Source organism: Phodopus roborovskii, unplaced genomic scaffold (genome assembly GCF_943737965.1).
Source record: "Phodopus roborovskii unplaced genomic scaffold, PHOROB, whole genome shotgun sequence".
Lineage (NCBI taxonomy): Eukaryota > Metazoa > Chordata > Mammalia > Rodentia > Cricetidae > Phodopus > Phodopus roborovskii.
Window position 1 is genome coordinate 67,991 of NW_026126060.1, and position 72,089 is coordinate 140,079.

The 72,089-nt window shown below is 36.4% G+C and overlaps 1 protein-coding gene across 1 annotated transcript; it reads right to left on the reverse strand.

Moving 5' to 3' along the window:
• Positions 1–10,506: 10,506 nt before the first annotated feature.
• LOC127218356 (vigilin) lies at positions 10,507–34,954 on the reverse strand. Its single transcript, XM_051179375.1, has 3 exons — positions 34,903–34,954; positions 16,172–16,309; positions 10,507–14,392 (listed from the first exon to the last, which is right to left on the reverse strand). Exon 3 carries the CDS (start codon positions 14,294–14,296, stop codon positions 10,544–10,546), a length of 3,753 nt encoding a protein of 1,250 aa, XP_051035332.1. The 5' UTR covers positions 14,297–14,392; positions 16,172–16,309; positions 34,903–34,954; the 3' UTR covers positions 10,507–10,543.
• Positions 34,955–72,089: the final 37,135 nt, after the last annotated feature.

Consider the following 72,089-nt stretch of genomic DNA (forward strand, 5'->3'; position numbering starts at 1 on the left):
AGTACCTGTGGTTATCTGTACAATTTATGCATCTAATGAAATAAGCTGAAATGACAGCATGGAGGTCTTTTCCATTCCCTACTACTGTTTGAAGAGCTAATGTCATTTGATAGCACAATAGGAAGGAGAACCATTGTTTAAATATGGCCTCTGGAAAACTGCCCAAGGGTGGATGGCCTTACCCCCATGTGCAAGTGGATAATAACAATTGGACTTTTTGGGTATTAAGCTATTATTCTTAATGAAGCCCTTTATATGTTTTAAACTTAAGTCTCTCCTTTGCTTATTGCCCTGATTATGTTGTTTCTGATATAGTATTGTTTCTTTCTACTGTTCTTCTAGCCCAAGGCCTGATCGTGGTCTCAAGTCCCTTTCTCCAAATAATACTAATTCCTGAAGAGTAAATAAAAAAGCCACCTGTGACTTCTCTTCTTTCATCTGACATTCATCTGTTTGTAAATGTTCCTGGGACAAATGACTAGATGCCTATTTAACATTTCAAAATGGATGCTGACCACCAGGTTCTCCCTGTATCTCTTTGTCCCTTCCTGTTAGAGGTCCCTGGTGGCTGGCATACCCCACCCCCTATCTTAAGCTTCTGCAGGGGCTGGGCTGCCTTTACCCCAGTTGCCACTCTATATAATCCATTTTGTTTTCCTGGTTCTTTTATTCTACTCTCCACTCTGCCTCCTGTTGCTGTCCTTGGTTCCCCTCTCTCTCCCATATCCCTTCCTATCAACACTCTTCTCACATGGCTCAGTCTAGTCATGTCCACTCTGGACTCTCCCAGATATTCCTGTTGCTTCCTCTGGCTCTGCTCTCCCACATATGTATAATAAACTTTCTTCTTTGCCACACCTAGAACAGTTGTGTTAATTTCCTTTTTATTTATTTAGATTTCTTTCAGTTAGATATAGAGTAAGGGACAAGGGCTGAGGAGGGGAGGATCTCCCAAGGAAGAGGAAGCAGAACACATAGTTATGGAGAGACAATGGGGGCAAGGGAGAAGACTGAAGTTAGAAGATTAAAAGGAGAAAGACAAAGGGCTTAATGGAGGGAGTACAAAGAGGACTAACTAACAGGAAGGGTCACTGGAGAGATCATATAGAAAACTACTACAACAGAACCTTAAAATATGCACATACATAAAAGGAATCTAAATGGAGTAACCAAAAACAATGGAGGTGACAATGATCCAATCACCAACAACTGAAATATTTGATGCTAGGAATGAGTTATGTCTGGTTGAGTCATTAACCAGAGGGTTCCCTTGGATACCCCCTTACAACCCAGAGTATTTCCAAGACTATGGTTTAGTCTTAAAAAAAAAAAAAAAAAACTGACATTAAAACTATTGCTGAAGGAAGCACGTAACATATATATTTGAATATGGAGAAGTAGAGCTCATGCCTATTACTCGTACTGACTAGTGTCCACAGTACTGATTGGACCCATGCTAACTCTGCTCATGTGTTCAAGAACCTGAGACTAGGTAGGCCCTGGGCTTGGAGGAAAAAGAAATATGATTGTTCTGCTATGGGAACATAGCAATAAGATAACTTCTAAAGACATTATACTATATCCATACATTAGTGTCTCATTCAGCCATTATCAGAAAAGCTTCTTCTTGAAGGAGATGAGAACTAACAAAGAGGCAGAATTGGAGACTGTACATAGAATAAGAGGTTTTTGAACAGTCAGTCTTAAATGTGATATCTGCATCAAACCCCTGCACTCAGGTTTCAGAAACTGATTTGGAAGGGAAGGCAGAAAGAATGTAAGTGCCAAGGAGACACCATTCCTCAGATAACACGGGACTGAAGCACATATGAACTCATAGAGTCTGTGGTGAAATGCACTTGGTCTAGAGTGGTTCAAGCAGATGGTGTCCCAGTGTTGAGAAGTGAACATGAGCTTCCATCTTTAACCAAGAAGCTATCTCCATTTCACATCCACTTGCAAAGGAAATATTAGTTTTCTCCAGTGGTATCTCATTGGATATATTTACTACACTTAAAGACAGGCTCCATGTCTAGCAGCAGATCACCAACACAGTGCTATTTTTTGAAGATTTAGGTCTCTCATTGATTTGTTTGGTCATTTTTTTTTTGTCCTACTGGACTTTGCTTGTATTTTATGTTTTTTTTATCTTTTCTTTTTATATGTAATTTTTATTTGTTTCTTTTTTATAGGTATAATTTGTGTTTGTATGTATGTGCATATGTGATTCTTTTGCTTATTATTCTTTGTGTTGTTTTGTCTGTTTTCTTCATAGAGAGGCAAAGAAGTTATGGAGTTGTCTAGGTGAGAATGTACTATATGAAAACATTATATTAAATAAAAAATGAATGAATAAAACAAAGCAAAGAAGAATAGTGTACAAATTTATTATAAAATTTGTAGTGTTTTTTAGGGGCCTGCCACCCAGCTCCCAAATAAATACATGGAGACTTATTCTTATTTTTGAATTCCAGGAACTAGCTTGTCTTGTTTGTAGCCAGCTTTTCTATGTTAAATTATGCCATTTCTCCTTAACTACATTTTGCCTCTGGGCTTTTTATCTTTCTTTATTCTATATATCTTTCTTCCCTTCTTTCTCTGTGGCTTGCTGTGTGGCTGGCCCCAGGTATCCTCCTCTTTTTCTCCTTTTCTCATTCACTTTCATCCCTCTCCTAGATTTTTCCTATTTGTTCTATCTGTCCACTAGCTCCACCTATCTCTTTCTCCTGCCAAGCTATTGACCATTCAGCTTTTTATTAGATGTATCAGATAATTTAGACAGGCAAAGTAACACAGAATTAAACACATGCAATATAAAAGAAGGCAATAAATCTGGATATTATTAAACCAATATTCTGAAGCATAAACAATGTAAACATCTTAAAATAATATTAAAAAACAAAAATAATTGAACTAAAATTAAGAAGTTTTATAGATATAAAACATTGTTACTTAAAGAGTAAAATAACCTAGACATCATTTACAAAAGTATACATGTAGCGAAATAATTAAGCAAAGAAGTATAAACTTTATGTAGTTGTCAATACCAGGCATGATTCCCCTCCTTTTCAGTTTCAGCAAGCCATGAATTCAAGTAGAAAACTGTTAGTTACCACCAATATATATGTGCTACCATTTCACTTATAGGAGTATTTTGCTATGATGATCATTGTTGTGGATCGTAGGAATCATAGCTGGTTAGAACCATTAATTGCTTCCCTACCTTAGAAACTAGCAAAATATCTTCTGGTGCTATGATAACTAGTCATTGGTGAGGAGGATTTGAGATCAGGTCTATCGTGGACACTCTATCCTGTGTCTAAAGTGTATATTGTTTTCAGCAGTAATTCATTTTTCTTTTATGAACATGAATGTTTTGACAGCATAAATCTATGTGAAACATATGCCTGCAGTGCCTAGAGCCCAGAAGCTGATAGATCCTTTTGAGCTATATAGTTGTGAGACACTATGTAAGGGCTAGGAACAAAACCTTGACTCTTCTGCAAAAGCAACTTTTGCTCTTACCTGCTAAGCCTTATCTCCAGTTCCATATTTACATTTCTTAAGCATGAGGAGATGTATTTATGGGCCAGGTAAGTGAGTTCTGGTAAAGCTCAAGTTTTCTTTTTCTAATCTAGGATCCATACTTGGATGAGGAGTGGCTACCTGGAGCATATTTTTCATATGGTGGCCAAGTCTAAGTTCAATGCTGAAGTGTTAGGTATTATTGAAAGACTGCATATTGAAATTTTCAAAGAAATTTTTAAGTTTACAGAAGTATAAATCTTAAAAATAATACATAGTCTATAGCTGTAAGGATTCATTTCAAATTATATAATAAATGCTAGATAACAGGGGCTGGCGAGATGGCTGATCAATTAAGAACACTTGTATTTGAAGTGAACCTAAGTTTTATTTCCAGCACCCACATAGTGGCTCATAATCATCTATTCATTCACAAAAAATAAAAATAAAAAAAATAAATCTTTTTAAAAAAGATTTAAAATACTTCTCAATACACACACTTCATTTTATTTTCATGAGAAGTATTTGTACTTAAATTTTCTGTAATAAATTTCTGATGATCATATTCCAATTTATATAAGACACATTGATTCAGTTTTATAAACTAAAATCGGTTTGTGCCCAACAATTTTCTATGACCCAAACAAAAAGCCAGGTTATAGAGTAAATACTAGAAGGTTGCATTAAAATATTCTATGAAGAAAATAAGAAATGCATTGTGATGCTCTTTTGATGTCACCCCTTTCTTCTATGGTTCAGAAAGACTCACAGCATGTCCACTGTCCAGAACTAATAGGAAATGAAATTCAGTCATGTGGCTTAATACTCTGACCATTAGGGTACTCAGTGTAGAAAAGTTCCTTCTAGTTAGATCTGATGGATCTGAAGTCATTGCTGTGTAAGCTTGTGTGAAAGCTCAGACGGTGGCAAGTTTCTTTCAGGCTGCTTATGTCAAGTCAGACTATACTCCTGGATTTGCTGATTTTAAACCACAGGCACATTTCTGGGTGATCTCAGGACTAGTCAGATGTATACACCTGGATACATTGGTTCAAGTTCAAGTGTAAACTCCTGGATATGCTGATGCCAAGTCAGATATATAGACCTCAAATCCCTAATGCTAAGTCAAATAGATGTGCACTCCTGGAAATGTGATTGTAAGTCACAGGTACTCTACTGGATATGATGTGCTCTGTCACAGGTACTTTACTGTATATGATGTGCATTGTCACATGTGCACTCCTGGATATGCCAATACCAAGTCAGTCCTACACACCCAGATAAGATAAGGCCAAAGGTACTTTGTATCTAACACTTTAACTACCATATACAAGAGAGTTAGAAGCAAGGCCATAAAACAGTGACTACATGAAGATGTCAAAATTTTCTGGGGTTCAACAGAAAATTTATCTCAGTTTCTTTCTTTTTCTCTCTTATTCCTCTTCCACACTTAAGTTAGAATCCTGGGCCATATAATACTTAGGGAAATAGAAACTTTGCTTTTCCTCTTTCTTAAAACGATTGACTAATTATCAGGATGCCTAATCTTACAATTGCATGTGTTACAATAACAGCTTAGTTCATAGAGTCCTTAGGTTGGTGGGCTTATAAATTCCAATGACCCTATTAAAACTATTATCATCTCCATTCCATAGATGGGTACAATGCAATTTAAAGGAGCAAAGATGATTTTACCAAGCATTGTATTAATAACTAGTAAAGGCTGGATTAAAATGGACTATAGGATTTCATATAAACACCTTGCTGTATGGTGTTTTTTTTTTTTTTAACATCCTGCCTTTCCCCGTCTCAACTTGACACAAAGGCATATTTAGCTGCAAGTACAACCTCCCTTGACACCCCTAAGGGTACTGTGTTTGATTATTTTTTGTTTGTTATTTTTATTATTTTTTACAAAATGAGTACAATGTCCCCTCCCTCCTTTACCCACACCTTCCTCCTGCCTCATCCTCCTCTGTCTCTCTTCAGAAAACTACAGGCCTTCCATGGATATTAACCAAACATGGTGTAACAAGTTTCAGTCAGACTATGCACATCCCCTCGTGTTAAGGCTGGACAATGTATGAGCAGTAGAGTCCCAAAATCCAACAAAAAATCAAAGACAGCCCCTGCTTGCACTGTTATGAGTCCCACAAGAAGACCAAGCAATATAGATGTAACATATAGGCAGAGGACCTGGATCAGTCTCAAGCAAGGTCCTTGGTTGTTGGTTCAGTCTCTGTGAGCTCCTATGAACCCAGGTTAGTTTATTTTGTGGGATGTCTTATGGTGTCCCTAATGCATCTTACTCTCCCTGATCCTCTGTCACACTTAGATGCGTCTCTTTATTTAATCTTGACACCACATTCTTCTCTGATAGACATTTGTCTCTTCATTTATTTGCATGGTGACTTTTAACACTCCCATTACTGTGAGCGTGGATGGTTTGTACATGTCTGGTCTCCTTGGTTCCTAGAGCTTGATTATTAGGTTGAAGCTCCATGGGTGTCAGCTATGAAAGTTGGAAGACTAAGTGTGAACACACTGCCCAGTAGGAATATAAAGACATGGAATTGTGCCTAGAGCAAGCCAGGGAGAGGGAAGAGGGTGACTGCTTCTTAAGCTGCTGCTGGCCTGTTGGAGAAATTCTTTTTTCCAAATTTGTTCAGTGGCTACTTAGAATCCTGGGTTCTATTTAATTTGCATCAGGGATTTGATGTGTTATATTGGAGCACACAGATCACAGTGTGGTAAGAATGGGTGCAGGAGGTATAGCAGGCCCAGTTACTACTTGCTACTGCAAGTAAGTTTATGACCCTATCTATTACCTATCTATGTCATTCTTATTGTCCTATAGGCTAATCAGACAAAATTACATACTGTAAAACTTTCCCTTTATACTGAAAAATATCTATAAAATTTAGGAATTACCATTATCTGTGGGAGTCTCTGAACACACTCTCTCCTTTATCTCTACCCCATCCCCTTATGTTGTTCATGGTTTCTGTTTTTCCTACTTTCCCCCTTTCTGCTATCTTTCCCAATGAAATGTCTTTCCATATTTTTAAGGAAAGAATCTCTCTCTCTGTCTCTCGCTCTTCCTCTCTCTCCCCTTCCTTCTTTCCCACTGTGATGATATCCAGTCTCTCTTAATTGCTCCCCCACTTCAAAGTCTGATCATTCCCTACTCACACTCTTATGAATCCAAGTCTTATGATTCTAATTATGCTCAATCTAAAGAGTAATTTGCTTCAGTTTCCTTATACAATAAGGAAACTACAAGACTTTTTTGGTTTGTTTGTTTGTTTGGTGGGTTTTTTTTTTTGTGATGACACTGTTAGCACTTGTTTCTTGCAGTTATAAGAGGTGAAGTCCCTGGAACTGCCTGTTTGACTATAAAATCTCTCTACTTTTATCTGGGTAGAGAGATACCTCTATGTTATATCCCCTCTTCTCATTGAGCAGGTGAATTTGGACTGCAAACTTGGGCTGTTCAGCTAAGCAACTATAAGTTGAGAGCTTGCATTGTGGATTCCTTTTGAGAATAAAGTGACTGGAGCAAGCCGTAGGCCTAATGTGTTTCTACTTGCACTCACAAATAAATATGACAATGAGGGCAACCAATATAGCTAGAAGACCTAGAATCTAGTGGGGTTTCTGGTAGATAGCATAAAGATCATCAGGCCATAAAATACATGTGACATCTCCCCTAAGGATAGGTAATGGTCTAGGGATGGGAAGAGTCTGGGTTAATCATTATGGAGAATTTGGATGATGTCTGCCTCTATAGCAAAAGACAGGTAAGGTCTCCATCCACAGATAATAGAAAGATCACCAGGTTGTTAACAAAATCTACTGGCAGCTCTCTGTATGGAGTTCATATATATGACTTGTATGTCTTACATTGCAGAGACAACTATGAGTGATTAACATTCCTGGTTCTTTTAGTGCTTCTCTGTGAATGGAAGCACCTCTGTGTGCCCAACAGATACTGAAAATAGAGAGGAAATCTGCACAGTTAGCATTGAAATAAAGCACATTTAACTTAGTCTTGGTATTACAATGGAAAAATCTAAATTACTGTCTACTGATTCTGGTGTGCAAGGGTTGATAATTGAGGATGAGACCCACAAAGGTAGAATGAAGTGTATTCTATGTTAGTAGTAGCTATTTTTCTGTTCTTTCCTTTGTTAAAATTTATTTTTCTTATTTTACATATCAATCCCAGTTCCCTCTCCCTCCCTCCTCCTTGTTCACCCTTCTGTGTCCCCTGACCACATTGCCCTCCTGTCTCCCCCTATTCCACATGTAGGGTGATGCCTTCCAGGAGGGGTCATCTAAATCTGTCAAGTCACTTTGAGTAGGGACTTGACCCTCCCTCCTGCCTCTAGATTAAGGGAGTATCCCTCCATGGGGAATGTGCTCCCAAAGTCCTTTTGTAAACCAGGGATACACCCTGGTTCCACTGTCAGAGGTCCCTTAGACTGTCCAGGCTTCTAGCTGAAACCCATGTTCATGGGGTCTGAGTCAGTCTAATGCCGGATCCCCAGCTATCAGTCTGGGGGCCCATTAGCTCCTCCTTGTTCAGGACAGCTGTCTCTGTGGGTTTCTGTAGCCTGGTCTTGTCCTCCCTCTCTGCATCTGGATTCCAGTTTGGCTCAGTATTTAGTTATGGGTGTCTGCTTCTGTTTCCATCAGCTACTAGATGAGGGCTCTATGATGGCATATAAGTTAGTTATCAATCTCATTATCAGGGAAGGGCATTTATGGTAGCCTTTCCACTGTTGGTCAAATTGTTAGTTGGGGTCAGTCTCATAGGTCTCTGGACATTTCTCTAGAGTCAGTTTTCTCTTCAAACCTATAATGGCTCCCTCTTTTATGCTCTCTCTCTCTCTCTCATCTATTCTTCCCCTGACTCAATCTTCTTAGTCCCATGTGCTTTCATCACCTCCCCTTCAGTAGAAGCCATTCTTAAAAATTGGATAAACAAGTAAAATAATGATTAACTTTCCTAGATTATGAACAAATGCCATGGTATGTATCTATAACCATTAAGAGTCTATAATCATTAACATTGTCAGTATCAATCAGTATTGCTGTAAAGTACTAACTATTGGGCCTAAATAATAGCAATAGTTATGAATGAAGATTTGAATTTTCAGTAACTTTTATATTATTTGTGGATGCAAAGAAAATGTGTCAGAACTTATCTCAATTGAAAATACCCATTATCATAACCTAAGCATCATTCCTCCCCCAACTGCTACCCATACCTGGTTTTGTAATGGTAATTTGATATGATGAAGTAAGAGATGGTATCAATATTTTATCATCAAAAGCAATATCCTCTAATTTGAATTTTTAGAACAAGGTAAAAAGGAAAAAGTCAGTAGATATATCTGGGTGAAAATACGTATTCATTTATAAAGTTTTGGAAAGACAATATACAAGAATATGGAAGATTGGTATCTTAGGGATAATGATTTATTCTTTATTATCTAGTCATAGTCCTTGATGGAAAAGGTCTCCTTCTATTTTGCCTTGCTTATCAAATCCTCAAATATTTTAAAGAACTTCATACAGTTCTCATAGTAACCATACCTACATCATACAATGGAACAGAAGATTTGAATTTAGGAAATTTACTAGAAATGATCCTGAGATAAACATCTGTGTGAGAACAGACAAAGCTACATGATACACATGGAGTTTATCTTTGATAGTCACTGCAATTAAAACTGTGCTTAGGATGACCTCTAGCTTGGGGTGGCCCAGTGATTTTGTTTTGGAATCTGGCATTTATTCATTACATTGACAGGCCAATGAAGTGAAGTCATTCCTGGCAAAGCTACTATGGCTTTTAGCTAAATTCAAGAACAAAAAAACATGGGGGAAGGGACTCTAATGAAAGAGAAAAGTTGTAGAGGTAGTAGATTAGTTAGTGTTTGTCACTGAAATTCAGCACTAAAATAGCACATAGTACCATTATTTTAAAATTTGCCAGCCCTAGGAGAAGCACTGGAAGAAGATGAAAACAGGCTTTTATTAGATTTGATATTTTTTTTTCTCCAAGGAACATTTCTGTAGCATGTTTCTGGATAATCAAAATCTTGTAGAAGTCTTGATCCCTCAATTTGTAGAAAAACACAAAATTAGTCACAATAAGCTAGTATACTTTAGCATTCAACATATTGGAGACTTTTACCATTAAGGATTTTGCATGTGCAGGTATTATAATATCACACAGGTATGCATACTGATGACAGTTCTCTTTCCTAGTCTTTGAACAATGAGAAATTCACAGAGCAAAACAACAACAAAATTGTTTGCCCTCTATACAATAAAATTATAAATAATGTAAATAACACATGAAGAAAGAAGCAAAGAAGGCACAATCAAAGTATTTATGAAGTAAAGGGGACTATGACTTATATTAACAAAATGATATAGGTTAATTGCTATATGTGGTAAGTTCTTTTAATAAAAATTAAATGAATAATGATATCCTGAGTAAACTCTGAGATTTAATGGTCATGTGGTATTTCTCTAATATTGTAATTGGGAACATTTACTCAGTGGAAGCTATGTGCAATTTAAAATATAAATAACAGTCCCCAAGTAATTACAAATATCACACAAGACTAAATATCTCCCCTTTGCTCAAATATTTATAAAGTGCTAAGCATTGACTCATTGATGGCAAATGTGTGAGAATTATGTCTATGTCTAGAAGCTACATTGATCTAGGGATACATTTTCAAGTAATACCTGAAATGAGAATGGTAGAGAGAGAGAGAGAGAGAGAGAGAGAGAGAGAGCAAACTAATAATAACTAAAGAAAAACATCATGAAGTTGAGAGAAAGGGAGCATTGGTAGAGTTGGAAGAAGCCGCGTGGGAGATGAAGTGATGTATTTATAATATTTACATATGTGATTTTCAAGAAAAATTAAATTAAAAAATTTGACAGCATTTTCAGGTAAGCAGTTTGGAACACTTTATTGTTTTGATCATCATTGTTACAGTTTTGAAGGATGAGTCTTAGAAGACACTCGTTGTTTTAATTTTGGAAAGTGTTCACAGTTATCCACATCTGGGAGCTTTGTGGTTGTTTTAGCATAACAGGGAACATATTTTCTGACAACACTCTTAGATGGTGTCATGGCTATATTGCAAAGGGAGACACTCTTATTATGCTCCTGCTGAGATCTATGGCTTATATCAGCTGACAGATAATACTTCTCAAGATTGAGTATATGCTCACTCGCTCTTTGTACATTATCAGGGAGTCCAGTCAAGGTTATATTAGGATTATAGGACCCTTTTGGAGGTAAACGTATATCTACTTGGTATTGGTCCATGATTTTATGGATGGTTTTTCCACGGAATCCGATAACATTGCCACGAACCTGGTAGTTTAGTGGGATTTCTTTAGAAACTGTTTTTTCGATCTTATGTAACATTCTCATTATTGCATCTCTAGCAGCTAGAGTGTTCTCTTTATAGCCCGTAATAGTGATTTGGTCCTGCATCTCATGGCTTCCTTTCTTTGGAAAACGGACAGTAACATCATGCTCTGTGCAAATCTGAGCAATAAGTAAGCCCTTATGACCAGTGATTTTAGAACGATATTTGGGATCTAGATTGAATATTAGCTTAAAATTTCTTAGTGTCCGATCTTCTATTTCCATTTGTAAAGCCTTGACTCGCTTTTGTAATCTCATCTTGGCTTGTTCCACATTTGCTGCAAGGCCCATAATAGATATGATATCGGAATTTCTTCCAGGTTGTAATAACTGGATATGAACTTCAAATTCCTTTACTAGCTTACGTAAACCACATCCTTTGTGCCCAATGATGTAAGGATGTAGGTGAAAGGGCACATGGACTTCAGCAGTAACAGGAATTAGAGAAGCAAGAGCTTCAGTAGCAGCCTTGCAATTTTCCACTTGGCCTGAGATAAATATGGTGTCACTTTTCCTTGAAGAATTAGAAGCAAGATCTTTAGGGTTCCTTCTCCACTTTTCTTTTCCCTTTTCTTGCATTCCTAGATCCATATTTAGGAATGGCTTGTCTATGTCAGGAAATTTGATTTGAACTTTATAATCCCTAGCAATTTGTTGAATCCGTGAACATATTGGTCCCATAATAAAAGGCTGGAACTTCTGAGGAATAACATACCGTGTTGTAACTTGGGAGCCCAAAGGCTCAAAAATGTCTCGTATGTGTTTCTTTGCTGCCTCAACGCAAGCTTTTGCCCCTCTTATTGTGATTTTTGTATTCTGTTTCCCTGCATAAGAGAATGAAATAACCACACCACCATACTCCTCTGTCATTTCTCTTAAAAGCTGACCCCTTCGCATGACAAAATAATGGTGAAATTTCCGATTTATTAGTATGTAATCCTCTACCACATTCTCTAAGTCTTTCATTAAAACCTCCAGTCGTTTTTGCACTTCTTTAACAGCCTCTTCAGTTCCTGTGATTGTTATGAATTCTTGATCCTTGTTCTTAAGGTTAGGGAAAATAACACATGTTCCAGTCTCCTCACAGAGTTTGGAAATATTGCCTCCATTTTTATTCACAAGGAATTGATGAAATTGTGATTTGACATGGACAGTCCCTGAGTAACACTTGGCTTGTTCTTCTTCTGCAAGTTTCAGAAGCTTTGTTTTTGTCTTTTCAACACTTTCAACAGGGCCCATGATAATGATTTTATGCAGTCCTGACTTGTTTCTTGGGAAATGCAGATGAACCTTCCCACATTCTTCTATGATTGAATTTAGCAAACATTCTTTGGGATTAGTCAGATATTTATATAGATTAGGAGGAACAGAAATCTCCTCTTCTGAAGTATCTGCTATCTCTTGCTGAATTGAAAGAATCCAGTTACGTGCAATTTCACAATTTTCTGGATATCCAGTAATGATAAACTCTTCTGAGTTGCAGTTTTCTGGTGGAAAACTAATCTTGGTGTTCGTTGTTTCCGAGATTTTTTTTATGTTTGAGCCTCCTTTACCAATTATCCTTTTGTGTAGCCTTTTAAAGATAGTAATACTTACAGAATAGTTATTTTCTTTAATATCTGTCAACATATTCTCCAAATACTGTGCACATTTTTCTGACTCATATTTTGGCCCTATCAGTTGGACAACATCACTTTTCTCTGCAGGATGTGGAAAATTGAGGATAACATCAGGGAATTTCTTACAGATTTCACGGACCCTTTCGCCTTTTTGCCCAATAAGTATGTGATGAAATTGGTGTTTTATGATTATGTCCTGACTGTGCTCTTCTTCCAAATTATTAGCCAGCTCAAGGAGTTCTTTTTTGGCTTGGTGGACACCCAGAGATTCTCCCTCAATGCGGATCGAGTGATTGGATTCATTTTCAGGAAACATTGAGATAGAGACTTGGTTCTTCTCAGTAATCCTATTTAGGATCTCCCCATTATTCCCTGTCAGGTACTTGTGAAACTTGATGTTACTGTTTATCTCAGTACATTCCATTCTACTAATTAGGTCATTGACAATTATGTCAATTTTTTCTTGAGCATAATTTACATCATCTATTGGTCCTTTCAGAATAATTTTATCTTCAGCTGTAAAATGTATATTTACCTTTGGTACACTATTTGTTATCTCAGCTATATTCTCACCTTTCGTACCAATAATAAACCTGTGTAGCCAAGAAGGGGCAGAGATGGAATAAACAACATAATCATCATCAATAGAATCGACTTCATTAATTACCTCCCCTGAACTGTCAGGCTCGCTATGTTGTGTCATAGAATCTGATACGCTTTCTGAGGGTGAATGTTCTGTTGAATCTCCAGTTGTTTCTAGAATCTCTTCCAGAAAATTTCTTTTGAGACCTATGGTACAATTGTTTTGAAACTTCATCATCACATCCTCAGTTATGGTGTTTGTCTTCTCAGTCATCTCCTTTTCACAACAATTTGTCTGATCTACATATAATTTTCTTTCATTAACATCTATATTGTTCTCATTGGTGCTAGACAGTGGAAAGGGGATATGTCCCTCTGTTTCTTGGGAAACATCACTTGCTTCAGGGGATGGCACAGCAGTCAAGGGATTAAATATTCTCTCCATTTCTAATGTCTGGATATCATCCTTGCTACTTTTGGCAGATGTAGGTTGGCTTCCATCTGAAGATTTCAATTCTGCCTGAATTGCATCAACACTATTCACATAGTTGCTCTGATTGTGTGGACTTATGATCTGAGTATTTATTTCAGCTTTTTGTTCCAAATCTTGTGCTTTTTCTCCAGTCTGGTCTATAACAAAGCAATGCTCTTGTTTGGAAATGATATTTAAAGTTAAATCTTGTTCTTGACACCATTCAAAAATTCCATTCTCAGCTTTTATGACAGATTCTGGGTTGCCAAACACTGTTATATAGAGACCTTTGTCCTTGACAAAAGATGATTCTAAGTTGACACCATTGTTTTCTGTGATACATGCATAAAATTTTGCTAATGTTCCTTCACTGAATTGAATCAAATAATTTTCTTCCTCTAGTAGCACATGAAAAACTTGAATGAGGGTTGGAACTTCTTCAGCCTGAGGAACATTGGTGCTTGATGGTTCTGCAGTTTCTTCAGGGTTTTCCAGACAGTCTTTTTTCTTCAGGTGTTCAGTGACTGTGTCTTCATGTGTGGACATATCAACCACATCATCTGAACTGATATCATTATTTTGTTTTTGAATATAACTATTTCGGTGTGTACTAGAATTTGTTTCAGAATTCATTGCTGATTTTTGAGTTGATTCAACCCAGATGTATTGTGGATAAAATGTCAACAGCAAAAACACAAATACTTCCTGTAGCTGCCTTCTTGCATATTACTGTGTACGGGGAAAAACAGTTAAAGGATGTCATTTCTTTCTAGATGAATTTGTAAACTCAAGATTATACAAATTAAATGACACAATTTTATTTGACAAAAATTTCAAAGTTCATCTATTAATCTATTCTTTTCTATTCTATGTGCTTAGGAAAGGCTTAGATTATAAGGATTATTGGCAACAGCCACTACTGTTTTCCAAAGAAAAGACTCCATTATTTTTATTGGCCATAAATAACTTTTATTTTGCCAACTCAGCATCATTACTTTTTACCATTACCATAAACAACACAGCTGAGTACCTGTAATTCTTTGAGAAAAACAAATCACTAGTGTCTCTAAGAGGATGTTATATTTTTTAGTATTCCTATTTTTCTTTAAAAGTTTTCATTGAGCAATAGCTTAAAATTTCACAAATTTCATGTATACAATGGAATGGATTTTTTTTGTTCTTGTTTTCTGTAAACTTAGATTTGAGAGTTCTGTGCAATTCAGTTTTACCAGAATTCTTCAACCAACATGTATCCCTGAAGTTCACATGTGGACAATTCCCATTCCCACCATCATCACACTCAGGCAAAGAAAATCATATTTTTAATCTGTACACATGCCTGATGTGTAAATTCTGTAAAAATAGTATAGCCTGCATGTGCAGTTAAACTTTAATTTCCTCTTGACATTCATCTATGTTAAAGCATAAGGCAATATATCCCTTCTAATTCTGAATCAGTCGACTTCTAATTAAATTAATTATAAAGTCTGTTCTGGCTTAATTCCTTTCCTAGGACTACTTGCTCTAATAGAATTTTACATATTACCAGGATTTGCTGCCTGTTGTGTCAAACTCAGGAATTATTTTTCTCACTATAATCTTTCCTGTATAATTTAATATACACTCTTAACTTTGAATACCACTGATTTTTATCAAACGAATAGTCATATCCCTGAGAATGCTTATGTATAGAAGCTATTAAGTATCACCAAAGTACTTTGAAAATTCATTCAATCGTTTTCTAATTATGGCCACATGTTTTTTGACCCTGTGCTTTTCTGGTTATAGAATTTTATTTATTAAGAAATTTCACACACAAAAAAACTTTATTTTCATGAAAATGCCAAAAAATGTCACATAGCTAGGTTAATAAGCTCCTTCTCAATTTTATACATTTAGAAGAGCTCTTCTGAAGTCATAGAGTTTTGTTTTACCTTTTACATTTTCATTGTCAATTACCTTTTTATGCTTTTATCCAGCCCCAAAAGGTATCCTTTAAAAAACTGTGCCAAAGTTAAAAGTAAAAAGCAGTTACCTTTATGAGCATTTCATCCTTCCTTACCACCTAATATTATCTTTATTTTATGCTTTGTATATGTTCTACTATACCCACCCATATTTGTTCACCTATACATATGTGTACATTATAGGCTAAGCACCTCATATAAGGGAAAACATGCACTTATGATGTTGGAAACTAGGTGAGCTTGTTTAATATTATATGTTCTAAGTCCATGTATTTTTCTTCAAATTTCATGAAAAGAATACTCCAAATGTTTGGCTTTCCTTACAAGATGATATCTTACAATGGTGACCATTTCCCCATTTTTAAAGGAGTAACTGTACTTTAATTTGGATATCTAAAGGGCTACCAAGTATACAGAGATAATCGTATTCTAATACTGTGTCTGAGATCATGGGTGGACAGCCATTAAATCTTTTGTCTAAAGTAGAATTGGAAAATGCTGATACTGATAAATTTTAAATGCTTGACATGTTCTAGCCTACCTTTTCTTCTAGTCCAGTTTATAGGCTTCTGCTTGATGGTAAATCTCTGAGAGCACGGACGTAGCTCACAGGGCTCCAAAATAGTTAGAGATGAAAACTTCATGGAACTGGTGACTGGCCTCAATGTGAATGGCAAAGCTGGAAAGAAAAACATGAATCTTCCAATTAGCTGAAATATATAATGACAGAGCATTTTAAATGCATTGGTGTCATCAACCAATGTACATATTTTAAGGATATCTTGATTTCAAAATGAATGTGAGAAGATGGATGTTTCAAGGAGAGGTTTAATTTTATTTCCACAGAAATGAGAGTCTATGGATTCATTCTAGTTTGATATTGATCAGGTTTGGATGGGGAAGACTCCTCTGAAAATCCTGGCTGCAAACATTAAAAAATAATAAACCAAGAAGAACACATGAAATGTATATTTTCACTACTCCAACATAAAACAAAAAATATCATCTTTAACTAAATTGTACATACCATATGTTCTATACTTCTAATGTATGTTACCTTTAAAGTTTGTGTATTTTCAGAACAAGGAAATCAGACACAAATGAAAATGGATGGCCCAGGTGGCACAACATCTCATAATACCTCTATAATAGTTTGTGAGTTTTGTATCCAGAACAGCTTCAAAGCTGTGGCCTGAGATGATCTAGCCTCAGAGACTAACCCAGCCAATAATTAACCATTGTCATGAATTTTCTCAAGGTTCCAACAAAGACACCAGTACCACCAGACAACAAGAATCAGTCTAGAGACAACAGTGCCCACATTTCAAAAGATGGGGTTTGGATATTTGTTATTATTTAAGTGGGGTTAGTTATAAGTTGTTATTGATCCTTGTCAGAAAAAAAAGCTAGACAAATTTAAATTCAAAGATCTCATTTGAAAAGAAACATGGGGGATATTTGAAAATAAAAAGGGGGATATAAAAATGATAGGATAAATAGGTAGATTATTGAATATACTTTTAAACTAAAAAGGCAACTACTACTCTTAAATATTTTACATTGACATGGATTTTAGTTTATTGATACAAATTTAAAGTTAATTTTGCTATGCTGTTTGTGTGTTTCTACTCTTTTGGGGTGTTATGTTTATACAGCTTATTTAAAATCATATAATTGAGAAATATAGATTAATATTAGTCATCTATAACTGCCAAACATAATCACATTAGATATGTTTTCAAGGTCACAAACAGATATATTTAGATAGATAATTTGTCTATAAACACAGAATATGATATTCAAACTTTTTTTTTAACAACATAAGGCTTTTCTTAACAGTGAATCATATCTACTTCTAGCAGCAGCAAGTTACTTCAAAAGAATCTCTATATATAGTTTATTTTCTTTATTGCAAAAGCTAGCCATTTCACCAACAAAACTGCCCTTGTCTCAATTGATGACAGCATGTTGTATAAACTGAGTCAGGAGGAAGCAAATGAAAACAAACAACAACAAAAACTGCCAAACTTTGCAAGACAAAGTATGGAAGTCCATCAAAATTCCCCACTTCTCAGAAATGTCTGTAAGATATACTAGGTCTCTAGGCCTGTAGGCCAAAATTTGATGCCTCAATGTTACAGAAGAACTCTGAATGACTCTTCTAGGAGCCAGATGGCCCTGTGGCTAGTTAACATTTCACATTTCTGGGGTCTTTGAATGAACTGAAGACTAAATAATTAAATTTTCTTTAGTTATGATAAAAAGTAAATTAGATATAAAACTTTAGACTCACAAAGATAGGAAAGAAATTAGAGTATTTACTCTAAATTTACCAAATACAATTTGACTGGATATTGTAACTATAATTATTACTTGAGAGCTGTTTCTGTTATATAGTTATATAGTTTTCTATGTTAAAGATAAACCTTCTTTTTAATGAGACAAAAAGTGATGTGCAACAATCATTGCCAATAGCTTGGCAAGGGTATAGTTGGGACTGCAAGGCATAGAGAACCATTGAAAGAAGGGCAGAATCTCTAGGGAGATGAGCCAGGCAAGAAAGAAGCAAAACAAGAAGAAGTTCATGTATAAGGTAAAAAGAACCTCAGGGCAGCACATATCAAGGTTTCAAATTTCCTTTGGTTGTTTTGTAAGTATATACTTAAAGGTGCGTCTCAGCAGGGTAAAGACATCTCTGTCCAATCTATATCTAGCTCTCCTTTGAAACCAAATATATAGCTTTTGTAAGACTAGAAGATGTGAGTCTACTCCAGATCATTTACATACACATGCTACCTACTTTTTCTACCTTGTGAAATGCTAATATATATAAAACTGTCATGGACTTTTTTCATAATTTTTTTATTCTTATTTTACATATCGATCCCAGTTCACTCTTCCTCCCTCCCTCTTTCCGTCTCTCCCAGCCTCTCATGCCCCAACAACCCTTCCTTCACCTCCCTCCCACAATCCACATGTAGGGTGATGCCCTCCAGGAGGTGTCATCTAAATCTGTCAAGTCATTGAAGTAGGGACTTTGCCTTCTCTCCTCTCTCTAGGTTAAGGGAGTAGTCCTCCATGGGGTTTGTGCTCCCAAAGTCTTTTATGCACCAGGGACCTGTCCAAGGTTCCTTAGACGGCTCAGTCCTTCTAGCTCTGACCCATGTTCAGAGGGTCGGAGTCAGTCCCATACTGGATTCCCAGCTGTCAGTGTGTGGGCCCATTACTCCTTCTTTTTCAGGTCAGCTGCCTATAGGTTTCTGCACCATGGTCTTATCCTCCCTCTCTGCATCTGGATTCCAGTTTGACTCAGTGTTTAGTTGTGGGTGTTTGCTTCTGTTTCCATCAGCTACAAGATGAGGGCTCCATGACTGTGGATAAGTTAGTCATCGATCACATTACCAGGGAAGGGCATTTATGGTAGCCTTTCTACTGTTGCTCTAATTGTTAGTTGGGGTCAGTATTGTAGGTCTCTGTACATTTCTTTAGGTTCAGTTTTCTCTTCAAACCTATAATGGCTCTCTCTTTCATGCTCTCTCCCCCCTCTCTCTCTGTCCTCCTCTCTCTCTGTCTGTCTCTCTTCTCTTGTCTATTCCTCCCCTGACTCAATCTTCCTAGTCCCACGTGCTTTCCATTCCTCCCCTTCTCTTCTTCTAGTTCCCTCTCCACTCACTGAGTCTACCACTCCCCATATTCTCTGGAGACCTTGTCCCTTTCTCCTTCTGTGAGGGACCTTATATGAATATCTGAGACTCCTCCTTGTATCCTAGTTTCTCTGGCGGTGTGAATTATAGGCTGGTGATCCTTTGCTCTATGTCTAAAATCCATATATGAGTGAGTACTTACCATGTTTCTCTTTTTGTTATTGGATTACCTCATTCAGGATGGTTTCCTCAAGTTCCATCCGTTTGCCTGTGAATTTCACGATTCCATTGTTTTTCTTCCCCCATAGTAGTATTCCATTGTGTAAATGTGACACATCTTCTTTATCCATTCTTCAGTTGACGAACATCTAGGTTCTTGCTTCCAGGTTCTTGCTATTACAAATAATGCTGCTATGAACATAGTTGAGCATGTGTCATTGTTCAATGAATATGGATTATTTGGGTATATGCCTAACAGTGGGATTGCCGTGTCCTGTGGTAGACCGATCCCCATTTTCCTGAGGAACTATCATACTGATGTCCAAAATGTCTGTATGAGTTTTCACTCCCACCAGCAGCAGAGGAGTGTTGTTCTTTCTCCATATCCTCTCCAGCATAAGTTGTTATTGGTGTTTCTAATTTTAGCCATTCTTCCAGGAGTAAGATGGTATCTCAAAGTTGTTTTGATTTGCATTTCCCTGATAGCTAAGGATGTTGAGCACTTTCTTACGTGACTTTCAGCCTTTTTGATTTCCTCTATTGAGAGTTCTCTATTCAGTTCTGTACCCCATTTTTTAATAGGGCTATTTGGTGTTTTGTTGATTAGTTTCTTGAGTCATGTCCTTTTTAAAGTAAAATATCAAGTATGCCTCAGAGAATCTGGGGAGTTGTAAGACTTGAATATACTTCTCACTGAATAAAAGGACTGCAGATAAGTACACCCTATGTTTCCCCATCTATCTATTCCTGAAGATGGGATCTCTTTCCTGGTTTTTGGGCTCCCCCTCCAAACTACTAGCATTAATGAGACTGAAAATTCCAAATTAAAATTTTTCTGAAAGTTCCTAAATTTTATCTTCTGTCTCATATATATTGAGTCACATAATTGACTCAATTATGTGAAAAGCTCAAATATATCATTTTAAATTATTGAAACATTTAAATACCATATTTTGTAGGCCTTTTTAAGTGTTTGAAGATTACCTATCTATAAGAAGCACCTAATTAACATAAGTATGACAAACATGAATAATTATTAACATGCAATTCTTAATAACATATATAGCTTGAATTCTAAAGCTTCACATTATAAAAATAAACAATATTTGACCAAATTTTCAGCAAAAAAAACAGTGCCCTCAAAAGTGAAACTATATATAAGAATATCTTAATCATAGGTAGAACTGTATATAATACTCCTGCAGCTCTCATATACATCCCAGAAAATGATAGACATAGAAGACACTCCATATAGAGCTTGTTTTCTTCTTGACAAAACTGGCCTTTCAGACAATGAACTACCCTAGCCTTGACTTCTGACTGTAAGCATGTAGTCTAATCTGGACAAGCAGGACACAATGAAAAGTGAGTGCTGAATCTTACCAAGACAAGGTAGGATGGTCTTTTTAATTCTCCTGCTTCTGATAAATGGTCTGACAGATATTCTAGGCCTACCATCAGAGTTGGTTGCCCCAATGTTGCAGAGAGACTTAGGGTGACTTTCCAGTTGGTCAGATGTTTCTGTAATTTCTTGTATCTTTTAGAAATTGGTACTTGTACATCCTGCTTACTCGGGTATTATTCTTTTCCTTCTCAGGTATTGGAAGGCATTAAAGCCTAGATGGTCACAGTTACTATTCTCTCTTACCTTAGCTAAGCCATATCAGGCACAAGACTTACATTCTTCAGGATAGGACTGCTATTGGAATAATCTTTGTTATTTGTTAATTACCTATAGTGTGGACATTTAGTATGTGTTTCTTGCTTGATGCTGTTGGTTGTAGTTCTGTTTTTGTGTATTTTATTACCCTTTCTCCCATTTGGAAAATAGTTGATAATACAGATATAATACAAATATATATATATTTGTATTAGGTTTAGACCTTTCTTAAGGCTTCCTGGCCTGAAAGGGGCAGTGCTTGTTGTCTGTGAAAATGACCTCTTATTAAAAAAAAGTGGGGAAGTTTGCTCACCCTCTCATGTGGTGGTCAGAGGTCACAGTTCTGGTTCCATTTAGCCCCAGGCAGAATGGAGGACCATGGTAGCTATCTACCCTGCTTTATAACCATGGGTGTTTTCTAATAAATCCTTGAGATCTATTTGAATGCGCTCTTGTGAAATTGCCTACATCTAAGTATGACTTATATCTTAAATTTTAAATTTTATAACTAATATCTGTTTTCATTTTTATTTAAATTTGAACAAGGTTGTTTTGCATGTTCATCTCAGTTCCTTCACCCTTCGATCCTCCCCTATCACCACCACCAAACTCCAGCATCTTGTATGTATGTATGTATGTATGTATGTATGTATGTATGTATGCATTAGTGTCTTGTCTGTGCATATTTTTGTAGTAAATGATGAACTGAATTATGAAAGAGATTCATGGTAGCACTTCTATTCTCTATATTGTGATTTAACATCTATTTAGATTGATATTATAATTGTCTTTGGTTTTTGTAGTGAAATAAATATATAGGAAATAGGGAGAAGATGACATTACAGAAAATACCACGAAAAAAGATAATGTCAGCAAAAATTGAAAACCTTCCTTTATGCTGGCAAACTGTAAGAAAACCTCCCAAGCAGAAGAGTGTACAATACTGAAATAGCCCAGAAAAAAGTCACAGGATGCCTCTGTCTCCCTTCAGTTTTGTCCAGCTATAGACAATCCCTTGCTTTTCTGTTTCTCTTCTTTAATAACCTATCTCATTTCCTGTACCTATTTACTTGTCTATATACCATTAATTCTTAAGAAACATGAGGCAGGAAAATTTCAGCAGGTGCCTTCCGAGACTCCAGTCTGTGCCTATGAAATTTAGCAGAGCCAGCAAAGAGAAAAAAAATTAAATTTTTCTGAAGTCTTCTTTTGTCATTAAGAAGAGATCTGTTGCACTACATTTCCTTCCTTTTGCTTTTTAGAAACTATGGAGAGATTTGTTCAGAGAATAGTAGAACCAAATTCAAGCCCACTTCAATCTTTCTCCATAGCTTAGCCACATTCTTTCTGATTGCAAAGAATATGAGTGGACAATGTCCTGCCATTCTTCAGGAATAGTAACTGTTTTTACATCAAGATAAGATAGTGTATATGTCTTTGAAGAAGCTATAAAGCCAAGACTTAAGGTGGTAGTTAGCTGCTGGAGATGTTTGACATTTAAGCTAGTGAGAGATACATTATTAATGAGGATTTATGTCCTGAGGTGGAATTGATCTAAATAATCATGGATCTGCTTCCAACACAGGTATCCACAATATATTAGCCAGTATGGTGATTCCTGTATGACAACATAAGTTCTCAATGCCACTAGCTCTCAGAAAATCCCTTCATGCCTAGACTTTCCTGCACTCGTGTGGGTACCACTAATTTTCACTTCTCTATTTCTTTGCTTCTTCCTTTCATCTGCCTAGACACTTGACAGGATGACAAAAATCACTGACTCAGGTGCAGCTGAAAAAAACAAAACAAAACAAAACAAACAAAAAACCCCACAAACAATAAATCTACAAAACCATGCAATCTCTTAGGTGATGTCTATGCAAACCCCACTTTCAAACAAGAAGAAAAATATACAAAGTCTCATGTAAAATATCTCTTCCAACTTGGCAAAGCTATGTCACCTCAGTAGTATATCTTTTGCCCAAAATTACCAGACAAAAAGGAACCCAGTATTACAAGTCATACCAACAATGGAGACTCTATAAATACTGTATATTTGCAGCACTCTTCTTAAGGGAAGTACCAGGAACAATGGAACAAACCAAGCCTGTAGTGGGATATTCACTTTGTCTCCTTCTGTGGCACTGACCATGCTCACTGGGTGGTGGAGCCAGGGGCAGAAGTGACCATGGGAACTAGGTCAGAGGAGGAGCAGGGAATGCTCTCTTGCAAGCCACACGGGGATAGGAGGACTTCCGAAGGTATTCTTAGAAGCAGGAACCTGCTGGTGTTCACCGGTCTATGTTGTGAGTTATTTCTCCCTGAATAAACATCTGTTTGGCCTAATTGTTTATCCAAATCCTTATTAAACGCGATACAAGCCCATGCCAGTTTTTCAAAGACCTCAAATAACGTAAGGAGATGCACGGATGAATCATCTTGATTTATCAGCAACATACAGGACTTATCTTTAGCTTATGAGTTTATCAAAAAAATATTATGATGTGCTACTTGGCTGTATCCTGGACTTGGACGGGATAACAGAAAATTAGCAAGTAGATGAGCCAGTTAGTCAAAATCTGTTTGTCTGTCTACAAAGTGAACAGAACCAGCAAGGTCATAATCCTAGGTTGATGATAGAAAACTGTGTTACAGAAATGCAAGGATGTGTTAAGAAATTTATTATCTTTGACAAGAACACAGAGATCATTAAGAAAGGGAAGATAATTTTCCCCTTATATCTCAACAAGCTAAACAGGCTATTTGAAACTTTCAGGAAATTCACTAACTTCATTCTTTTATCCCCAGGAGAAGCTATTTTAGAGTAACATTCTGATAGCCAGTCAGTCTTGGACATACATAGACAGCTTCAGAAACTACAGATAAGTTATTATATTCCTCAGATTCAGCTATTTCACACCAAATGATGGTCAACATGAACAAAAGAAAATAAGGAGACCCATATAATTATGATCACTCTTCAAATACTCAAAAATCAAAATCGAAAGTCCAGGTGCCCTTCAAGTACAATGGCCCAGGTTGTTGGTCAAGCACCATATACCCTCATTCTCTATGTCATATTTGACCCAACATCTTAGCATCATTATGGGATTAATACTGCCCCGGGTGGGGGGGGCTTGGCATCTTCATCGTTACCAGAAAAAAAAATTGGGTTACCTTAGATTAGTAAGTAAGAAAAACAAACTACTTATTGATGCTGTGACCCTTATTTGGTCTTATTTCTTCCCCTGGACATCTAAACTTTGGGAAATAGAAATACCCCAAAGACAATTTTGTATTTCATAGGTAATCTGACAGTCAAAACACCTGGTTTTTATTCACAATACTAATTGTCTTTCAATGTCCCTTTCCTCAGTTGACAGGAGATTTGTTGACTTGCCCTGTGGTATTCTTGCAATTTTATAATATATCTAAAGCTATGATAATGCTATCTTCTGGAGTATCCAAAGAAATTCTACTAAATCCTTTGATGGAAGGAATTTTCCCTGGGGGTTCTGAACATCTCTGTAGTTGTCAAATGAGAAGAAGTAAACACTTTGGTTTGTATATCTAATCTAAAATCAGAAACTTCAAACCTCCTGATTCTACCTGAAAACTCCTATGCCTTTGAACTGGTAGAAGCTTTTAAATTTCTCTTAAACTAACAAAGAGAAGTGACCGCTTGATGACTGATGCCTTAAATGATCTGAAATAGTCCCTGATCCTGTTTCTCTCTTAAAATGTTAAGCTGATGCAGAGCACTTTATGTGCTCCAGACAAAATAATGTATTTCATTCTGCTTTTATTTGTTTTCTCAATACTTAAAGGAATAAGCCATCTGAGCCTGATCTCACTAACTTCTTCCATTGCTGGCTTTGTCCTAAAATGTAACAACTACACAAAAAGCAATTCTTTAGAGGCTTCCAAATTAATATAAAAGAAAGGACTCACACTAAGAATACATGTGTAAATTTGAATTATACCCCATATAGCAAAAACAACAATGTGGAACGGGGAGGGGAGCCTGAGACCTAAATACCAAAATTGGAAGACTGTTCTGTCAGGACATATCTTCAAGCCAAAGAATCACATAAACTACATTAAAAAAAAAACCCTTCCTGGTTTTTCTCATTTTGTTGGGGTGACCCGTTTCTCAGGATCCTGAATGTCTTCTGTGCAAACTCAATGGATAGTTTGCATTAGAAGGATGAAACCAACATCTAAAATCAGAGGAACATGAGGATTCAGGCTTTAAATCTTATATATCCCATTTTCCTGTATCCTTGGGCAACAGGAAATCTAACTATTTTCTTTGTAACCACTCTGAAGCTGATAGATTAATCAATGATACTGGGAGATTTTTTTGTTTTTGTTTTTGTTTGACTATCCCTGTCAAAATGACAGCATTTTATCACTATATAATGATAAAAAGGCTATTTAAAGCATTGTCCCTAATTCATTCTTCTTATGCCTGCCACCCAGAATGTGACCTGCCAAACTTCTCATACAATACACACTAACCTTCAGTATGTAAAGAGAATACTTGGAAACTGACCTTCTTCATCCAGGGATTTGAGGAATGATAATCCTTTATAACACACAAACCTTTCAGTATCTTTTTTCTCTTGAATATATTTGGTCTTAGGGATCCCCTACTAATATAAGATTACAGGCCATTGGAAATTATTTTGTGTGTAAGAAGGATACTTTCCTTTCTAATACAGAAATGACAAAGTCAATATATGATAACATCTACCTTTAGAGAGGCTTTTTTTATATCCAATCAACTTGGGATTTTTCTCAAGACATTCTTATGGGGATTATGGGGATTATGAAACATATAGAGTTTGTCATCCTAAACACTGACAATTCAGTTTTGAATTACCAGGACAGAGTGGGAATATAATGAAAAGTTTATTCTTCCCCATGGAAATTGCAGCATTAGAAATGCCAATATATAACTTGTCCCTGCTACTATAGTAGACATGGGAGGCCACTGTAGTTTATATTGAGAAAGCCTTGACTACCTTACACAAATGATACTCAGAATAGCAGGTATTCAGTTATTTTAGAACTAATGTGGGAGGGGTTAATATAATGTTTAATAAGTATATGGCTTTCAAATTAATAATTCACTGAAAGTTAAACAAAATCAAACCTAAACTCTAATATCTTTTAATAAAGTCATGACTAGTATCTATCTTTGAATCAATGAAAGCTTGCTATGGGCAATAATACACAGCGCCTCTCTTATCTGTGCTTCTGATTCTAGCTTCTCACTAAGAATTTCATATCCTAAACCTAATACTTCAACCAGTATTCTCTAGAATGTAACACCTTCTGCAAGTAAAGGTACTAAACCTCCAAAGCTACCCTTCGTCTGATGCAGAAAAGCCTGAACCTGAAAAGGAGCATCCTGTCCAATGTATGGCACAATAGAAAGAAAATTCTATGGTCTCTATTAGGCAAGACCTATGATCTTTCAGACAGAAGTCAATCATGTTTATGTTGATGGAAAATAATTTTGGTACTGCAACTCATTGGGTGTGTAAGTGAGGTAGACATCATAAGAAAATCCAGAGATTAACATGTAAAAGAATATAGCACCATAAGTTTGGAAGAAGTCTCCTATCTACATGTAGCAAAACCACAAAGGAAAAAGAAATAGACATGTAAACCATTTGCGAAAAGTCATGGGATCACTATCTTTCCTTCTTTCGGAGAAAATCTAGGATCCAGCTCTTGAATAATTTCAATCTAGTTTGTTTTTCTTTTAAAAAAATATCCTTTCCCATAACTTTCCATTTGTCTGTTTACAATTCATTGTTAAGAGAAAGAACAACTTGCAAGATGTCAATAAGTGCCTCCCAGTACTCATATTTGTACAAGTAATCTTAATATTAATTTTCCATGATTGACACATTTATATATGGTTATGTCTTACTATATTATTATTATTATTCTTGAGACATTATCTTGTGTGCATGCCTAAAATTTGCTTTAGAGCAAAAAGTGACTCTGAACTTCTGATTCTTATGCCCATATCTATCAACTGCTGGACTTAAAGGAATACAACACCACAACCAACAAGGACTGAACTTTATTTTTAGTCCCATGTTTGTATTGTGATGTTAGATTGATGGGAGATGTCATTCTGTAAATATGCTTCTCTTATTGGTTAATGAATACAGTACTGTTGACAAATAGGAAGGCAAGATAGGTGGGACATGGAGACAAGGAGGATTCTGGGAGACATAGTAGGAGATTCAAGATGTAGGGACTTGAGAAGAAGGTCTTCACTGTCTTTCTGGTAAGAACACTTAGATTGATAGAAATAGGTTAATATGTAAGACAGAGCTACCCAATAAGAAACACTAGTAAGAGGACAACAGCTTTATATCTAATATAGCATCTCTGTGTATTATTTGGGGCTGATATGGCACTGGGACCAGGTTGGCAGGAAAACTGATAGTAACATTTGACAGCAAGTAAAAATTGAGGACCAACTTCTCCTCAATCAGCTTTAGACCCTATCTAATGTGCCCTTGGTTTATCACTATTTATGCAAGTAAAGATTACTAATGGCTGGAAGAAGGGGAAGTACAAAGTTGTTCCTTCTTAGAATTTGAAATGTCATGGTGAATCATGGTAACCTGCTTTACAAATTGTAAGTTCAATGTTTAGCAAAACTCTTTGAAAATTTGACAGGAAGTTCCCTTAAACATTCAAGGACAGAAACTCCCTCTAATTAGGGAAAAACCTGTTTTCCAAATTCAAGAGTACAGCCTGAAATCAAAAGGTAAATTGAGGCATGGTATCTCTGAAGATATTTTAAGATGTGGGGGATACATATCCCATTTAAAGACATATATACTTAAAGGACACTTAACGAGGAATTTTGAGGGAGTAAAATCATCCTAGAAGAAAAGACAAGCTAAATACATGTCCTGAGAACTCGGATTTGCTGAAACTGGGATATTAAACATACACATAATTATTAGATACACATTCAATAATGAAAACAAGCACAAAGTATAGTAGGTACAAAGATGTAAGATAGAATATATACAGAATAAAAATATATTCATTAATCATTTTAATCAGAGACAATTAAATCTCCAGAAGCCAGCCAATAGGTGAGAGACACTTGGGAAGGCTGCACCACCTCCCGAAACCCACTGGACTCTGTTGCCCAATGACGCACTCTGCTGCCCTACCAAACCATCCTCTCTGTGGACAGCCTTCTCCTTAAATATCACCAGATCATATAAGAACAAATGCCACACATACCACTTTGAAGAACATGTGAGTGCCAAGTCTTTCTACTAAAGTGCCCCAATCTGTAGGCAATAAGGTCCATGGCACTTCCTGTGCCACTCTCCCTTCCATCTCAGGCCCAGCAAGGCAGCTTGCCTGGCTGCCAACACTAGTGGAACCCCAATGTTATGGTATAGCCCCAAGCAGCCCACTAGCAGGTAAGAGAATTGTAGGCAGGCCACACTGTCACTGCCACAACCTTCTTGACCCCGCCCTCCCAAGACCTACATCACCACTCAACTTTACCTACCCCAGCATTTGCCCCAGTGGGCAGCACTCTCACAAATTATCAGCAGAACCTATAGGCACATACATCATATGCATCAGTTGGAAGAACATCAGGTCATATAGACACAAGCACAACTTATAGCACTTTGAAGACCAGGTGGAAGTACAGAGACAGGTACCTCCCATACTAGTTGAAAGAGCAGATATCATAGGCACAGGTACCACCCACACCAGCCAGAACTTGAAGATAGCCTGTACTTAGACACCCAGTCCCCCACAAACCTCAGCTGAGACAACACTACTGGATCTAATAACCAGACAATCTCTAGCACCATTGTCCATTCAGGACAGCAGAAAATAAAGGAAATAGATAATAAAGGACCCAAAAAATACAATAAAGACATCATAAGAATCAAAACCTGTACCTGCCTTTAAATTATCCCAAATACTGATGGGTTAACCCCCAGTGTAATAATACATTCAATACCACCAGAGAGAGCCTCCTAGGGGACTGCACACTGGGGACTCCATCCTACCAGACAGGTCCATCCAGAGTCTGCCTGCATTGTTATTCTACCTCCACCCACAGGAGGGGGTAAGCTTAGGCACGTTTCTGGCCCATCTTCCCTAGCCCTGCTTGGAGCCTCATGAGGCCTGGAAAATGCCCAACCATGGGGGAACCTGTCCCAGTGGACTGGCCTAACCAGAGTCTGCCTATATCCTAGTCCCACCTCCACCCACAGGAGGGGTAAGCATGGACCTGTTTCTGGCCAGCCTTGAGGTTCCTACTTTGAACCTCCTGAGGATTGGAAACTGCCCATGGGGTAACTAGTTTCACTGGATAAGCAAATCCAAAGTCTACCAGTGCCCAAGTCCTGCCACCACCAACTGGAAGTGGACAGTCACTGGAGTATTGGACCTGCTTGCAAGTGTCAGAAGAGAGCTTTGGTCCCATACCCACCAGGAGAGGGAGAGACCCCACCAGAATGCACTGGAAGAAGAGATAGGTAGATGACAGTATAAGAACACAGACAGAAACAAAAGGATCAATATGACCCCACCAGAATCTAGGAACTCCACACTGGCAAGACCTGAACTTCCCAACAGAGATGAAGAAGAAGAGAACAAACTTAAAAACAACTTCATGAAGATACTAGAGACCCTAAAAGAAAAAAATGAAAAAAATCCATGAAAGAAATGGAAGAAAAGACAAACCAAAAATTGCAATAAACAATTCACAGAGTACAAGGCTTGAAAGCTGAACTAGAGACAAAACAAAACAAAAAAGAAAAAATACAAAAAACGCGGTCTGAGTGAAAGTTGGAAATAGAAGAATTGGGTAAATGATCAGGAACTAGAAATGTAAGCATAACCAAGAGAATATAAGAGATGGAAGAAATAATCTCAGCCATTAAAGATACACTAGGAAAAATAGATTCACCAGCCAAAGAAATTCTTAAGTCCAACAAATCCCTAAGACAAAATATCCAGGAAATATTGGAGACAGTGAAAAGGCTAAACCTAAGAATAATAGGTATAGAAGAAGGTGAAGAAATGCAAATCAAAGGTGTAGAAAATATATTCAACAAAAGAGTAGAAGAAAACATTCCCAACCTAAAGAAAGACTTACTAATGAAAGTACAAGAAGCTTACAGAACACCAAATACAGTGAACCACAAAAATATCCCCTAGCCACATAATAATCAAAACACCAAACACACGGCATAGAGAAAGAGTATTAAGAGCTGCAAACAAAAAAGGCCAAGTAACATATAAAGGCAAACATCAAAAGTACACCTAAACTCTCCATATAAACTCTGAAGACCAGAAGGTCCAGGACAGCTATCCTATGAAAAGTAAGAGATCATAGATGCCAGCGAGACTACTATATCCAGCAAAGCTTTCAATCACAATAGATGGAGAAACTGAGATACCCAATGACAAAACCATACTTAAATAATACATACCAACTAAACCAGCCCTACAGAAAGTCCTGGAAAAAAATTCCAACACATGAGAGTTTATTACACCCATAAAATAGGCAGTAGATAATCACATTTTACCAACAGCCAAAATAAAAATGGTGAGAATTCAACAAACAATACCACTACCACCAAAAATAAATCCAAACTAAACAAGAATTAGCAATCAATGGTCATTAATATTCCTCAATATTCATGGTCTTAATTTGTCTATAAAAAGAAAAGGATAACGGAATGGATATGAAGACAGAATCCATCCTTATATACAAGGAATGCACCTGAAAATCAAAGACAGATGTTACCTCAGAGTTAGGGGTTGGGAAAAGATTTACCAGTCAAATGGACCCAAGAAAAAAGTAGGTGTACCAACCCTAATATCTAACAAATTAGACTTTAAACTAAAATCAATCAAAAGAGATGAAGGTCATTTTTATTCATCACAGAAGAAATCCATCAAGATGAAGTCTCAATTCTGAAAATATATACCCCCAATACATAGGCACCGACATTCATAAAACAAACATTACCAAAACTCAAATCCCACATAAAACCTCACACACTTAAACAGTAGCAGATTTTAAAACACAAAAGATTATACCTTCTTCTCAGAGCCACATGGAACCTTCTCTAAAATCAACCACATATTCAGAAACATAGCAAAGCTCAGTAGGTACAAAAAGTTGGAATAACCCCCGGTATCATTTCAGACCACCATGCTTTAAAGCTAGAATTCAACAACAACACAAATTGCAGAAAACCTACTAACTCATGGAAATTGAACTATGTACCATTCTTGGGTGAAGGAAGAAATAAAGAAATTGAAGACATCCTAGAATTCAATGAGAATGAAGACAAAAACATACCCAAACTTATGGGACAATTGGACAGCAGTGCTAAGAAGAATGTTCATAGAACTAAGTCCCCACATGAAGAAACTGGAGAATAGTCACACTATAGAATAACAACAAAACAGTAATCTCTGAAAAAAAAAGAAGAAGCAAATTAACCCCAGAGAAGTAGATGACAGGAAATAATCAAATGGAGGGCTGAAATTAATAAAGTAGGCACTAGGAGAACAATACAAAGATTCAATGCAACAAAAAGTTGGTTCTTTGAAAAAATCGACAAGACAGAAAAAACTTTATCCAAACTAACCAAAAGGCTGAAGAGATCATGCAAATTAACAAAATCAGAAATGAAAAAGGGGGACATAACAATGGACACTGAGGCAATCTAGAGAATCTTCAGGTCATTCTTCGAAAACCTGTACTCCACAAAATGTGAAAATTCAAAGGAAATCAACAATTTTCTGGATAGATATCACATACACAAAATAATACAAAAACAGACAAGCAATTTAAATAGACCTATAATCTCTAATGAAATAGAAGCAGTCATCAAACGTCTCCCCCCACCCAAAAATCCTAGGGCCATATGGTTTAAGTGTAGAATTCTACCATAAATTTAAAGAACAGCTAATACCAATGTTCCTCAAAGTGTTCCCCACAATAGAAATATATGGGTCATTGCCAAATTGTTTTCTTGAGGCTACATCTATGACACAACTATGAAAGAAAACTACAAACCAATATCCCTCATGAAAACTGATGCAAAAAATAGTCATTAAAACACTAGCAAATCTCATCCAAGAATACATCAGAGAAATCATCCATCATAGTCAACTAGGCTTCAGCACAGGGACTCAGTGATGATTCAACTCATGAAAATCTATCAATATATTCCACTGTATAAACAAAGTGAAAAAGAAAAACCATATTATCATCTAACTAGAATCTGTAAAATGCTTTTTGACAAAATCCAACACCCATTCATTATAAATGTCTTGGAGAGATCAGGGATAACAACAACATATCTAAACATAAGAAAAGCAATATAGAGTCAACTAACAGCTAGCATCAAACTAAATGGGGAGAAACTCAATGTGATTCTTCTAAACCAGGAACAAGACAAAGCTGTCCATTCTCTCCATATCTCTTCAAAATTTTACTTGAATTTCTAGCTAGAACAATAAAGATGGCAAAAGGAGATCCAGGGGATACAAATTGGAAAGGAAGAAGTCCAACTTTCACTATTAGCAGATGATATAATAGTCTACATAAATGACCCAAAACACTCTATTTTAGAACTCCTACAGCTGATAAATACCTTCAGTAGAATGGCAGGATCCAAGATCAACTAAAAAAATCAGTACCCCTAATATGTACAGACAGACAATAAAGGGGTTGAGGAAGAAATCAGAGAAACAGCACACTTTACAATAGCCACAAACAGCATAAAATATCTTGGGATAATGCTAAACAAACAAGTCAAAGACCTGTATGATAAGAACTTTGAGTCTATAAAGAAATAAATAAAAGAAGATACTAGAAAATGGAATGATGCCTCATGCACTTGGATAGGTAGAATCAACATAGTAAAAATGAGTCTTGCCACTAGCAATCTAGAGATTCAATGCAATCCCCACCAAAATTCAAGCACATTTCTTCAAACACCTTGAAAGAAAATACTCTTATTTATATGGAAGAAGAAAAGACCCAGAGGAGCCAAAATAACACTGTAAAATAAAGGAACTTCCAGATGCATCACCATCCCAGACTTCAACCTCTACTACAGAGCTATAGTCCTGAAAATATCTTGATAATGGCACAAAAATACACAGGTAGACCAATGGAATCGAATAGAAAATTCTGATATTAGCCCACACACCTAGGAACACCTGATTTTTGACAGAGCAACTAAAAGTATACAATAGAAAGAGGAAAGCATCTTCAACAAATGGTGCTGGCATATGTAAGACTGCAGGTAGATTCTTATCTATCACCATGCACAAAACTTAAATCCAAATGGATCAAAGACCTCAACATAAATCTGGCCACACTGAACCCTTGAATGAATTGACACATCAGACAGCTTCCTGATAATTACAGCAGTAGTACAGACACTGAGATAAATAATTAATGAATGGGACCTCCTGAAACTGAGAAGCTTGTGTAAGGCAAAGGACACAGTCAGCAGACAAAAACGGTAGCCCATGGAATGGGAAGAGCTCTTCACCAACCCCACATCTGACTGAGGGCTGTTCTCCAAAATATACAAAGAACTCAAGAATCTAGTTACCAAAACACCAAATAATCCAATTAAAAAATGGGGTACAGAACTAAATAGAGAATTCTCAATAGTGAAATCCAAAATGGCTGAAAGACACTTAATAAAGTACTCAACATCCTTAGCCATCAGTGAAATGCAAATCAAAACCACTCTGAGATACAATCTTACTCCTGTCAGAATAGATAAAATCAAAAACACCAGTGACAGTTTATGCTGAAAAGGATGTGGAGAAAGGGGAACAATCATACACTTCTGGTGGGAGTGCAAACTCATACATCCATTTTGGAGATCAGTGTGGTTGGTCTTTTGGAAAATGGGAAACACTCTACCAAAAGATCTAACAATTCCCCTCTTAGGCTTATGCCCAAAAGATGTACATTCGTGCAACAAGGATATGTGTTCAACTATGTTCATAACATCATTTTTTGTAATAGCTGGATCCTGGAAGAAACCTAGATGCCCATCACCTGAAGAATGGATGCAGAAAAAGTGGCACGTTTATACAATACTCAGCAGAAATAAACAACAGAATCTTGAAACATGTATGATTTTTAAGTGTAACATTAGTAGAACCACATATGATTAGAATAACTTATTGGGTATTTTTATTAGTCAAAGATAAAGCTTATCCTTTAAAAGTTCGGAAATTAAAATAAATAAGGAAAAGTTGAAATATAAAATCTTAATGAAATATGGTAATTAAATACATTTCATAAAAGACATCAAGATTCTAACTTCATGAGTATAATGAAAATCAAGATATCCACATTTCTGATGATAATACACTAAGATATTAAACTAAAACACAGAGTACTTTCTCATCTGTGAGCATAAAATTTATTTTTATAATTAGGTAAATAAGAAAATAATAACAGAGTATATATGAGAAATGCTCAAAAGAAGACCATGGAAATTCTCACGAAAATATATTTGGGGAGGCAACAATTAAACAATGGCCAAGCAAATAAATGAGGAATTGTATGGGATAGATGCCCGACTCAAATGTAATCTAATAGAATAGTCAAAACTCAATAGCCAAAAGTTAATGTAAAGTTACATAAAATTCCAGAGAATTTAAAAAGAAACAGGATACCTGGAAAGGGTGAACTGCCAGACTGGACAAAGCTGGAGCTTTCTGAATCTACATGAAGGTTCCCATGACAACTGAATTGTGAGGGACATTCTTACCTCACAGTAAAATAGCCAACAAAGATGGCCACTTCTCTACAGTGTCAGGGCGACTGTAGAAAACAATATCAGTATTTATATAAGAGATTGAGGGTTAAAAGCAAATAAAATTTAAAACTGTAATTATATATTAAGAAGCAAATATGTTGCTTTAAAACACATTTTAGAATAAATTACAAAAGCAAAGCAGATACATAAACATATAAAATTCTACTGAAAATTATACCAATCTAATGAATGTGAATACAGAAATTTAGAAATTCTAAGTGCCATAGCAATTACCTAAATGCATAATGAATAGTGATAAAATAAGGCAAGGATATGGTTAATTTCTGTGGTCAACATGCCACATTTGAAATTACCTTGCACAGACATTTCTGGGCAAATCTTTAATATGATTTCCATAAATGTTTAATTGATGTGGAAGTACCTACCCTAAATGTTATTAGCCTATTGGCTGGAGTATCAGTCTTGTTTAAAAGGGAAAAGGAATAAAGCAAATTGAGAAATGGCTGTTCTCTCTCCTTTTTCTTTTTCAGTGTTTTAAACTCAGCCACTCCTACCACCATGGTTTCTCCACTGTGGTGGACAGTAACTTGAATCTATGAACCAAGATAAACCTTACCATCTTAAGTTGCTTTTTGTTATGTTATTAGAAGCAAAGAAAGAAAACAAATTAGCAGACAAAATTAGTACTGAGAAATTGGGTTGTTGCTGAAGAAAACTTACCCCATGGTCCTAGGTGTCAAGAGTTGGTTTATGGGAAAAACAAAGAGGGCTTTAGAATTATATTTTAGACGAGGCATATTAGACCTTGCTAGTAAGAATAAGAAGACCCTTCCCTGATAATGATATCAACAACTAACTTATCCACCATCATGGAGCCCTCATCTAGTACCTGTTGGAAACAGAAGCAAACACAACTAAACACTGAGTTTTACTAGAATCCAGATGCGGAGAGGACAAGACCAGATAGCAGAAACTCATAGAGACACCTGACCTGAACAAGGAGGAGCTAATGGACCCCCCAGACTGATAGCCTGGAAACCAGCATGGGACTGACTCAGACCCCCTGAACATGGGTCTCAGCTAGAAGGCCTCAGCAGACTAAGGGACCTCAGACAGTGGAACCAGTATGTATCCCTGGTGCACAAAAGGACCTTGCGGGCACATCCCCCATGGAGGGATACTCCCTTTACCTAGAGACAGGAGAGAAGTCCTAGTTACTACTTCAAATGACTTGACAGATTTAGATGACCCCTCCTGGATGATATAGCTCTACATGTGTATGGGGGGTGAGGATGGGGGGACTGGAGGGGAGAATGGTCGGGTGGTTGGGGTGCATGTGAGAGATTGGGAGAGATTGGGAGAGAGGGAGTTAGGGAAGGAGAGAGAACTGGAATAAATATGTGAAATAAAAATAAATAAATAAATAAAAAAAGAATGAGAAGGCCAGAATGATGACAGAATTATGAACATGAACTTCTCAGCTCACAAAATAAAATAAGGGAACAAAAATTCCATAAGTAACTAGACTAGAGACATTACAATTTGGCAAAGAATTTGAGTTCATTTTATTTTCTATATTGAAAGCTTAAATTAGGCTGAATTGAAAAGAATTAGAAAATTTGTTTGTTGGAGAAAAATTAAAATCAACAAACCAAATTCTCACTGTGGGAGCTTTGTTAAGTGTGAAGTTCGGTAAAGAAAGGGGTATTACGTTTAAAGTTGTGGACATGGAAATTGTAAAGAAAACAGATATCCTTAACGTGATTATCAAATTAGTAGAAAGATTAATATTTATACTAATATAGCAGGGAAGATGCTTGATGAGGAAACCTAATCCATTGAAGGGTACAGTTTTTAAATTGCAAATTGAACTGAAATGGAGGAAATTGAACTGATAATGTTGCTGAAGCATACCCTTACTCAAAAGCAATTGAATAAGCAATAAGTTGTTTGTGTTCCACTTCCAAGACGTAAAGAGGACAGTATAGGAAAAGGGGATTGAATTCATTCTCAAATCAGCAGGAGAACTTGAGAACAGTGTCCATGTAGTGCTACTGTTTTTGTAGGCATGCAAAATACATGAGTTACAGGGTTGTGGATTCTTTTAATAAGGTTTGCCAAAGTTGATGAGTTCCAATATGCTCTAAATACCTGCAAGGAGTCCCTCAAAGAAATTTATGTGATATTATGAGGAGTATGCATTGAATTAGATATTTTGTATCACTGAAGCCTAAATGGGAGGTCTTTATCAAACCCTCTCCTCAAGGCTCAGGGATCTATTCAGAAGAGGTGTCGTAAAGAGTGTAAGAGCTAGAAGTGGTGAGTGACTCCAAGTAAACAGCATCTTTTACTCACAGCAGAACTTATATGCATAGTGAATTAATAGAGACTGTGATAAAATATGCATGACCCACACAAGTTCAAAGCAAACACAATCCCAACATTGAGAGGAAGTACATGCTAAATCCCACTAAGAAACTATTTGCATTTTTTTCATGTTAGGAAAGTTAAAATCAATTTTATCCAATGGACCATCACTGGATATAGCAAAAACCCTCCAGAGTAGGCACTATAACCATGAGTAATTGTCCAATATAAAATGAACTCAATGTTTATATGTACACATTTTTTACTTATTATTCTTTTTTGTTTGTATTGATTTTTATTTTTTGAGATAGAAAGAGGGAAGAACAAGGATTTTGGTGGGAAGGCAGGATCTAGAAAAAGTTTACTTGGTGAAAGAATAGGATTAAAAATGTTGTATGAAAAAATTAATAAATATTTTGAAATAGTATTTTGTAAAGATGAAACAGGGTCAAATAAACAGACCCAATGACAGATACCAGATAGTCTTTAATGACAAAAATTCTTACATATTCACTTCTTAAAACTTTTTTGTACTCAACATGTTATCACTTATGAAATTATTAATATAACCAAAATAATAAGATAGAGAGAGATGACTTAGCAGTTAAGAACACAATCTGTACTTACAGGAGATCTGAGTTTAATTTCCAACACCTACCTGATGGCTTTCTTCAGTCTGTAAATACAGTTCAAAGGGATCTTATGCTTTTCCCTGGTCTCTGTAGTCCCTAGGAATATGTGTGGTACACAGTCACAAATGCAGGCAAACAATCATATACATAAACTAAATTAAAATACAGTGAATTTGTTGCACAAATAAAACCAAGGCCACTTCAGCCATATGTGCATGTTTATAACTATAATCCAGCATTCAGCAAGCAGAGGAAGGAAGATTACACATTCAAGGAAAATCTTCAATTCATAGAAAGTTATGTAATAGCCTGGGTATATGAGACTGTCTTCAAACAAATAAACACACAATTCAAAAATAAGTTTAATCTTTATTTATTAAAACAAGTATTTAAATTTCAAAATTGTCAGATGATTAAATTTCTCAGGTTAAATTTCTTTCAATTATCTGTATGTTTACTTATGCCAGTTTTAATATGTACTTTTGTAGTCTATAATCACTTATGTCACATTGTGTTTATCAAAGAAGGGGCTGTGAGTCCTTGACTTGCTTTTTCCAACTTTGATATTGTACATAGCCCCAGTCTCTTTGGACATCAAATGAGAAGAAGTAAAAAGAACTCATTTTTTTGACATTTTATAAACAAATACATTTGTAGCATTTCTGCAAAATCCTAAGGAAGTATGCTGAGAGTGTAAATCTATCTCTTGTAGGAACTCAAGCATGTGTATTGCACCATGCAATCAGGAGGAAACAAAAGCTAAAATTTAAAGTGTCATTAATTGCCATTCTGGCTTAACATTTACTTTTTTGCTGTAGAACAACAATGTTTGTGAAGAAGAGTGTTGACAATTTAGTGGTAGTCACTTTGCCCAGTGTTCCTTGTGTATGGCTAGGATTCTTTATTAAAGACATCTGCTATTTTTTGATGACTCCTTCAAATAGCCCTTAAGTATATTTGGCTCTTTCAGACACATCCGGAAAAGAAGAAGAAGAAGAAGAAGAAGAAGAAGAAGAAGAAGAAGAAGAAGAAGAAGAAGAAGAAGAAGAAGAAGGAGAAGAAGAAGGAGAAGAAGAAGAAGAAGAAGAAGAAAGAGAGAGAGAGAGAGAGAGAGAGAGAGAGAGAGAGAGAAACACATTGACAGCATTTACCAGAGAGAGCTTTTCCAAATAAAAATACATTCTGTGTGCCTCTGTGTCTTAGGTTTTATCTAAGAAACTCTGAACTCATTGTTCCAGAGGAGGGTACCAGAGCCCCATAAATATCTTAAAATTACCTACAATGACTCCACTTACTTTCTTCCTGACCACAGATTCTGTCTCATAGCTGCAGTGAAATGAAATAGATTTTTAAGTAGTTAGACTTTCTATTTAGTAGATAGCAGTATATTAATTACATAGGGCACTTATCAGATTATGATTTGCTATAAGCACTTATTTCACTGGAGCAGCTACAAAATCTTTTGTCTTCAATCACCAATATGTCCCTTGAACTCACATAGTAAGCATCTCCCTTCAAATTCCTTATGTTAAACAGAAATATCCCTTTATAAGGAAGCCTGCTTGACTCTAATATGACCAGTGGGGTCAATGTTCCTCAAAAAAAAAAAAAAAAAAAAAAAAAAAAAAAAAAAAAAAAAAAAAAAAAAAAGAAAGAAAGAAAGAAAGAAAGAAAGAAAGAAAAAAATCTCAGAATCAGTCAATAACTAATAGGATTTCATTCTCTCTCTTTCATCTTGTCTTATAAGCCCTATAATTCAATTCTTCCACATCAATGATATTCATTTAATTGGAAGTCATGTTGATAAAAATGTAGTTTGTGTTTTAAATGAGAAAAGTATCATTTCTAAGAACATTATAAAGGCTCAAATGCCAAATAATTGGTATTTTATAAGTATAGGAAATATGTAGAATTATCTTGAAAGCATTATTATATGGAAAATATCTTTAAGTGATAGCAAAGCTAAGTTAAAAATCTATGCAACACATTTAAATTTTCTGGAAGATAAACAAGTGCCATTATCACTGTAAAAATGGACATCCATATACATTTAAAGATGAATTCTATTCCACAAGCATTTACAGTTCTAACGTACATTCATGATTTTCAGTTATTTTCCTAACAATTTGCATTTGGCTACTTTTTCATTTATCTTACTCACCTTTTATAATTTTTAGGTATATTATCTCATAAACTGGTGGTAATTAAAGACTAATCTAAGTATAAAATAATTTATAAAAAGGAAATACTGCAATTAATAATCTAGTGAATCAACATAAGACCTGAAGTTTCTCCTAAGATCATTTCTTCTGTATTTTTTATTATCACTAATTCTAGGTATTTGTCTATCTGCTAGGGCATGGACTAAACCTAAAAGCAACCACATTCTGAAAGGAGAGTGATTCTTTCCCTAAGCAACCACCAAATTTTAATAGCCCCTTTGCCAAGAATGTGGCCTCTGTGATATTAATTGCCTTAATCATGTGTAGCAAAGCACATCTGCTAAATGTGTTCTACAACTGGGTCATGTCCAGAATATAGAATTTCACAGCTCTGATCCCAATCTACTGTCTCTTACATTCTTTCTGCCACCTCTTCCACAATATTCCCTGAGACTTATAGCTAAGATATCACAGACACTTATATCAGCTAGTTGGCCAGTTATGAAATTTATACATTACAGAAAGAATATTATTTTACCAAAACTTAGAGTAGCTCAAATATATGGGTATAAATATAAATGACTTTTTAGCAAAACAGAAACTACAGGTCTTCTTGTAGGGCTTATGCTCTCTCCAACCACAGGCTTTTCAGCACAATTGCAGTACCATGGGTATAATCTCTTCTGCTGTGTGGGCCTCAGATACAATCTAAAAGTAGTTGTTATCCTCATTACATTCATGCCACAAGTGTGTCAGTGGACACTTCTGGCCAGCCAGGTTATATTATACCATTAAGGGTCAAATGCTGGGTGAGACCATTAAGGAAATTTTCCCCAAACAGCCTGCATGATAACCGCTGGAACTATGTAAACCCTCAACTTTTTTCAAATTGTGTCTGTCATCCCAAAGTTTCCTTCATTAAAGGGGAAAGAGAATGTCAAAATAGAAAAAGAATGTTAAGTTCTACATATGAGCCGAGGCATCCTATTTATACAAGTTATCTGAATTTTAAAGTATATGACAAATCATAAATGATGAGATAAAGTATTAAAACTGAACAGTAATGCATAACTTTTAAAAAATACAAGATACAACAACTTGGCTCAAAAATTCTTTAAGCTATAGAGATATAATATTTTGTGTTTTAAAAATACATATTTAGATGAACTATATGATCATTCTACTATAATACATAATTAGTTTTATTTGTGACAAAGAACAGCATTCAAATTAAATGGCTGGCAGTGTTATATACTTGTTTCTCTTGGAAATTGGTAATTCATTAGTACCTTAAACCAATTCCATTTGTCAGTAAAACTAAAGTACTTCAGTTTTAAAAAAATCAATCAGTTCTCTGTTCTGATATTTGGATCTGTTTCACATCTAAAACTGTAATTTGGTGCACAAATATTTTCTAACCAAACATGATACTCAGAGTAATATTCAAATTAAGAAAATATTTTAAATTTGAAATACTAAATAACTCATACAATTCAAATTTAAAAATTATGCAACTAAATCACATAAGAAAACCTGGTAAAGACATGATTCCTGATGATTATATTTTAAAAATTAGGTTGTTTTGCATTTTATTGATACCATACACTATAAAAGTATCAAATAACAACAGTTGTTGGTGAGGGAATGGGAAAGACATCTCTTATTCTCTGTGGCATGAAATAACCATGCGCAGGGATGTTATAAACTAGTATGGATATTTCTAAAAAAATCTAAAAGTAAAAGTACCATATAAACCAGCTATATATATTTTAGGCATATTCACATAGCCATATTTATTGCCACTCTATTTCTAATATCAGGGATATGAAACAACCTAAATGTCAACAAGCTTATAGATAAATTATGAAAATATGGTAGTTATATGAAATAGTACTTGTTTTTTAGGTTTTTTTGTTGTTTATGTTTTGTTTTGTTTTTGCTTTTGTTTTGTTTTTGTTTTTTGTTTTGTTTTGTTTTCTTTCTTTTTTTTTTTTTTTTTTTGGTTTTTCAAGATAGGGTTTCTCTGTGTAGAGGTGGCTGTACTGTATTACTGTACTAGAATTGACTCTGTAGACCAGGTTCACATTGAATGCAATAAATCCATCTGCCTTTGCTTCCAAAGTTCTGGGATTAAAGGTGTGCACCACCACTGCCCAGCTGCAATATAATTTTTTACAACAATGAAAAGCATAAATTTTATGAGCTAATCAATAGAGTTGGAAAATGTTTTATTAAGTAAAATAAATCTGGCTAATAACATAACTACTGTATATTGTCTCTTATATAGTCATACATACATACATATATACATATACATACATACATATATATTTGAGTGGCAGGTCATGAAACTAATAGTGGACCATAAGAGGGGGAAAATGATAACTTGTGGAAAGAGGGTACAAAGAGAATAATAGAATACATGTGACATGAGAGCAGACTAGTAAATACTGGGAAAGGGATGACATAAGAGACCAGTGGGAGAGGGGCAAATGGACAGAGGATCACAAGAAAATGATCAACAAAAATAATGTATGTATGAAAATACCTGACTGAAATCCATTAGTTAATATGAAAATTAAAAACAAAACTAATGAAAAGTAGTAGTTAAAAATAAAACTGGAAGATGTAAGTATTCAAAAGCATTCTTAAAACACAACAAAACATTATTTTGGAAGTCAAAAAATATATTTGAGGTAAAATATTGCTATGGTTCTGAGCTTTGCCTCATGTTCAAATGAGATAAATAGATCCTCTTGTTTTAATTTCTAAATAACTGAGATTACAAATGTATACAACAGCCTAAAACTAAAAATAAGTATTGCTTTGTTTTTTGATAGCAGTGCATAAATAATTGCTACTTCATAAAGACCTATCTTTTCATACATAATTTTAAAGACCTGAATCATTTTTGACATGTTTTATAAAGAAGATATCTTGGCTTGTTTTGTTGTCAACTTGAAACACCTCTGAAGAGAGAATTTCAATTGTGGAATTACCTCAATCAGAATGCCTAGTGGTTATTATTCTGTGGGGCATTTTAAAAAATGTAGGAGGGCTCTGACTAGTGTAGGCAATGTCATCCCTGTGCAAATAGGCTTGGGATATATAAACAACTGTGAAATACATCTTATTACTGTCAGAAAGGCCATAATCCAAAACACCAAATGCAGTTAATCCTGGAGAGGATGTGAAGAAAAGGGAACACTCCTCCCCTCCTGATGGGTGTGCAAACTCATACAGCCACTTTTGAAATCAGTATGGAATTTCATCAGGAAAATGGCAATCAGTCTATCTCAAGATAAAATAATTCTACTCTTAGGCATATACCCAAATGATGTACATTCATAAAACATCTGTTCAACTATGTTGATAGCATTACTTGAAATAGTGAGAACCTGGAAGCAACCTAAATGTCCCTCAACTGATGAATCTATGGAGAAAATGTACATTTACACAATGGAGTACTATTCTGTGGGAGGGATGGAATCTTGAAATTCTCAAGAAAATAGATGGAACTGGAGAAACCACTTCGAGTGAGGTAATCCATTAACAAAAAAGACAAGCACGGTGTTTATACAATCTTATATGGTTTATAGACTTAGAACACAGGATTTCCACCCTGTAGTCCACACTGTCAGACAAGCTAGAAAACAAGGGGTACCCTAAGAGTGACATACATGGTCCCCTGGAGAAAGGGAAAGGGGCAAGATCTCCCAAGCAAATTGGGAGTATGAGAGGAGGGAAAGGGATTTAGGTGGAAGAGGAGGTGGAGGTGAGAGGTGGGTATGAAGGAGCAGGAAGATTGAGAAAAAAAAAAGAGAAAACACATAGAGGGAGCCATCATAGGTTTTAAGAGAAATCTGGCATTAGGGAAATGTCCATATATCTACAAGAATGACCCCAACTAACAATCTAAGCAACAGTGGATAGGCTACCTTAAATGCCCTTCCCTGATAATGAGATTGATGACTACCTTATATACCATCCCAGAGCCTTCATCCTATAGCTGATGGAACCAAAAGCAGACACCCACAGCTAAGCACTGATATGCCAACACTCACAGCTAAACAGTGATCTGAAACTTAGAATCCAGTTGCAGAGAGGGAGGAGTGATGAGCAAAGGGGTCAAGACCAGGATGGGAAAACATACAGAAACAGCTGGCCTGAACAAGGGAGATCTCATGGACTGTAGTCTGATATCTGGGAAATGAGCATAGGACAAACCTAGAATCTCTGCATGTGGGTCACAGATGAAACGAAAGCATCAATAGTTAATACCACAGACTAGCTCTTCGAGGGCATTATTGAACTATGGAAAGGCATACACATACAGATATAAAGAGCATACAAAAAATTAAGTTGACAGGACCATAAAGTTAACTTTCCACATCATATCATAATTAATGTTTAGAAAAAATAAATCTTTCTGAAAGCATCAAGGTAGAAAACACAAATCACCACTGTACTAAACCAATACAATTCATTTTATATTTTAATTTATAAAATCTTACTTTTGTTGTTTGCTCCTTTCTGAAGGAGTAAGGCTTCCTATGGAAGTCAACAAAGCATGACAATATCAAGTGGAGGCAGGACCAAAACTCCTTCTCCTTACATCAAGTTTGAGCAAGGCATCCTAACATAGGGAATAGGTTCCAAAAAGAGCAGCTCATACCTTAGGGACAGGCCCTGGTTCCACTTCTAGAGCCCCACAAACAGACTAAAATATACAACTTTCATCCAGATGCACATGGCGTAAGTCTGTCCCATGCAGGCGTCCCAGCTGTGGGTTCAGAGTTCATGTGCTTCTAGGAGTTTGTGTCAGCAGTCTCTGTGGGGTTGCCCATCATTCTCTTGATTCCCCTTTCTCGTAAAAGCTGTTATATAATTGAAATGGCATTATAACTATATTAAAATTCTATTAAGATATATAAACTTTTGGTCTACTTAATTTCAGAATGGCTAAGGTCAAAAATACTGAGGACAGCATATGTTGGAGAGAATGTGCAGTCAGGGGAACACTCCTCCACAGCTCTTTTGAAAATCAGTGTGGCAGTTTCTAAAAAATTGGGAATCAAAACCCAGTGTACCACTCTTGCTCATTTACCCGAAGGACGATAGCAGAAATACACTTGCTCAACATAGTTCATAGTATCATTATTTGTAATACCCTGAACCTGGAAACAACTTAGATGGTCCTCAACTAAAGAATGAAAAAGGAAAATTGTTACATTTACACAATGGAATACTTTTCAATGGTAAAATATGATGACCTCATGAAATTTTCAGGCAAATGAATGGAACTAGAAAAAAAATTCTGAGTGTGGTAACCCAGACCCAGAAAGACAAACACAATTTGTAGTCATTTGTAAGTAGATAATAGTTGTAAAGCAAAGGATAACCAGCTCCACAGAAGCTAGGTAACAAAGAAGACCATGGATGTGACACATGGATCACAATGGGAAGAGAAATTAGATATTATCTATAGAAGAACCTGGGGATGTGGGTGTTAAGGAAGAGGAGAGGGGGTATGAGAACAGGAGGGAAGGAGATGGCTTAGGTATGGAGGGGTGCAATGGAAGAGCAAATAAAAAGATATCTTAATATAGAGAGCCACTATGAGCTTAGGAAGAAACCTGGTGCTAGGGTAACTCCCAAGAATTTACAAGGAGGAACCCAGCTAAGACTCCTAGCAACAGTAGATAGGATGCCTTAACTGACCTACCCATGGAATCATATTCGTGAGTACTCCAACCATCATCATAGATCCTTCTTCCAGGAATTGCTGGAACCAGACACAGATCCACAACTGAGAACCAGGCTGACCTCTGGGAATCCAGGGAAAGAGAGGGAGGAAGAAACATATGAGTAAGGGGGGGGTCAAAAACATGATGGATAAATCTACAGAGACAGCTGAACCAAGCTCATGAAAACTCATTAACTCAAGAGCTACAACTGTGGAGACTCCAACAGACCTAACTGGGCCCTCCAGATGTGAGAGACAGTTATGAAGCTTGGACTGTCAGAGGGGCACCTGGTAGTTGGACAAAGTTAAAACCTGGTGCATGACCTAGCTTGTTGGAGCCAAATCCTTCTGGTGAGATGCCATGCTCACTGGCAGTAGGACCGTGATACAATCCTGATACATGAGCTAGCTTATTGGAGTCTATTCCTTATTTTTGATTCCATGTCCAGTCTTAATGCATGGGACAGTGGCCTGGTCTGGCCAACCAATTGTGCCAAAGTATGTTGATCCCTCATAGAACCCCTTACTCATGGGGAGGAGTGAACTGTAATTGAGCTACAGGGGAGGGAAGGGGAGGTAGGAAGAGGCAAGTGGGATGGGAGAAGTTTTGGGAAGAGAAGTGTAGTTGGAAAGTAAAATGAATTAAAAAATAAAAGAAATTAATATTTTATTTTATTTTTATTTAAATTTGAAACATGCTTGTTTTACATGTCAATCCCAGTTCCTGCACCCTCCTATCCTACCATGTTCCTCCGACCAACTCCCAACCCATCCCCTTTCTGCTCCCCAAGGAGGGTGAGACCTTCCATAGGGAGTCTTCAAAGACTGTCATATCATTTGATGCATGGCCTACTCCCTCCCCCATGTGTCTAGGGGGGTGTCCTCTATATGGAATGGCCTGCCAAAGTCCATTCATATAATAGGGATAAATACTTATCCATTACCAGAGGCCCCATGGACTGCCTAATCCTCCTAACTAACACCCACATTCAAGGAGTTTGAATTGGTCTTATGCTGGCTTCCCAGCTATCAGACTAGAGTCCATGAGCTCCCACTAGCTCAGGTCAGCAGTTTCTATTTGTTTCTTCATCCTGTACTTCACTCCTTTGCTCATCACCCTTCCCTCTATGCAACTGGATTCCAGGTGTTCAGCTCAGTGTTTAGCTGAAGTTTCTAAGATGGCATATAAGGTTATCATCAATCTCATTATCAGGGGCAGGCATTTAAAGTAGCCTCTCCACTATTCCTCAGATTGTTAGTTGGGGTCATTCTTATAGATCTCTTTCCCTAATGCCAGATTTCTCTTAAAGGCTATAATGGCTCCCTCTATTATGGTATCTATTTTCTTGCCCTTCTCTTTTCTTTCCCTGACTCAATCTTCCTGCTTCCTCTTGCCTACCTCTCCCCTCTTCTTCCTCCTTTAACCCTCTCTCCTCTCCCCATGCTTCCAATTTGCTTGGGTGATCTTGTCTCTTTCCCCTTCTCCAGGGAATCATGCATATATCACTTTTTTGTCTTATTTTACATGTCGATCCAAGTTCCCTCTCCCTCCCTCCCATCCCCCCCCAACCATCTTCCCATTTCATTCCCACACACACACTCCACACGGAGGATGATGTGTCTCTTAAGTTCCTCTTTGTTGCCTTGCTTTTCTGGCCCTGTGGTTTGTAGGCTGGTAATCATTTGCACTAAGTCTAAAAACAATAAATGGGTAGGTGCATACCATGTTTGTATTTTTCTTACAGGGTTATGGTTTCTTCTAGTTTGCCTGTGAATTTCAAGATTCCATTCTTTTTTTCTACTGAGTAGTACTCCATGGTATAAATGTACCACATTTCTCCATCCACTCTTCTTTGGCATTTAGGTTAGTTACAGGTTATAGCTATTACAAATAATGCTGCTATGAACATAGTTGAACAGATGTCCTTGTTGTAAGAATGTGCATTTTTGGGGTATATGGCTATATAGATCTTGATCGTGAAGTAGACAGATTCTCATTATTGATAAACCAAAATACTGATTTCCAAAGTGGCTGTATGAGTTTGCACTCTCACCAGCAGTGAAGGAGTGTATCACTTTCTCCACATCTTCTCCAGCATAAAATGTCTTTGGTGTTTTTGATTTTAGCCATTCTGACAGGAATAAGATGATATCTCAGTGTTGTTTTGATTTGCATTTCCCTGATGGTTAAGGTTGGTGAGCACTTTCTTAAGCATCTTTCAGCCATTTTAGAATCCTCTATTGAGACTTCTTTACTTAGTTTTGTATCCCACATTTTAGTTGGATTTTTTGGTGTTTCTGTAACTAGTTTCTTTAGTTCTTTTTATATTTTTGGAAATTAGTCCTCTGTCAGATGTGGGGTTGGTGAATAAATTTCCTAATTCTCCTATCATATCTTCAATGCCTGAGATTCTGTCTTCCATCTCTTGTGTTCTGATGGTTATGCTTGTATCTGTATTTCCTGACTCTTACCCAGCTTTTCTATTCCCAGCATTCCCTTAGACTCTGGTTTTGATTTTTGTTGATTTGTGTGTGTGTGTGTGTGTGTGTGTGTGTGTGTGTGTGTGTGTGTGTATGTGTGTGTGTGTGTGTTTGGTTGTTGTTTTGTTTCTGTTTCAGATTTCAAACGTTGTACTGTTTGAATTGTTTCTAGCAATTTTTGGTTTGTCTTTTCACCCATTTCTTTTTTTTTATTATTTATTTTTTTATTTAATTTTATACAACAAAGTCCAATTAAATGAAAACAAACATTTATACACAACATTTTGGAATTTGGGCGTCGTTCTTTCCAAACTACTTCCTGCTGGTAAGGGGCGCTGTCTTGGGGGATTCGAAGAAGATTCAGATATCCTAGCTGCAGTCTGCAGGGCCGCCTTGTCCAGCCCTTTGGAATGTAGGATCACCCTGTACTCTGTTTCAGGCGGTCTGGCGTGATCAAACCACATTAGTCTGGAAGGAATCCACATCTTTTCATTTTCTGTGGAAACAAAAATAGAAATACTTTTCCCCAGTAACTTGTTCTTCAACTTAAATTTTGGAGTCAAAGCGTTTTTTTTTTTTTTTTTTTTAATTTATTATTGTACATGTCGATCCCAGTTCCCTCTCCCTCCCTCCCTCCCTCCCTCCCTCCCCTCCAGCCCTCCCTCCCTCCTTCCCTCCCTTTTGCCCTCTCTGCCCTCTCCCATGCACTCTAAACATCCTCCCCTCCCAACCCCCCACCACAATACCATATGTAGGGGAATGCCATCCAGTTGGGGTCATGTAGATCTGATAGGTCATGTGAAGTAGGGACTAGGGCTTCTCTCCTATCTCTAGAATAAGGCAGTTATCCCTCCATGGGGGATATGTTTGCAAAGTCCTTTTGTGCACCAGGGATACATCCTGACTCCACTGTCTGAGGTCTCTTAGACTGCTCAGACATTCTGGCTGAGACCCATATTCAGGGGGGTCCGAGTCAATCCCCTGTTGGCTTCCCAGCTATCAGTCTAGTGGCCCTTAGCTCCTCCTTGTTCAGGTAAACTGTCTCTATGTACTTCTACCGCATGGTCTTGTCCTCTCCATCTGCTTCTGGGTTCTAGTTCAACTCAGTGTTTATGTATGGGTGTTTGCTCCTGTTTTCAACAGGCATTCGTTGAGGACTCCATGGAGAAGTTAGTTGTTGATCTCACTCTCCGGGAAGGGCATTTATGATAGCCTTTCCACGGAAGCTGAGATTGTTAGTTGGGAGCAGTCTTGTAGTTCCCGCGACCTTTCTTTGTGTTCAACTTTATCTTCAAACCAATATTGGCTCCCTCTTTTATGTCCCCTCTCTCTCTCTCTCTCTCTCTCTCTCTCTCTCTCTCTCTCTCTCTCTCTCTCTCTCTCCCTCTCTCTCTCTCTTTCCTATTTTCCATTCCTAACCAGGCTCAATCCTCCTGGTCACACATGCATTCCTCTCCTCCCTCTCATTTTCTCCTACTTCTGTCTCCATTAGCTGTCCTCCCCCACTTTACCTGAGGTCTGGGGGACTTGTCCCTTCCCAGTTCTGTGAGGGACTTTATATGAATCTCTTAGAATACAACTTGTATCCTAGTTCCTCTGGTGATGTGAATTAAAGGCTGGTGATCATTTGATCTAGTTCTAAAATCCATATATGAGTGAGTACATACTGTGTTTCTCTTTTTGTGACTGGGTTAACTCATTCAGGATGGTTTCTTCAAGTGCCATCCACTTGCCTTTGAATTTCAAGATACCATTATTTTTTTCTGCATAGTAGTATTCCATTGTGTAGATGTGCCACATCTTCATTAACCATTCTTCAATTGAAGGGCATCTAGGTTGCTTCCAGGTTCTTGCTATTACAAATAGTGCTGCTATGAACACAGTTGAACAGATGTCTTTGTTGCATTGATGTGAAACCTTTGGGTGTATGCCTAAGAGGGGGATTGCCGGTTCCTGTGGTAAACTAATTCCCATTTTCCTGAGGAACCGCCATACTGATCTCCAAAATGGCTGTATGAGTTTGTACTCCCACCAGTAGTGGAGGAGTGTTCCACTTTCTCCACATCCTCTCCAACATAAGTCATCACTGGTGTTTCTAATTTTAGCCATTCTGGCAGGGGTAAGATGGTATCTCAAAGTAGTTTTGATTTGCATTTCCCTGATAGCTAAGGATGTGGAGCATTTTGTTAAGTGTCTTTCAGCCTTTTTGATTTCCTCCATTGAGTATTCTTTCTTCAGTTCTGTACCCCATTTTTTAATAGGGTTATTTGGTGTTTTCTTGACTAGTTTCTTGAGTTCTTTGTATATTTTGGAGATCAGCCCTTTGTCGGATATAGGATTAGTGAAAATCTTTTCCCAATCATTGGGCTGCCCTTTGGTCTTGTCAACTGTGTCCTTTGCCTTACAGAAGCTTCTAAGTTTGAAGAGGTCCCATTTATTAATTGTTTCTTGCAGTGTCTGTGCCCCTGGAGTTATGTTCAAGAAGCAGTCTCCTATACCAATTTGTTCAAGGGTACCTCCTACTTTCTCTTCTAAGAGGTTCAATGTGGCTGGATTGATGTTGAGGTCTTTGATCCATTTGGACTTGAGTTTGTGCATGGCGACAGACATGGGTCTATCTGCAGTCTTCTACAAACCCTCATCCAATTGTGCCAGCACCATTTGTTGAAGATGCTGTCTTTGCCCCATTGTATAATTTTAGCTGTTTTGTCGAAAATCAGGTGTTCATAGGTGCATGGATTAATATCAGGATTTTCAATTCGATTCCATTGGTCTACCTGTATATTTTTATGCCCATACCAGGCTGTTTTCAGAACTATAGCTCTGTAGTAGAGCTTAAAGTCAGGAATGGTGATGCCTCCTGAAGTTCTTTTATTGTATAGGGTTGTTTTGGCTATCCTGGGTCTTTTGTTTTTCCATATAAAGTTAATTATTATCCTTTCAAGGTCGGTGAAGAATTGTGGTGGGATTTTAACGGGGATTGCATTGAATCTGTAGATTGCTTTTGGTAAGATTGCCATGTTTACTATGTTTATCCTACCTATCCAAGAGCATGGGAGGTCTTTCCATTTTCTGGTATCTTCTTTAATTTCTTTCTTTAGAGTCACAAAGTTCTTATTATATAGCTCTTTTACTTGTTTGGTAAGCGTTACACCAAGATACTTTATGTTGCTTGTGGCTATTGTAAAGGGTGATGTTTCTCTGATTTCTTTCTCTGCCTCTTTGTCGTCTGAAAAAAATAGGGCTACTGATTATTTTGAGTTTATCTTGTATCCTGCTAGTTTGCTGAAGGTGTTTATCAGCTGTAGGAGTTCCCTGGTAGAGTTTATTGGGTCGCTTATGTAAACTATCATATCATCTGCAAATAGAGACAGTTTGACTTCTTCCTTTCCGATTTGGATGCCCTTGATCTCCTTTTGTTGTCTTATAGCATTAGCTAGAACTTCTAGTACGATATTGAAGAGATGTGGAGAGAGAGGATAGCCTTGTCTTGTTCCTGATTTTTGAGGAATTGGCTTAAGTTTCTCTCCATTCAGTTTGATGTTGGCAGTTGGTTTGCTGTATATTGCTCTTATTATGTTTAGGTATGTTCCGGTTATCCCTGATCTCTCTAATACATTTATCATGAAAGGGTGTTGAATTTTATCGAAGGCTTTTTCTGCATCTAGGGAGATAATCATATGGTTTTTCTTTTTCAGTTTGTTTATATGGTGGATCACGTTGATAGATTTTCGTATGTTAAACCATCCCTGCAATCCAGGTATGAAGCCTACTTGATCATGGTGGATGATTTCTCTGATGTATTTTTGAATTCGGTTTGCCATTATATTATTGAGTATTTTTGCATCGATGTTCATCAGGGATATTGGTCTGTAGTTTTCTTTCTTAGTTGTGTCTTTGTGTGGTTTGGGTACCAAAGTTATTGTGGCCTCATAAAAAGAGTTTGGCAATGAATCTTCTGTTTCTATCTTGTGGAACAGTTTGAGGAGTAGTGATATTAGTTCTTCCTTGAATGTCTGGTAGAATTCTGCACTGAATCCATCTGGCCCTGGACTTTTTTTCGTTGGAAGGCTTTCGATGACTGCTTCTATTTCATTTCGGGTTATAGGTCTAATTAAGTTGTTTGTCTGTTCTGGATTTAATTTTGGTAAGTGATAGTTATCCAGAAACTTGTCCATTTCCTTTGAATTTTCAATTTTTGTGGAATACAGATTTTTAAAGTATGACCTGAAAATTGTCTGGATTTCCTCTGTGTCTGTTGGTATGTTCCCCATTTCGTTTCTGATTTTGTTAATTTGCATGTTCTGTCTGTGCTTTTTCGTTAATTTGGATAAAGGTTTATCTATCTTGTTGATTTTCTCAAAAAACCAACTCTTTGTTGCATTGCTTTTTTGTATTGTTTTCCTGGTTTCTATTTTGTTGATTTCAGCCCTCAAGTTGATTATTTCCTGGCTTCTACTCCTGCGGGGTGAATTTGCTTCTCTCTGTTCTAAGGTTTTCAGTTGGGCTGTTAATTCTCTTATGTGACTATCCTTTTTTCTTCATATGGGCACTTAGTCCAATGAACTTCCCTCGTAGCACTGCTTTCAAGGTGTCCCATATGTTCAGGTATGTTGTATCCTCATTCTCGTTGAATATTAGAAAGTCTTTAATTTCTTTCTTTATTTCTTCTTTGACCCAGGAGTGGTGCAATTGCACATTGTTAAATTTCCATGAGTTTGCAGGTTTTCTGCTATTTGTGTTGTTGTTGAATTCCAATTTTAAAGCATGGTGGTCCGATAAGATACAGGGGACTATTCCTATTCTCTTGTATCTGTTGAGGTTTGTTATGTCTCCTAGTATGTGTTTGATTTTAGAGAAGGTTCCATGTGGAGCAGAGAAGAAGGTATATTCTTTTGTCTTTGGATGGAATGTTCTATAGATGTCTGTTAGCCCCAGTTGAGACATAACTTCTGTTAATTCTTTTGTTTCTTTGTTGAGTTTCTGATTTGTGGTCCTGTCTAGTGTTGAGAGTGGTGTATTGAAGTCTCCCACTATAAGTGTGTGAGGTTTTATATGAGCTTTGAGTTTTAGTAGTTTTTCTTTTACGAATGTGGGTGACTTTGTATTAGGGGCATAGATGTTCAGAATTGAGACTTTGTGTTGATGGATTTCTCCTAAGATGAATATGAAATGACCGTCTTCATCTCTTTTGACTAGTTTTGGTTTGAAGTCTAGCTTGTTAGATATTAGGATAGCTACGCCTGCTTGCTTCTTATTTCCATTTGATTGGAAAATCTTTTCCCAACCCTTTACCCTGAGGTAATGTCTACCTTTGGAGCTAAGATGTGTTTCTTGTATGCAGCAGAAGGATGGATTCTGTCTTCGTATCCATTCTGTTAACCTGTGTCTTTTTATAGGTAAGTTAAGACCATTAATGTTGAGGGTGAGTAAGGTCCATTGATTGTTGATGCTTGTTTGGTTTAGGTTTGTTGTTGGCAGTGGTATTGTGAATATATTTGTTCTGCTTCACCCTAGGTTTCTGGTGTAGTTGGATTATCTGTTGCCTACATTTTCGTGGGCTTAGTTACCTTCCTGGGGTTGGAATTTCCTTCCAATATTTTCTGTAGGGCTGGATTTGTAGATACATATTGGGAAAATCTGCTTTTGTCATTGAATATCTTGTTCTCTCCATCTATATTGACTGAGAGTTTTGCAGGATATAGTAGCCTAGGCTGGCATCCGTGTTCTCTTAATACTTTTAGAACATCTATCCAGGACATTCTGGCCTTGAGGGTTTCCATGGATAAGTCAGGTGTAATTTTGATAAGTCTGCCTTTATACGTTACCTGTCCTTTTTCCTTCGCTGCTCTTAATATTCTTTCTTCATTCTGTATGCTAGGTGTTTTGATTATTATATGTCGAGGGGTCTTTATTCTTTGGTCCAGCCTATTTGGGGTTCGGTATGCTTCTTGTACTTTCATGGGCATGTCCTTCTTCAGATTTGGAAAGTTTTCCTCGATGATTTTGTTGAATATGTTTTCAGCACCTTTGAGCTGGGCTTCCTCACCTTCCTCTATGCCTATTATTCTTAGGTTTGGCCTTTTCATGGTGTCCCACATTTCCTGGATGTTGTGTGTTAAGGATTTGTTGGATTTATGGTTTTCTTTGGTCGATGAATCTATTTCTTCTAATTTATCTTCTGCGCCTGAGATTCTCTCTCCCATCTCTTGAATTCTATTGGTTATGCTTGTGTCCGTGGTTTCCGATTTTTTGCCCAGCTTTTCAATTTCCAGCTTTCCTTCCATTTGTGTTGCTTTTATTTTCTCAATTTCAGTTTTCAAATCTTGAACCATTTCCTTCACCTGGTTAATTGTTTTTTCTTGGCTTTCTGTACTTTCCTTAAGGAATTTGTTCATTTCTTCCACTTTTTTGTTTGTTTTTTCCTCCATTTCTTTAAGGGATTTTCTCATATCTTCTTTGAGGGCCTCTATCATTTTTATGATGGTGATTTTTAAGTCGTACCCTTCTGCTTCCTCTGCTTTGTTGTTGTGTTCCATTCTAGTTGGTGTAGATTCCCTAGATTCTGGTGGTGTCATGTTTGTCTTTCTGTTCTTAGGTGTTCTCTTGTATTGCCTTCTTCCCATAGTTTCTTCCAGTAGGTGTTGGTGGTGTCTCTTCCCTCTCTCTATGGTCCTTCCCCAATGGGCTTATGTGGATCAAAGATTCAATGTCTGTAGCTCTGTGTGGTCCAAGCTCTCTAGGAGGTTTCTCTGCAGACAGGGATCCAGGGATGGGGTCAAGGATGAGGATCCAGAAGAAGATGCCAGGAGGTACTCACAGTGGTCCTCTGGCCAATAGCTCTGGCCAATGACCGGCAGAAGAGGACGAGGGCTGAGCTTGAACTTGAGAAGGTTTGGCAGGGTTCGGGATCTCACTGAAAACTGGCGCTCTCCAGCTGAGACCTTGTTCTTTGTCAGGGGCCCGGATTTGGGGGTCAAGGATCTTGCCGGCAGGAACTCGGAGTGGACCTGCAGAGATAGGCGGATCTCTGGGAGGGGCCTGCGACTCCAGCAGAGGACTGGAGGCGGGGTCAGAGACCAAGCAGGTGGAAATTACAGGTGGTCCCAAGTGGATAGTCAGGTCTCCTTTGTTCGGAGTTGCTTGGAGAGGTCTCTGGAGTAGGGTGGACTGTTGGCTCCACCCTCTGTCCCAGTGCTCAACCAGATTGGCAGGACCTTATGTGGGGTAGGGCACAGGGTAGGGGGGGTAGGCTGGAGGTTGGGATGGGTGGGGGTGTATCAGAACTCCAAGGGTGCTCTCAATGGGGACTGGAGACAGGAGCAGCAGGATCAGGGGCCAACCCAGGGAGTTCAGGCGGGGGAGGGGGGAAAAGAGGTTGAAGGGGACAGGCAACCCCAATTGGGCCCAGACTCACCTCTGGCCAATGACCGGCAGAAGAGGACGAGGGCTGGGCTCGAACTTGAGAAGGTTTTGCAGGGTAGTGGGATCTCACTGGAAACTGGTGCTCTCCAGCTGAGACCTAGTTCTTTGGCAGGGGCCCAGATTTGGGGGTCAAGGATCTTGCCCGCAGGAACTCCGAGTGGACCCGCAGAGATAGGCGGATCTCTGGGACTTCATCCACTTCTTTAAAGGATTTTCTCATTTCCTTTTTTAGTGTCGTTCTTTTCTGCTTCATCTGTGTTATTATGTTCAAGTCTTGCTGATGTGGTGCCCCCAGACACTGGGGGTGTCATATTGATCGATGTGTTGTTGATTGTGTTCTTACACTACCTACCCATCTCTTCCAGTGTGTACCAGTGGGGTCCCTCCCTATCCTGGTGGGCATGGGACCAAGGTTCTCTTCTGGTGAGTGCAAGCAGTTCCAATAATCTCATGGCTCTCCTCTCCCAGCTGGTGGAGGTGGGACTAGGGGACTGGCAGACACTGGATGGTTTGGTCTTCTGGGACATATTACCCTGTGTGTAGTCACCAGTCCTCATGTGGTTCTGAGCAGGACACTGGAAGGTGGGCTTCTTCCTTCTATGAGTGGATGTGGGACCAGGATGCTGGAAATTACACATTTTAATTCATTAAAGACAAGCCAGAAGGGATTTTGTTTGTCCATGGATTTTGTTTTGGTGGTACACCCTCAACACCTGTTGGACAAATTTAGGTATTGCAACTTTTTGTTTCTTTTTCTCCTTTTTTATTTAAATTTGAAATGAGGTTGCTTTACAAGTCAATCCCAGTTCCTTTACCTTACATCCCATCTTGTCACCCTCACTAAACCCCAGCACATCCCCTTTCTCCTCCCCAGGGATGATTAGGCCTTCCATGAGGAGTATTCAAATGGCATATTATTTGGGACAGGGCCTAGGCCCTCCCCAATGTGTCTAGGCTAGGAAAGTATCCCTTTATGTGGGATGGGCTCCCAAAGTCCATTAGTATACTTGGAATAAATACTGATCCATTATTAGAGGCCCCATAGACTGCCCAGTCCTCCTAACTAATACACAAATGAGGTGTCTAGGTCAATCCTACGCAGATAGTGTTTAGTTGTGGGTGTCTGCTTCTGCTTCCATCAGCTAGTAAATGAAGGCCCTAGGACGGCATATAAGGTAATCATCAATCTCATTATCATGGAAGGGCATTAAAGGTAGCCCCTCCACTATTGCTTAGATTGTTAGTTGGGTTCATCCTTGCAGATCTCTGGGCATTTTCCTAGTGCCAGATTTCTCCTTAAATCTATAATGGCTCACTCTGTTACAGTAACTCTTTTCTTATTCTCCTCTATTCTTTCTGTGTCTCAATCTTCCTGTTCCCTTATGCCCACCTATTGCAACTTAAGGTCAAGGAGCAAAGCAGCAAACACCCAGACCTCAATCTTCCTGAATATTTTACAATTTAAGCTGATGAATGAATGAATGAATGAATATCCAATGCCAATATTGGATAATATTACTATAAAGGAATTTTTGTTTTCATTTCTACTATGGATGGAATTATAGAAGAGTTATATGACCTACCTCGAATGAGTTCACTCTTATCCATAGTTGCTATTGGCTTTATAATCCATAAAATATCTTTAAGAAATGGTTTTTCAATATATGTAAGAGTGAAGATATTGCGGTATGGTTTTTCAATATATGTAAGAGTGAAGATATTGCGGTAAATAAGGATCAGGATAAACAAATAGGCCGAATAGATGTTTATTCAGGGAGAAATAACTTACAACCTAGACAGATGAACACCAGGAAATTCAACCCGATCCTCTCCTGTCCGAGTCACGCCAGAAAGAGAGCGCCTTCCTGGCCCCCTCCGACCCTCCTTCCACAGGTCACTTCCGCCCATGGCTCCACCCCCCAATGGGCGTGGTCAGTGCCACAGAAGGACTATCTCACTACAATTCCCCTTTTAGTCTAAAGAAAAGATTTAGGCTTAATACAAAACTATATACAAAACAGTGAATAACAAGTGTGCTCCAAGAAAAGGAAAATCAAGAACAAAATGACCTACATATCTAGTCCTAGGGTGAGGGCATAATGGAGTTTACAATAGAGTTGTCCTAAGTTGGAAAACGGAAGTCTAGTACCTAATATATCTAACTAGGAAGAGAGAATAATAGTTGTGATAGTTTAATCTTCAACCTCATCAAGACTTGAGAAGGAAATTAACAATACTAGAGTAGACAGGAAATGCGGATGGACAACTTCCAAAAGGTGCAGCAAGGACAGAAACAGTAAGCCACCTGGACAGTCACCCTAGGTCTCACAGCGACGTTGGTACACCCAGATTTGGCTAAGGCCAAGAGAACTTGACAGACCACAACAACAGCAGGGAAATAGAATGGCTGTCTTACCCTGACTTGGCAAGGTCAAGCAGTCTTCTATATTTGTCTCCTGCAAGCACATAGGACTGCATGTCCAAATCAGTGGTCAAGGTGGGGGCAATTCTATGCCCAACAGGCCATTAGCTGAGGCGAGATTGAACTCCAGCAGGAGCAACAACAATGTCCAACATATTTTCGGGAAAGTGCACGGTACTGTCAGGAGCAACAGTGTCTCATGTCAATGGAGTACTAATATTAAAACATTTAAATACCATGTTCTGCATGTCTATGAAATGATTGAAGATTAAGCATCTATATCTGACTAATCTCATAGGTACAGGAAATGTGAGTGAAGATAATCTGTAATACTCGGGAACTTAGCTAAAAAACTTCCCCGAATAAAGCCGGAACAAATACTTAAACATTGTAACTATATACATATACATACATATAAATCCCTAAAATAGAGGTAGAGTATAAGTGTCAAGACAAGAGGTAGAACTATAAAGGGCAGCAAGATAAATATCCCAAATTGTATCAATATACAAAATGTCTTGAATACAAGAAAAGTATACATACATAGAATATGGTAAAAAATAATGTACATAAAACATTGTAAGTGGAAATATTTAACACAATATAACAAAATATAAACTTAATTTTACATAGCTTACCACATAAGAATACACAACAATGTAAGCTGTAAAATACTATCTCATTCTTACTCAAATTCTCAAGAAAATAGGCTAATCTACCTATATCCCATCTAAACCATACCTTTACCAACCATTCCCTATTCCTGTCTAAAAGATAAACCCGAGTGTAAGCATCACCCAATCCCAAATAACTAAAACCAACCCAAAGACAATGACTATTATCCCAAAATTCCAAGGGTAGGGAAAGGGGGCGTAGTCATATTAAGATTACTTCCTGCTGAAATGGGACGATGATTGCTCCAATGGATCCTGTAGGAAGAAAATTTTTAGCAACCAAATTTCTCAACAGAACTGGCAGTGACATATGTAGTTAGTCACTGTGTGGCAGAAAATTCTTGACTGTAGTTCTATTTGAAACTCTGGCCAGGGTGTAATAAAAAGGTGCACCATTACAGCTAGCTAGTCATGAGTTGTCTCGAGCAAAACAGTCTCAAACTGGTTTTAAGGTGATGTTTGTAGTTCAGAGGAAAGAGGAAGTAGGAAGGAGGAGTCAAGATGGAGAGTCAGGAGAGAGCTGGACGCCAGCCGCTTCCTCGGTAAGAGAAGGCCATGTGAAAATACATAGATCAGCAGAAATGGGTTAATAATTAAGGCAGAGCTAGCCGATAAGAAACAAGTAACCGGGCCAACAGCATTGTATCAAATACAGAGTCTCTGTATTATTTGGGGCTGGCGCGGTAGCAGGACAAGACCGGGTGGCGGGCGGAAAAACCGTACACGTTACATGAAGATCTTAAAGAAATTATTTATAATGCCTGCTATACTCAAGCATGTATGATAGACTCATGGAGTGTGCCCTATAATTGGTTGACAGTGGAAGAGAAGACAGGCTTAATTTACTGATTGTTCTGTATGTATCTAGCAGATAGTGACAGCTGCAACATTATATCCACTTTTTGAGACAACCCCTAATAGTATGACAAGAAAAATTTTTCATTGTGTGCAGAATTTGGGGTAGTGCATGTGATCATATATTATGCTTGGAAGGAGAATTTCCTTGATTTGTAATTGTATAATGATTCTTCAGATGAAGGCAATGTTTTAGCTGAATTGTCAGGGATGTAGATAGAGTATGATTGGAAAATTAGAAAGATATTTTTAGAAAAGGTATATGGATTGAAAACATTAAATTGTGAAGTAATATCAAGATTCTTGTAATCCATGTGAATGTTCATCAAAAGGCCACTTTATATGAGGAGGCATTCTACTAGGTAGTATAAGGTAAGATATAGGTAAGAGGACTCATTCCATGGGCAGTTGAACTATTTCCTTACCTATTCCTTTCTTTTTCCATGGGACCCATGAACAAAGTGGCATGGCTGAGATGGGGATTATGCATGGATTTAGCAAGATGGATGTTCACTCACCAGGACTGACCTGTCAAAGGTTGTTCCTGAATCCCAAAGCTTCCAGGAACTAAGACCAACCTTGAACTCTCAATATAGCACCATTCTGTGGTATGTCCAGTCAGTGATCTGGTCAGTGATCTGGTGCTACTTTGACCCTGTTCAGGGTCATACATTATGGAAAAGGTCATCCATTGTTCGTACAGGATTAGGTTTTTATGCTGGTTGTAGATTTGCCTTTCATACATGTAATTAATTCTTTTTTTAAAACTACCATCAGTAGGCTCAGAGAGTGCTCACAGAATTTTGTATTCCACAGAACATCACCACTGAACAAAGTACAAATTTCTTGGCCTAAGAAATAAAGCAGTATGGCCTTGCTTTTATTCCCCACAATTGTTATGCAGTTGGAAAGCTAGAAAAAATGCTTTTAAAGACATAATTGCAGTGACAAGTGGCAGTAGCTGGGAGGGCTGGAGGGTTGTTCTTCAGAAGGTAGTATATATATTGATTATGTGTCAGACACATAGTTCCTTTTCTTTTACAGCCAGGAATCACAGTTCTAGGAATACAAATAAATGTACTCACTATCACTCCTAGTGTCACACTTAAAATATTCTTCATATCCTCATGACCTAATATATACTGCCCCAGAAATATTTGTTCCATGGTGGAAGAGGGTTTTCACAGCAGGAGTTATAATGAATATTACATTGAATTGAGAACTAAGATTACTCCCTTTGATAATTTGATTTTCTTATGTCTTGAGTCAATAGGCTAAGACAGAAATAAGATTGTTAGGAGGTATGACTTATCCATATTGCCAAGGAAAATCTTCATTGCTTTTCCACAATGGAGGAAGGAGGGTTATGTTTGGAGTATAGGAGAATGTTTAGTGGAGTAGTTCTCAATCTCTGTGTTGTAAACCCTTTGAGGGTCAAGTGACCCTTTCACAAGGATCACAAAACACATTGGAAAACATAGACTTTTACAAAATTCAGAAAACAGTGGTTAAACATTTTGAATTTATACTATCATATTTATTATGAAATACTAAAAGATTATATTCATTGAGGGATTTACCACCTACTTTATATATAAATACTATGTTTATGTATTTCCTTTATTGTTATTCTAATAAGTAGGGGTATAACTGTCTAAGTTATTCTTTCAGAAATTAAAAAAGTATTGAATATGATTATAACAGTCAGTTTCTAGCACTTACATATACTTGTCATTTTGTATTTACTTTGTTAAATTATTTTGAATAATTTCCTCTAAATTTGTTCTTTTGTCTTTAAATTTCTTGCAGTTGCTTGTCTAAAACTTAATAATACAGATTTGTCCCTTTCTGGCACTGGTAATATCTAGCCATCTTGATTGGCATACTCCTTGTGAGGTCAACTCCCTCGAAATTCTATTGTCATGGGAACCTTCATGTATACCCAGTAAAGCCAAACTTAGTCCAGTCTGGTAGTTCATCATTTCCAGGTAAGATATTTGTTAACATTTTATTTTGAGTTTTGGTGATAAATAACTACTCTTTTACTTTTAAGATTTCTAGCAGATTACACAGAAGTTTGAGGCAACTCTTTAATCTATGTCTTCTGAGTTACTTTTGTATTTCATTGTAATTGGTTGATCTATTTTTTAAAAGTCTCTCATACCTACTTCTGAGTCCATGACTACTCTTTCAAATTACTCTTTCCTCACAATATAATTAATAACCAGTTGTGAGAATGTGTTATTTTCTGTTTGTGTTAAGATTTAGTATCTTAAATTAAACTTCCTGAAGTTCCAAACTTGGGAAGTGTGGAACTTGGCAGCCATCTTGACATTCTTTTTCATTGTGAAGTCATAATCTTTTTCAAATTCATACTTTTTGGTAGTTATCTTCATATGAATAGACTTTCTTAAATGACTTTCTTGTCACATTTTCCTCCAAATTCAATATGTTTGAGTTTGTCTTTGTATTCACTATTAATCTAGGTCAACCTTAGTATTATATTATGGTTGTATTTGTCCGACTTTACTGTGAGTCAGATTCCTCACAATCTTCAATTGTATTTCAAGGTAAACTCAGTATTTCTAATGGACATTATTCAGTCAGATATTTCACTTGTAAGCAGGTGAAACAGTTTTATTGCTTTCTTAGAATTCTGGACTCTTATGGGATTCTTGTTTTATATTTGACTGACTATTCTTATGGAAGATTCTAGAAATAATTTTTATTATTCTAGCATACAGCATGAGAATGCTTCATTTTAATCTTCATTTTTGTTTTATTTTTCAATTTTTTCTTTATATTTTAGTTGTAGAGTACATTTGCATACATTTTTTAATTTCTATTAACAAAACTTCAACATTATTATTTTATCATTTCTATATTCTGTATATATATTATCTCACAACATGTGTTACTTATTTTTTGTATATGGTCTTCAATTGATATTTTTAATTATCATGTATTCACATATATATAAATATGAAATTAATATCTGAGATTCTTTCAATCTTAATGTTTAGAGTATGTGTCTAGTTTGGCTAGTCTTTTTCAGGTGATAACTGATTTCCTCAAAATTTAAAATTGGCCTGGTAAGTTACTTGTAAAATAATGGAATCACCTCAGGTCAGAAGCATTTCATAAATTGTCCATAATAAGCCATATATTTTCTTCCTTAATCTAAATTTTTATACATGTACTAGATTCATGACTAAAACTTCATATTTTAAATATTTGTGCTCTGATAAATATGATTTTATCTTGTTATTCATATTTTAATATGAACATATAATAACTATATAATAACTATTCATACTAGCATTACTATCACTGTTATTTTAATATTTTATAAATAATTCTTCTGCATATAAGCATATTAATATTTATATATTATTATTCAATTTTCATCTATTTTCTGAATGTATTATATCATTACTATTGTAGCATGAAGTAGGATCATTTGAGCATTCTCAAACTTGTTAGGTTATTTTTTTTGTGCCATATTACAAAGTCCATAGGAACTTTCAATGATTTCCCATTTTCCTGGCATCATGTATAGTAATTTGATTAGAGTAATGTTCATAACAATTTGAGAAATTACATCACACAAATTTTGAATTTTAATTGAGAATTAGTGGAAGAGAAAAAATACTTGTACAATTCTGGAGTTGAAATGTACCATATTAAATTATTAGGAGAGATAAATTGGTTGGCATACATAAAGGATGCTACCAAAAAGTTCTTGTCATCCAATGGGCAACATTTAATTATAAATGCAAAAAAAAATACTTAAATATTTAATGTATAAAATTAAATACTATAGTATTAAGAATTTTCAGGGTGATCTACATAACTTTGGACTAGTGTATACAGTGCTTTAGGGATAATATGAATCTATTTGTTAATTAATTTCACCATTTACAGGGGAAACATTTGCATACTTATACACAAATGTTCACACATGAAAATGTTTGTACAAATAATCAAAATTGTTTTCATTTCAAAAATTTAAAATTTAGTTGATAACTTTCTTATTGATTAAACAAAAAATTTATTTATGTTAAATCAATAGTTAAAACACCTGAAAAATGTTAAACTTTTTGATAGTGTTAATATTAGATTACCTTATATAAGATTTTACAATATTTGCCAAATTTGCTGAGGAAAATTGTGATTGCCAAATTGTAATACTAAATAACAAAATCATGTAATAACTCTTCATGTGTATGAATAAAAACTAAATGAATGTTTCAAATTGGAAATGAGTTTGCAAAAAAAAAATAAAAAATACACCATTCATTTTATTATATGAGAATATCTATAAATCCTACATGACGCAACAGACTCATTGGGTGGAGACATTTTAACCTAAATTTGTGGTATATTTTGAACTTTACTTGGGATATTGGGATAGAGGAATTTTTCTAATCCAAATACTTATTTCCTCATCAAATATATATGCGTATGTGTGTGTGTCCATTTCATTTTAAGGCATTTGTTTGATAAAAGGATGATATTTTTAAGAAATACTGAAACCCACTAAGTTTCAGTTAATTGAATACTACCATTTTATTTTCAGCTTTTTGCTTCATATTGAGGCAAATGAGCAGTTCCATGAAGCTATCATCACCTATTGCTTTGGAAACTTAAAAGGTAAGTTTATGCTTTCATAAATTATCATCAACGGAACACACACAAATTGAACTAGAGGAAAAAGGTAAGTTTATCAAGAAAAGAGTCACCTCAATAGAGGGAGCCATTATAGGTTTTAAGAAAAAATCTGGCACTAGGGACTTGTACAGGGATCCACAAAGATGACCCCCAACTAAGAATCTAAGTAATAGTGGAGAGGCTACTTTAAATGCCGTTACCCTATAAAGAGAATGATGACTACCTTAAATACCATCCTAGAGGCTTCATCTAGAAACTAATGGAAGCAGAAGCAGAGATTCATAGCTAAGCACTGGGTCAAATTCCTGGAATCCAGTTGCAGAGAGGGAGAAGTTATGAGCAAAGGGGTCAAGACCAAGTGGATATTCTTTTTGATGGGTTTTGGATTTGGATTGCTAGTAATTTTTGAGTACTTTTGCATAAGACTGCCTGGCACTGAGCTTTTGTTTGTTTATTTGTTTTGGTTGTGAGACTTTTGATGACTCCTATTTCCTCAGAGGATATGGATTTATTTATATTATTTATCTGATCATTATTTACCTTTTATAAGTGGTATCTACCAAGGAAATTGTCAATTTCTTTTGGATTTTCCAGTTGGGTAGAATATAGGAGTATTAGGTATGGCCTAATGATTCTCTGGATTTCCTTGTTGTTTATTTCTGTGTGTTCATTTTATTTTTTGATATTGTTAATTTGGATTTTTCTTTCTGTGTTTTAGTTAGTTTGAATGATGGTTGTATATCCTGTTAATTTTCTCAAAACTCAACTCTTTGTTTTATTGATTCTTTTTGTTGTCATCTTTCTGTCATTTTTGTTATTTTAATTTCAGGTCTCTGGTTATTTTCTGCCATCTACTCCTCTCAGCTGTGTTTGCTCCTTTTGGTTGTTTTTTCTTTACTATTTGAATTTGAAACAAGGTTGTTTTACTTGTCACTTCCAGTTCCCTCACCCTCTCATCCTCCACTTCCTGAATTATATTCAGGAAGGGTGAAGCCTTCCATTAGGAGTCTTCAAAGTCTGTCATATCATTCAGGGCAGGACCTAGGCCCTTCCCCATGTTTCTAGACTGAGAAAGTGTCCTTCTATTTGGGATGGTTCCCAAAGTCCATTCATATACTAGGGATAAATATTAATCCCTTACTAAAGGCCCCATAGACTACCCAGTACTCCTTACCAACAACCACATTTAGGGGGTCTGGATCTGGTTTTCCAGCTATCAGACTGGGGTGCATGAGCACCCCCTTGCTCAGGTTAACTGATTCTATGGATTTCTACAGCCTGGTCTTGACCCCTTTGCCCATCACTCCTCACTCTCTGTAAATGAATTCCAGGAGTTTGGTTCATTGTTTAGCTGTGTGTCTCTGCTTCTGCTTCGATCAGATGAAGGCTCTAGGAGGGCATATAAGGTAGTCATCAATCTCATTATCATGGAAGGGCATCAAAGATAGCCTTCCATTATTACTTAGATTGTTATTTGGGTTCATCCTTGTAGGTCTCTGGGCAATTCCCTAGTGTCAAATTTCTCTTTAAATTTATAATGGCTCCCTCTATTATGGTATCTCTTTTCTTGTTCTCCTTTATCCTTTCCCTCTTTCAATTTTCCTGTTCCCTCATGCCCACCTGTCCCCCTTACTTTCTCCCCTTCTCTTTTTCCTAACTCCCACTCTCCTCCCTTCATTCTCCCAATTTGCTCAGGAGATCTTGTCCCTTTCCCCTTCTCCAGGGGAATGTGTATATCCTCCTTGTTTCCTAGCTTTTATATTGGTGTAAATTGTGGGCTAGAATCCTTTGCTCTATGTCTAAAATCCATATATGAGTGAATGCATATCTGTTTGTCTTTTTGTGACTGGATTACCTCACTCAGGATGTTTTCTTCTAGTTCCATACATTTCCCTGGGAATTTCAGGATTCCATTGTGTTTTAATGCTGAGTAAGTACTCCACTGTGTAGATGTATCACAGTTTACTTATCCATTTTTTTGGTTGAGCGACATCTATGTGGTTTCCAGGTTCTAGGTATTACAAATAATGCTGTTGTGAGCATAGTTGAGCAAATGCCCTTGTTGTATGAATGTGCATTTTTTGGGTATATGCCTAAGAGTGGAATTACAGGATTTTAAGTTAGACTTCTCCCATTTTTCTGAGAAACCTACATACTGATTTGCAAAGTGCTGTACAAGTTTGCACTCCCACTCTCAGTGTTTGCTTCTTTTTGTTCTAGGTCTTTCATTTGTGTTATTGAGTTGCTAATATGAGATTTCTCCAATTTATGCAAGAGTTTAGTGTTATCAACTTTCCTCTTAGCAATGATTTCTTTGTGTCCCATAAGTTTGGTGCATTCATATTCATTGACTTTTGAGAAGTCTTAATTAGTTTCTTATTTCTGACTTTAGACAGTAGTTATTCTGCAGATATTTATTCAGGTTCCATGAGTCTTTAGGCTCATATAAATTTCTGGTATGATACAGGTGGTTATTTCAATTTTCTTTTGTGTGTTGTTTGACACTGCTCTATGTGGAGATGAGAAGAAGGTATATTCTTGCCTGTTTGGGTAAATTGTTCTGTAAATATGTTAGGTCCATTTGCTTCATTTGTTGAAAGTGGCCTGTTGAAGTCTCTCACTATCAATTAGTGAGGGAGAAGAGTGATTTAAACTTCAACAGTATTTTCTTTACAAACATTAATGACCTTGTATTTTGTCTGTGGATATTAAGAATTGAAAAATAATCTTGGTTGATTTTTTACTTTAATGAGTATTATTGTTCTCTTTTGATTACCTTTGTTTTGAAATCTATTTTGTTTGATATTAGAATGGATAATATAGTTTGTTTCTTAGGACCATTTTGTTAAAAAATCTTTTTACAATCTTTTGTTTTGAGGTAATTTCTATCTTTTACATTGAGTTGAGTGTCCCATATGTATCAGAAGGATAGATCCTGAAAACAGATCTATCCATTCTGCTACTCTGTGTTTTGTTTTAATTGGGGGATTGCATCTGCTAATATTGAGAGATATTAATGGACAACGATGGTTAATTTTTGTCATGTTGATGGTGATGGTGGTAGTATTTACGTGTGTGGGGGTGGGTGTGTTTCCATTTTTAGGGCTTTAATTGTGTGAGATTATTTTCTGTTATTTTGTGGGTGTAGTAAACCTCTGAGTTGTAGTTTTTCTTCTGGTACCTTCTGTAGGGCTGGATTTGTGGATAGATTTTATTTTATTTTATTTTATTTTATTGCTTAAAATGGGCTTTTCATGGAACATCTTTTTTTTGTCCTTCAATAGTGACTACAAATTTTGTAGGGTATTGTACAGTCGTGTCTGAATGACATCTGTCCAGAATATTCTGGCTTTTAGAGTCTCCATTGTGGATTTGAATATACAATTCTAATAGGTCTGCCTATATATATATATATATATACATATATATATATATATATATATATATATTACTTGGCCTTTTTCCTTTGCAGCTTTTAATATTTTTTTGTTTTGTGTATTTATTGTTTTATTATATATATAATAAGGGGACTTTCTTTTCTGGTCCAATCTCTTTGGTGTTCTGTAAGTTTCTTATATCTTTATAGGCATATCCTTCTTTGGGTCAAGAAAATTTTCTTCTATAAGAGTATTAAAATAATTTTCTGGGCCTTTGAGATTAGGTTCTTCTTCTATTCCTATAATTGTTAGGTTTGTTCCTTTCCTAGTGTCCCAGATTTCCTGAATGTTTTGTGCCAGGGAATTTTTGGATTTAACATTTTCTTTGACCAATGTATCTATGTCTTGTATCTTCAGTGCCTAATTTTCTGTCTTCCATTTTTTGTATTCTCTTGTTGATACTTGCCTCTGTAGTTGCTATTCACTTACTTAGATTTTCCAGTCTCAGAATTCCATGGATGTGTTTCCTTTGGTTACTTCTAATTCCATTCAAATTTCTTGATCAGTTTTACTCATTTCCTTCATCTGTTTGTTGTTTTCTTGGCTTTCTTTAAATTACTCATTCATTGCCTCAGTATTTTTTCTTTGTGTGTGTGTGTGTGTTTTCCTCAATTCCTTTAGTGACACATTTATTTCCTCTTAAGGGCCCTTCGATCAGCTTTATAAAGTTGGCTTTAAGGTCATTTTGTTGTGTTCAGTTGTGTTGAAATTTTCAGGTTTCTTGTAATTGAATAACTGAGCTCTGGTGGAGATGCATTACCTAGAATGATGTTGATTATGTTCTTTACTGGTATTTTGAAATCTGGGTTTAGAGTGATTAAATGTGTAGGTTCCTGTTTTTTGATTTTGTCTTTGTTGGATTGGTGTTTTGTTCCTTAGTTTCTGTTTCCTCTCTGTTTTTTCTTGCCTGAGTGGCCTGTAGTTGAATAGAGGTCCTCTGCCCAAGATGAGGGGTGGATATCTGATGTCCTGGGTGAACCCTGGTTAAAAAGTAGATTTTTGCTCAAGTTAAGACCTGGGGTTATTGCATCCAGATTGGCCAGTTTTCCAGCTGGTGGTTCTCTGGGGTTTAGAGGGCCACATTGCCCTCTGGAGAGCTAGTTGCTGGTGGAGTGCCTCTGGTGGAGCATTTGGCTTATACTAATGGTATACATAGATAGAATAGGATGTTGAGGAAAGGAGGGTCTATAGGGGTATAGGAGGGTAAGTTCTGGGGTAGTGTTGGTGGTCCAGGAGTGGGGGTATTACTTACATATCTGGGTGCTAGCATCATCTCTGGTGGAGCATGGGGCTCTACAATGCAATTGTTTTAGTGGTATTTGCTATCAAACCTGGGAAATAATTATTTCTGTGTAAATGGAATATGATTGAGCTGCACATTTACCAGTAGATTTTCAAAAATTATGTGGAATCTACAACATATTTTTCCATATAACCCAATATATTAAAAAATATACTCATGCATTAAGCAATAGTATCCACTGCAATTTAGCAACATATGAAGTATCTAAATCATAATCCAGGTAAATAGTTTCCTTAAAGATAGTATTGTAATCTTATACACAGAACCTTTGTGAAAAATAGGACCGTGCATTTATATGAAGGACCAGGAAAGGATTATCAGTGTCAGGAAACTCTTCTATGAATTACAATCATTTGGACCTGGAAAAATGGCTCTGTGGTTAAGAGCAATTGTTCTTCTTGGAGAAGACTTGGGTTCAGTTCACAAGGTGGCTGGAAACCATCTGTAATTCCAGATCAAGTATCCAATATCCTCTTATGACCTCTGTGTGAACTGCATGCACATGGTACATTGACAACCATTTTGTCAAAACATACACACACATAAATTTTAAGTAAATAAATTTTAATAATTTTTAAGTAAATAAATTTTAATAGGGAAGTACAATAACAGATGATTTCCACATGTTAAAATTCTCTTATGGGAGGGATGTTGAGGAAGAATTAGTAGAGGAAAGGGAAACTATATAGGATATAGGATATAGGAAACTATATAGGATATAGGAAACTATATAGGATATATAACTATATTATATAGGATATAATGAATGAAAAACTATTTTCAATGAGAGAAAAAAATGAATTTGCAATTACGAAAAAGTTTGTGTTAGTCTGTGTGACATGAAGTTTACCTAAGGCTCTCTCCTTGCATACAGAGTCTCAAAAACCGTTTACAAAGGAAACTTGATGCAGGTTAGAAAATTTGTGAGAACTATCACCCATAAATAGGTAAGTCTTGTTACTATAAATGTTTTATGGATATATATGTATATATATATACACATATATATGTATGTATTCATACTTTTGTGCAAACACAGACACAAAATATTGACAATGTGTAACACAGTTTTCCACTTAAATCACTCAAATGTGATGTTAACTACATGTAGAGATGAATTCAGCTATAAATGTATATGCCCTTTTATTCAATATTTTGATTATTATTTAGCACATGTGTTCATATGCATGTGCGTGTGTGTGTGTAAGTGTATGTGTAGTTATATATACTAAAATACATAAACCACAGTCTTTTCATCAGTTTGTATTTGCTTCTTTAAAGTTTTATCACAAAAAATTCTAACAATATTTTTTACAAACTAATGTATTGAGTATATCACATACTTTTCTTATCCCAAACACATTTATTTAATATTATCTTCTATAAATAGTTTTACTACATCTGTGTATAAATATACACACAAATACTAACAATGTGTAACTGTTTCATTTTTAAATATTATTCTCACTTACATATAGATATTAAGCAATAAAATTATAAAACCTTTAACTCAATATTTTGATTATTGATATCTCCTTATATTTATATGTTAATTTATCTTCTTTCACAAATTATTCAATGAAAAATTGAATATAGCATATGGAAGTATTTGTTTTTATTATAAGACTACTTTTGGTATAAGCATCTAGATGAATGTTGCTAGATAAAATTAAACATGTATTTCTCTTCTTAGAATTTAAGAACTAAGAACTAAGGTTATGGCTTAGTGACAAAAAGCACTAAGGTTTAGGGCTATTACACATTAGTATTCACCAAGCTTTGCATTAGATCACCAGCATTACAAACAATGTTTTAAAACCATCTGGTAAAGGATTTGCAAATTTGTATTTATTTATTAAGTGCTATAAATCTGACTCTGCCACTTGAAATTTATATCAATTGAATCCCTTTCTTGCTCATTCCAGTCCATTCCTAACACTGATTGTTTTACTCATCAGTTAAGTTCCCAAACTTGTGTCAGTTAGTATCAATATGACAGACTAAGAATTGTGGAAGTCAATGCTTAATATTATTTAAAACTTTATTACTTGCTTATATCATAAGTATAATAATGTCATAGATAATTAAATATTTCTCAAAATTAAAAAATGGTTTATTTTTCCATAATTTGATATGCACATTTATCTCTTTTACACTTTTTTCCTAAATATATATTCTTGCCACTTCATGCTAAATACATTATCTTGTATTGTTTTCCTTTGATTATAATTTTAATGTCATCCCAAAAAGGGAGGTTTTAGCACTTAGAATATGTTACAAGTCCTATTAGATGATGCAAATACCGTAATGAACAGACAACATGTTTTATATAATGATTTCTGGCAGGGAAAGTTTTGAGTAGGAATCACTGATCCAAAGTAGAATTGTCACTTGAAACTAATAATATAGATGAGAGAGAAAAGAGCGAAAGATTATGCCCTTAGTCCCTTCAGTGATGACCTTTGTTAGAAGGTTATGTTACAGTTGAGACTTGAATATGATTTGAAAGATTAAAAACATGCTAGAATAATTGACTTTCAACTACATTCTATTTCACACATATGATATAAGCAATACTAAATGAACTATATGTTGATGTGTGTGCATAACAAAATGTAATGAGTTTGAGAAGAAGTAGAAGACTTGATATTAGCAGGAGTGGAGAGAATCAGTGAATGATTTAAATACACTGTTCATGTAAGAAATTATTTATCTTTATACTTACGTCTATTTCTGACATAGTTGATGTAGCTACTTAGTAAACAGTCAATATTACTTTATCATTTTGCTACTTATATTTAGATAATAAGTGTGAGTCTATAAACTTATTTAGAAATTATATTTAATAAGTGATGAAAGTATACAGAAATTTATTTAATGATATTTTAAAATGAGTATATATATATAT

Coding starts and splice junctions, on each gene's coding strand:
- LOC127218356 (XM_051179375.1), bottom strand. CDS start 14,296: ATGAATTCTGAAACAAATTCTAGTACACACCGAAATAGTTATATTCAA.